We start from the raw sequence: 72,089 nt of genomic DNA, 5'->3' as shown, positions 1-72,089 counted from the left end.
TACACAGTGGCACCTGCACATAGTCACACACAGTTCCCCCTGTAGACAGTCCCAATCACAGTGCCCCCTGTAGATAGTGCCACACACAGTGGCCCCTGTATAAAGTGACACACACTGTGCCTCCTGTAGAAAGTGACACACACTGCGCCCCCTGTAGAAAGGGCCACGCAGTGCCAGCTGCAAATACTCATGCACAATGCCCCCTGTAGATAGTGCCACAAACTGTGCCTCCTGTAGATAGTGCCAGACAGTGCCACCTATAGAAAGTCCCTTTTAGTGCCCACCTCATGTCTGTCTGGACTCTTACAGATACTCTTGTGCTAAAGACTTTGCATAGACTTTATATAGACTGTTGTTTTTGCCAGCTGCCACTCCGCTATGGCGGAGCGGCCTAGTGGGTCCACATATCCCAGGATAGTGACAGTGACACACACAGTGCCCCCTGTAGAAAGTGCCACACATTGTGCCAACTGTGGAAAGTGACATAGTGCCTCCTGTAGAAATTGAGACACAGTGCCATCTGTAGAAAGTGACACACATAGTGCCTCTTGTAGATTGTGTCACACACAGTGCCCCTTGTAAATAGTGCCACACAGTGCCCCCTATAGATAGGTACACACAGTGTCCCTGTAGAAAGTGACACACAGTGTCCCCTGTAGATAGTGCCTTACAGTGCCCCCTGTAGATAGTGCCCCACAGATCCCCCAGTATATAGTGTCACACAGTGCCCCCTGTATATAGTGCCACAAGGTTCCCCCTGCAGATAGTGCCACGCACAGTGCACCCTGTAGAAAGTACCACAAGGTGTCTGTCTTTAGTGCCACATACAGTGCAACAAGGTGCCCCCTGTAGAAAGTGACTCCAGGCCCCTACATTCAGGCCAGACTATAAAAAAAAATGTACTCCACTCTCCTTGCTGCTCAGGGCACCGTCTCTGCTGTGCTAGGTCCCCACAGGGCCAATACAAGGAGTAAGGGAAGGTAGGTGCTCAACTAAGGTGCCACCTTGCCACACTGTAAGGGGGACGCAGTTTTCCAATCACTGATTCCATGTATAGGAGGCCCGGGTAGCGTTGAGCATAGTGTAATAGTTCACTCACCACTCTCCGGCTCTCTTCTGCTCCAGGATCAGGCACTGCACTCATGGTCCTGTCGCTGTCCAGCGCCAGGATGTAGTGTGCAGTGATGCACACAACATCCTCACACCCTCTCACACTACCTTCTGACGCTGGATAAAGATGCTCCAGAATTTTGATTTTATGGGAATTACAAGTATTTACTATTTGACTTGTTAGGAGATCTGACTGGTCCTCCTTAACCCCTAAACCACAGCATACGTTCTATTACGTCGCTGTCGTTAAGGACGTAACTGTTCGTTGTGTTTATGGTGAGGGCTCAGAAGCTGAGCCAGCACCATCACCAGCGGGTGACAGCTGTATATTACAGGTGACACCCTGCTGCAAGGCCAGGACCGGAACTAGCCTCCGATCCGGCTGAATAATCCCTTAGATGCAGCTCTCAAAAGCGAGTGCTGCATCTATGGGGTCACTAGCAGATCGGCACCCCGCGATGCAATCGCTAGGTTACCGATGGCTGCTTTGGCAGACCGGAGGCCTAACAATGACCTCCTGTTTGCCAAGTACGGAAACATACAAAAGGCTTTCAATCATGAAAAATGCCGCAGGTTTATGAGCCTAATAGTAATGACTGCTGTAATGACAGGGATCGGAGCTGGCTCCGATCTCTGCCATTGACCCCTTAGATTCTGTGATCAAAAGCGATCGTGGCATCTTAGTGGTTTGTAGCCGATCAGCATCACCGCGATGTGATCGTGAGGGTGCTGATCGTTGCTAGGGCAACCAGAGGCCTATTAATTGCCTCCTGGTCTGCCCCTTATGGAAGCCCATTAGGCCCAGCCCAGAGGCAGATCCTAATAGGCTTGCTGTCAGTGAATAACTGACAGCTCTAATGCACTGCACTACGTGGACGGATGTCACAATATCTAGCGCGATATACATACATATCACACGCAATCCAGTTTGGTCTCAATTTTTACGAGTCCACTAGATTTATCAGTATTTAACAGGTTCCCGACCGCTGGCTGTATTTTTATGGCCAGCGGTCAGGGTCTCTGAAGTCCGCCGTATAGACTAATTACGGCGGCACTTCAGAGAGTGTGCACGCGCGATTGTGTGCACAAAACCCTGTGCCTTGGCTGTTGCCAACAGCCCTGGGCAGAGTGTCAGGGGCCAATCTTTTGGTCCCTGAACATGTGATCGCTGTGAAAACCTATCACAGCGATCACATTTGTTTTTATTTTGACATTTCTGGCAGCAAATCTCCTGCCTCTTTTCTTCTCCTCACACAATGTTTCAGTGTGAGGAGAAGAAGAGACTTGAGAGAATTGCTGCCAGAAGAATACTGTGAAAAAAAAATACAGTGTTACACTATAAAACATTCTCTGTCTATCTATCTATCTATCTATCTATCTATCTATCTATCTATCTATCTATCTATCTATCTATCTATCTATCTATCTATCTATCTATCTATCTATCTATCTATCTATCTATCTATCTATCTATCTATCTATACAATCTATCCATCTTTATTTTGTTCTATCTATCTATCTATCTATCTATCTATCTATCTATCTATCTATCTATCTATCTATCTATCTATCTATCTATCTATCTATCTATCTATCTATCTATCTATCTATCTATCTATCTACCTACCTGTCTGTCTGTCTGTCTGTCTGTCTGTCTGTCTGTCTACCTATCTTTTATTATATTAGAATAGGCAGCTAGGGAATATATAATTATATATATATATCCACATATATACACTACCGTTCAAAGGCTTGGGGTCACCCAGACAATTTTGTGTTTTCCATGAAAACTCACACTTATATTTATCAAATGAGTGGCAAAATGACTAGAAAATATAGTCAAGACATTGACAAGGTTAGAAATAATGACTTTTATTTGAAATAATAATTTTCTCCTTCAAACTTTGCTTTCGTCAAAGAATGCTCCATTTGCAGCAATTACAGCATTGCAGACCTTTGCCATTCTAGCTGTTAATTTGCTGAGGTAAATCGGGAGAAATTTCACCCCATGCTTCCAGAAGCCCCTCCCACAAGTTGGATTGGCTTGATGGGCACTTCTTGCGTACCATACGGTCAAGCTGCTCCCACAACAGCTCTATGGGGTTGATATCTGGTGACTGCGCTGGCCACTCCATTACAGATAGAATACCAGCTGCCTGCTTCTTCCCTAAATAGTTCTTGCATAATTTGGAGGTGTGCTTTGTGTCATTGTCCTGTTGTAGGGTGAAATTGTCTCCAATCAAGCGCTGTCCACAGGGTATGGCATGGCGTTGCAAAATGGAGTGATAGCCTTCCTTATTCAAAATCCCTTTTACCTTGTACAAATCTCCCACTTTACCAGCACCAAAGCAACCCCAGACCATCACATTACCTCCACCATGCTTGACAGATGGTGTCAGGCACTCTTCCATCATCTTTTCAGTTGTTCTGCGTCTCACAAATGTTCTTCTGTGTGATCCAAACACCTCAAACTTCGATTCGTCTGTCCATAACACTTTTTTCCAATCTTCCTCTGTCCAATGTCTGTGTGCTTTTGCCCATATTAATCTTTTCCTTTTATTAGCCAGTCTCAGATATGGCTTTTTCTTTGCCACTCTGCCCTGAAGGCCAGCATCCCGGAGTCGCCTCTTCACTGTAGACGTTGACACTGGCGTTTTGTGGGTACTATTTAATGAAGCTGCCAGTTGAGGACCTGTGAGGCGTCTATTTCTCAAACTAGACTCTAATGTACTTGTCTTGTTGCTCAGTTGTGCAGCGGGGCCTCCCACTTATCTTTCTACTCTGGTTAGAGCCTGTTTGTGCTGTCCTCTGAAGGGAGTAGTACACACCGTTGTAGGAAATCTTCAGTTTCTTGGCACTTTCTCGCATGGAATAGCCTTCATTTCTAAGAACAAGAATAGACTGTCGAGTTTCACATGAAAGCTCTCTTTTTCTAGCCATTTTGAGAGTTTAATCGAACCCACAAATGTAATGCTCCAGATTCTCAACTAGCTCAAAGGAAGGTCAGTTTTATAGCTCCTCTAAACAGCAAAACTGTTTACAGCGGTGCTAACAAAATTGCACAAGGGTTTTCAAGTGTTTTCTAATCATCTATTAGCCTTCTAACACAGTTAGCAAACACAATGTACCATTAGAACCATGGTTGCTGGAAATGGGCCTCTATACACCTATGTAGATATTGCATTAAAAACCAGATGTTTGCAGCTAGAATAGTCATTTAGCACATTAACAATGTATAGAGTGTATTTCTGATTAATTTAATGTTATCTTCATTGAAAAAAACTGTGCTTTTCTTGCAAAAATAAGGAAGTTTCTAAGTGACCCTAAACTTTTGAACGGTAGTGCATAATATATATATCAATAGTGGTTTATTTTATTGTTAGCGGTAGTGTAGATTTATTTATGTATATATATATATATATATATATATATATATATATATGTATATATATATATATATATATATATATATGTATATATATATATATATATATATATATATATATATATATATATATATACCAGTTAGTTTGTGTTTATAAAAAAGTTGTTTGTTCAGTTAGTGTCAGTTACATTATGGCAAGGAAGTTCTTTAGCGCTGAGGAGGCATACGCCGTGCTGTGGTCAGAGTCTGAGACCGCATCAGAGATGGCATCAGAAATGGAACCTGTTGTAGGCAGTGGACGATGATAGCGTCAGTTCAGGTTCAACTTCAGGGGACGTTATCCCTGATGCAGTTGAAACTGCAGAACATGAAAGCGCAGGGCCTAGTAGCGCTGTAACACGGGATAGCCTGGTCCCTCCAGTTCAGGCTCTTGTATGGGCACCTGCTCCATATTTTGGGCCTAGAATCCACGGATTTACTGCCACTCCTGGCATAACTGTGGACAATACAAATTTTGTACAAATGGGTTACTTCCATTTATTTATTACTGACGACATCCTAAATATGATTGTCCACAAATTTATATGTCGCTCAGTATATAAGGCAGAAACCTGCATCCACCCATGCCAGCGATTGGACGCCCACCAATTTGCAGGAATTAAAATACTTTTTTGGGGTTCATCCTAAATATGGGTATTGTAAAAAAGCCCTCCATTAGGTCTTAATGGTCAATAAGACCCGCCCAAGCCACCCCAATGTATTCTGCAGTAATGCCCAGGTCTCTTTATGAGACAAAAATGAGTTTCCTCCACTTCACTCACAACGCACAGGCCCCGCCAAGTATCAATGCAAACTGTAATTGGTTCAAAATAAGACCACTGAGAAATTCCCTCAATAATTTATTTCTGCAACTCTACACCCCTGAGCAGACGGTAAGTGTGGACGAATCCCTCCTCAACTTCCATGGAAGACTTAGCTTCACCAATATCTACCTTCCAAAAGGGCAAGATATGGTGTTAAGCTTTATAAATTGTGTGAAAGCGGGTCAGGATATACTACTGCCTTCAGAATTTATGAAGGCAGGGACAGCTCAATAAATGTTCCTGGATGCCCCCTTGATATTTCCACCAGCAGCAAAATTGTGTGGGAGATAATGCAGCCTCTGCTTCACCTGTACTGCGACAATTTTTATTTGAGTGTGCCCCTGTTTAGGCATTTGCATGCTGCAAGGACTGGGGCATGTGGTACCATGCGCAAAAACCGAATTGGTTTTCCGCAGCAATTAGTGGGGAAGCGCATGGTAAAGGGGGACTCCTGTGCTTATGCATCTGACGAATTGCTGGCGGTCAAGTATAGGGATCGCAAAGATGTGTATGTACTAAGCACAATACATACCGCAGGAACAGTGGCAGTGAGGGAAAGAGGGGCAACATCGGACAAGCACAAACCACTGAGCGTGTCCGAATATAACAAGTACATGGAGGGGTATATTTAAGCGACCAGGTTTTACAGCCCTATTTCGTAAAACGCAAAACAAAAACCTGGTACAAAAAAGTGTCCATTTATCTTTTACAGGTGGCAATCCAAAATTCATTTGTGCTCTATAAAAAAAAACAGCAGAGAAACATATCTGGATTTCCAGGAGAAAATTATTGAAGGCCTCATATTTAACGTTCAGGACACCAGAGAATGCCCCCAGTCTGACGATGTCAAACGACTGACTGAAAGACATTTAATCACTCGCATTCCCCCAACACCCAGAAAAAGTGCCGCGCCTGCAGAAAAGACTGGCGCCGCAAAGATTCCCGATATTTCTGTCCCTCATGTCCCTCACAACCAGGCCTGTGAATTGACCCATGTTTTAAAAAATACCACACTGTTCTGAATTATTAGATTTTAGTTAATTAGTTGAAAATATATTTGCCCTACGTTACTGTAATGAATCGGGGTAGGGAGACGGACAGGTGAGCCCTAATCTACCCGCAACTCAGTCCCTGCCTACTTGCACGGCCCGTCCTAAGTGACGGCGTACAACTGGGCAACGGTCCCTACGCTCAATAAGTGCAAGACAGACAACACAAGACAAGGGCACACAGAAGCAAAGGGGGAAGTAGAGGCAGTTGCCCACGGAACAACGTGAGCAACAGGCAGTGGTGAACGAGCCGAGTCAAACCAGGAGAGTACGTAGTAGCAAAATCAGAGCAGGGGAGTAGTCAGTCAAGCCAGGGTCAATAAGTAACAGCGGTCAATCAGGTAAATAGCAGGAATCGCAGAGCCAGGAAGCCAGACAATCACAGGCAAGGAACATGCTGCAAGTGAGGGTATAAATAGACCAAGGGCAGGAGCTAGAACCATCAGGCCAGGCTGTGATAGGTTCTCCCTCTCCTCAGCCTGCCAGCATGAGTGGTAACAGATCGCGTCACTCTAGCAGACCTTGGAGCTGATGAAGGCTGATTAACCCCGGGCGTCGACACAGAACCTGTGTCTGGCAAACCCTTTACAATTACATTTTTATTTTTCCAATGATTTTACTCCAAGGGTGAGGGAGTGAATGGATGGGGGGTGGATGTCATGTTTGCATATTTTCTAAAGTTCATCTGCTGGAGAGCTCCATTTGCATAAACCTGCAATTTCTTATTTTAGGAAACCCCAAAAAATAAATTCCCATTATACCCCTAGATGAATATTTTGGGATCTCTGCTTCAAGAGCAGATATTTTGGAAGAGTTATAGAAACTCTGTTGAGTTTTGTAAAAACAGCTTTGAAAAAAGGCGATTTGTGAAATAAACTTCTTCTATTATAAGCCGTCCTACATCTCTATGTGATAAATAAGGCACACATATTTGGTATCCCCATGCACAGGAGAAGTGGCAGAATGTGAAAGGAGATTAATTTTGTCCGTGGTCTATACTCTGTGTGAAAAATGCTAGCATAAACTGACACATTTGCTAAAAAAATGCTAATTTTATTTTGTTCCATCTTATTCAAGAAACTTTCAGAAGGAAACTGGACTTTCTAAAAATATGATAAACCCCTTGAAGAAAACCTTGTGGGTCTACTTGTGTGAATGAAGTAATTCATGGGGTGTTTCTGATGTTTTAGCAGCATTAGGCCCCCCAGAAAACAGTATGCTGCTATAAAATCAAATGCAAAATTCCTGGACCGAAAAGGCCAAAAAGCCTCCTTTTATGCCAAGCCCTGGCACATGCTCGCACAGTGAATAAAACACACATATTTGTTATCCCCATGCACGAGAGAAGTGGAGGAATGTGAAAGGAGATGAATTTTGTCCGTGATCTATACTGTGTGTGAAAAATGCTAGCATAAACTGACGCAATTGCTAAATTCTTGCATTTTTTCCAATTTTGCCCACTTTAGAGAAAAAAATAAATATGATGTATACTGACAAATGCCATTAAAACAAAGCCCTATCTGTCCTTTAAAAATAGTGTAAAATTCAAAGATTAACTTTATTCACCTGCAGAGTTATAATTATCTAAAGAAGCGCACAGCAAAATTGTGAACATTTTCTCTGGTCATTTAGCTGTAAAACAGCCTAGTCCTTAACCGGTTAAAGATCCTCATATGTCTTTATGTCCACTGTTATGGGTTAATTTATGATTTTGTCAGACACAAGAGAGATGTTATGTATTGCTATATGTTCTGTCAGTGCATATGTTTAAACAATATGTTTTGTATCAGACTACAATTGAATAACTTTAGTGTTAACTGGACTGTGTGCATAACCCCTAATAACCCAATTTTGGCTAGGGTGGAATCATAACGCTCTTGACAATAAATCACACGAGGCTTTTTATTACTTAACAACGTGGGTTGACACGAGGGTCGACCACAGCTTTATTATATTCATATATTCTATTTTTTCATTTTTGTAATAATAAATGATTGCAAGAATATGCATATATATAAAACATAACTTAATACCCGAATGCCAGGGCATATAGGTCAGACCTTAACCAAACACTGCCATGATTAGGATGTGCAATTTCAACTGCACACGCCTACTCCCCATGACAAAAATATGTCTAAACCGATATCGGTCAGGTGCACCCCGTCCTGCAGTAGCAGACACCTCTTGTCACCCTCCAGCTGCCTGTACCTATACACAGCGCCGCCTCCGGCTCTAACATACCTCGAGACCCTAGTATTCAGGAGGCGCCTGCCCCGTTCAATGGGATGCACATCCCTGGCCCCTTGCCATACCGCTCTAGGTATCACCTCCGACCAGACCAATACCAACTCATGAAAAAATGATGTGAACCTCACCAGGTAAGACTGAATGAGAGCAATCAGCTCCCCCAAATGAACAGAACATAAATCGTTACCCCCAACATGGATTACCAACACCGTAGGAATGTAACGATGCCTGCTGATAGCAACCGCCTCGGGCAAAACATCCATATCAGGCCTCTGAGACCCCGCCAGTGAACGTCGGACCTCATCAAACCCAGCAAGAGACCTCCTGCTCGTATGGCAGCTCTCCGTTCTGCCCAGAAAACATAGGAATGCTCGAGGATCCAAATTGCAGGGCGTGAACCTGAAACAAGAAACAAATTTTAATGCAACACCAAATCAGGACGTATATAGCCAGCAAAGCAATCGGCTCGCCAACGACCAATGCGGTGAACTTCGTTGTCGGGCAAACCCAAGCCGCTAGCAGTGGTAGCTGCGCCAATGAACCCGCTAATGCCGATCTGAAAACTGATAAAAATTGAAACCTAGTAAGGGGTTTTCCATCCGTATGGGACAGGAATTTCGAACCCGACGACCTGGAGAGCAGATATCGGAATACGGCCTCCAAAGGGCATGCGGGACCAGGTACGGGCCGCAGTGAAACCAAACAACCCTTGTCAAATATATCCGTTTTAGATTTGCTTATGCGAAAACGGACCCCAGAGTCTGACAACGCAACATCTTCCACTAACAAACCCCCAGGGCGGGACGCACTAATAGCTATAAGTTCGGAGATGCGCAATGCACCAAAAAAGGCTAAGACAAAGGCCGCAGTAAAAGGAAACCTCAAACAGGGAAGAGCATATGTCTGGGAGGACATGTAGCAGCTTAAGGAGTATGGGGTACGAAACTGGACGCCTAGCTTCCCGCCTTACTGCAGACTTCTTCGACCCCTTCAAAGCCTGGGCTATGAAGAAGGACTTAGTGACATCTGGCCAGGGGCGCAACTTAAAGAAAAAGGCCAGGCCCGCAAGGTGGAGTTGGGTGCACATGCCAGACACACCGCGGAATAACAAGAGAGAAAGGTATTCTAAAACATAAGTTAACAAGGGACCTCTGGCCGTGCCTAATTCGTGCACCCCCACCACATCCAGCCATTAATTCCACGCTTTAACGTATGCTGCCCAGGTAGACGGAGCAAGAGATGACCTCACGAGGGGGACCAGCTGAGATCCAGCATTCTCCACAACACACCCAGGCAGCTGGCCCCTTCCATATCCGCCAGAGGGCATAGCGAACGAAATACCTGCCAATTAAAAGGTGACAAAGCATCAGCTATTTTATTTTAAACGCCTGAAATATAGCGAGCCCTGAATTGTATGTTGTGCTGCAGACATCTCAGCACCAAGCGTCTAATCAGGACAACCACCGGCTCTGAGGAAGAAGATAAATGATTAACAGCATGAACCACACTAGAGTTATCAGACCAAAACAGAACTGAAGAATTAGACATTGCCACCCCCCATAGTTCAATGGCTACTATAATGGGAAACAGTTCCAGGAGTGTCAAATTGCTACACCACCCTCGCAAGTGCCATGAATGAGGCCACGGGGCCGCGCACCATGCAGAGCCCAGAATTGCCCCAAAAACCAGTGCTACCAGCAGCGTCAGTGAACAGCTGTATCTCATTGTTGGTGGCCGGGGGTGACCTCCAGCAAGTATGCCCATTGAAATTCGCAAGGAATGTAAGCCAGACCTGAAAATCGCACCGGAGGGCCGAAGTGATGCGTACATAATGCAATGGGGAATGAACACCGGCCGTGGCAAAGGACAGACGGCGAGAAAAAATGCGGCCCATAGGCATAACTCTGCTAGCGAACACCAACAGGCCCAAAAGCGATTGGACCTGGCCAGGGCCGGCCTTAGGTTGGATGGCGCCCTGTGCGGGATTCTCTATTGCTGCCCCCCACAAAACAAAAAAATGTACCACATGTACACTACCGTTCAAAAGTTTGGGGTCACCCAGACAATTTTGTGTTTTCCATGAAAACTCACACTTATATTTATCAAATGAAAACCATACCGAAAAAATAGAGCTCGTAATCAAAATATATATGAAAATATAAAAATTTTATTGCACAAATATAACATACATTTAAAAAACCAACTAGGTTTAGGACTCTAGTAATAACACTGCAGTATTTTAGAGCACAACAAGGAAAGTACTGAATAAACAGATATAATGGATCGATTACAAACCACACAGACTGCCTATCAAGAATATGTGAGATTTCTCAGCCACACTGGGTTCAAAACTGAAGCACCCTAATGTCCTCTAATAACCCCTATATGTAAACATCTAATGAAGGTGGGGGGGGAGGCAAAGGGAGCTGTTAGGGATCTGCCAGGTACTACGTCTAGGTATACTCCTGGGATTAATCAATCCACACCTGAGGCCAGACCTGTTCGACTGACACCATCTCCTACAAACCAGGGTGGCATGCTCAGGAGTGGGAGAGCCTATCGCGGCCTGGTCAGTCGGAGTTAGCTCCGCCCCCTGTCCTTTATTACCTGCTGTGTTCTCCTCCTCAGTGCTTGTAGCTCTTTTGGATTCCTGGCCCCACTGCTGCTTGCTCCAGCCTGCTTCTGCCGTGCTTCTGCCTTGCTGCTGTTCTGCTTAACCCGCTTTGCTTTGCCTCCGGCTTGCTTCCTCCTCCGTGCTCACTTGGGTATACTCCACTTCATCCTGGTCCTGACAACTCATTCACCGCTCGTTTCCTCGCGGCGTTCCGTGGGCTACTGCCCCTTCCCTTGCGTGTTCCCTGTTTGTTCTCCCGTGCACTTAGACAGCGTAGGGACCGCCGCCCAGTTGTACCCCGTCGCCTAGGGCGGGTCGTTGCAAGTAGGCAGGGACAGGGCGGTGGGTAGATTAGGGCTCACTTTCCCTTCACCTCCTTCCTGCCATTACATAATTACAAGCCGCTTACCTAGTCTACCATTTCCCCTACGCTGACGCTATCATGGACCCCCTTGAGACCCTGACCCAGCAGATGCAGGGCCTCTCCCTACAGGTCCAGGCCCTGGCCCAGAGGGTCAACCAGGGTGACGCTGCCGTAGTAGTTCCCCTCACCTCACCTCTAGAACCCGACCTCAAGTTACCTGACCGGTTCTCAGGGGACCGTAAGACGTTTCTCTCCTTCCGGGAGAGTTGCAGACTGTATTTCCGCCTTAAACCCCACTCCTCAGGTTCCGAGAACCAGCGGGTGGGTATCATCATATCCCGACTCCAGGAAGGGCCCCAAGAGTGGGCCTTCTCCTTGGCTCCTGACGCCCCTGAACTTTCCTCTGTTGATCACTTTTTCTCTGCCCTCTGACTCATTTACGACGAGACTGACAGGACTGCTTTAGCCGAGAGTCAGCTGGTGACCTTACGTTAGGGTAGGAGACCGGTTGAGGAGTACTGTTCTGATTTTAGAAAGTGGTGCGTAGCTTCTCGGTGGAACGATCCGGCCCTAAGGTGCCAGTTTAGGTTAGGATTATCTGACGCCCTGAAGGATCTTCTAGTTAGTTACCCCTCTTCTGACTCCCTTGACCAGGTTATGGCCCTAGCAGTACGACTTGACCGACGTCTCAGGGAACGTCAGCTTGAACGCTTCAATGTGCTCCCCTCTGACTTTTCTGCGATTCCCTCCGAGGTCCCGTCTCCTCGCCCCTCCACGGAGGACTCGGAGGTACCTATGCAACTCGGGGCCTCCATGTCCCCTCGACAACGTAGGGAGTTTCGCAGAATGAATGGTCTCTGCTTCTACTGTGGGGACGACAAGCATCTTCTGAACACCTGTCCCAGGCGCAAGAATAAGAAGCCAGAAAACTTCCGCGCCTAAGTGATCATCGGGGAGGTCACTTGGGCGCACAGGTATTTCCCGTTAATGTGAAACGCAATAAAATTTTGCTTCCCTTTCAGGTCTCGTTTGCTGGCCGGTCTGCCACTGGCAGTGCCTTCGTGGATTCTGGCTCATCTGCTAATATCATGTCTGTGGAATTTGCTATGTCTCTAAAAATGCCTTTTATTGATTTACCTTATCCTATCCCTGTAGTAGGTATCGACTCAACTCCCCTTGCTAATGGTTATTTTACTCAGCATACTCCTGTTTTTGAACTCCTGGTTGGCTCCATGCATTTGGAGCAGTGCTCTGTACTGGTGATGCAGGGATTATCGTCTGATCTGGTATTAGGTCTTCCCTGGTTGCAGTTGCATAATCCCACGTTTGATTGGAATACTGGGGATCTCACCAAATGGGGTAGTGAATGTCTTATGTCATGTCTTTCGGTTAACTCTATTTCTCCCCGTGAGGAGGTAAACACGCTTCCTGAGTTTGTTCAGGACTTCGCCGATGTGTTTTCTAAGGAGGCCTCCGAGGTGTTGCCCCCCCATAGAGATTACGATTGCGCCATCGATTTGGTGCCTGGTGCCAAGCTTCCTAAGGGTAGGATATTTAATCTTTCATGTCCTGAACGTGAAGCTATGAGGGTGTATATCCAAGAATGCCTGGCCAAGGGTTTCATTCGCCCCTCGACTTCTCCTGTAGGTGCTGGCTTCTTCTTTGTGGGGAAGAAGGATGGTAGTCTTAGGCCGTGCATTGATTATCGTAACCTGAATAAGGTCACCGTAAGGAATCAGTACCCACTTCCTTTGATTCCGGATCTTTTTAATCAGGTTCAGGGAGCCCAATGGTTTTCTAAGTTCGATCTACGGGGGGCATATAACCTTATCCGCATCAAAGAGGGGGATGAGTGGAAAACTGCGTTCAACACACCCGAAGGTCATTTCGGATACCTGGTCATGCCCTTTGGGTTGTGTAATGCCCCTGCTGTCTTCCCGAATTTTATTAATGAAATCCTGAGAGATTACCTGGGTAATTTTCTTGTTTTGTACCTTGATGACATACTGGTGTTTTCCAAGGACTGGTCCTCCTACGTGGAGCATGTCAGGAAGGTGCTCCAGGTCCTTCGGGAGAATAATCTGTTTGCTAAGACTGAAAAATGTGTCTTTGGGGTACAGGAGATACCATTTTTAGGGCAAATCCTCACTCCTCATGAATTCCGTATGGACCCTGCCAAGGTTCAGGCTGTGGCGGAATGGGTCCAACCTGCCTCCCTTAAGGCGTTACAGTGTTTTTTAGGGTTCGCCAACTATTACAGGAGATTTATTGCCAACTTCTCGGTCGTCGCTAAGCCTCTTACGGACCTTACTCGCAAGGGTGCTGATGTCCTCCATTGGCCCCCTGAGGCCGTCCAGGCCTTTGAGACCCTCAAGAAGTGCTTTATCTCGGCCCCCGTGCTGATTCAGCCCAACCAAGAGGAGCCATTTATTGTGGAGGTTGACGCATCCGAGGTGGGAGTGGGGGCCGTCTTGTCCCAGGGTACCAGCTCCCTCACCCATCTCCGCCCCTGTGCTTACTTCTCTAGGAAGTTTTCGCCCACGGAGAGTAACTATGATATTGGCAACCGCGAACTTCTAGCCATTAAATGGGCTTTTGAAGAGTGGCGGCACTTCCTGGAGGGGGCCAGACACCAGGTAGCAGTCCTTACGGATCACAAGAATCTGGTTTTCCTAGAATCGGCCCGGAGGCTTAATCCTAGACAAGCTCGGTGGGCACTATTCTTTACCAGATTTAATTTCTTGGTTACCTATAGGGCTGGGTCCAAGAATATTAAGGCTGATGCCCTGTCACGTAGTTTCATGGCCAATCCTCCTTCCGAGAAGGATCCTGCTTGTATTTTACCCCCTGGTATAATCGTTTCTGCCACGGATTCTGATTTAGCTTCTGATATCGCGGCTGATCAGGGTGCAGCTCCCGGGAACGTCCCTGGGGACAAACTGTTTGTTCCCCTGCAATACCGGCTAAGGGTACTCAGGGAAAACCATGACTCCGCTCTATCTGGTCATCCTGGCATCTTGGGCACCAAACACCTCATTACCAGAAACTATTGGTGGTCTGGGTTGCCTAAAGACGTTAGGGCTTACGTCGCCGCTTGTGAGGTTTGCGCTAGGTCCAAAACCCCTAGGTCCCGACCTGCAGGCCTACTACGTTCCTTGCCCATTCCCCAGAGACCTTGGACCCATATCTCCATGGATTTTATCACCGATTTGCCTCCATCTCAGGGCAAGTCGGTGGTGTGGGTGGTAGTAGACCGCTTCAGCAAGATGTGCCACTTTGTGCCCCTTAACGTTAGCTTCTTTGTTTGTGAAACACATCCTGCGTCTCCATGGGGCCCCAGTCAATATCGTTTCTGACAGAGGGGTACAATTTGTTTCCTTATTTTGGAGAGCCTTTTGTAAAAAGTTGGAGATTGATCTGTCCTTCTCCTCCGCCTTCCATCCCGAAACTAATGGCCAAACGGAGAGGACTAACCAGTCCCTGGAACAATATTTAAGGTATTTCATCTCTGACTGTCAATTCGATTGGGTCTCATTCCTTCCCCTTGCTGAATTTTCCCTGAATAACCGGGTCAGTAACTCGTCAGGGGTCTCCCCGTTTTTCTGTAATTTCGGGTTTAACCCAAGGTTCTCCTCCGTTTCCCCTGGTTGTTCCAATAATCCTGAGGTAGAGGATGTTCATCGGGAACTGTGCACTGTCTGGGCCCAGGTTCAGAAGAACCTAGAGGCGTCCCAGAGCGCACAAAAGATTCAGGCGGATAGTAGACGTTCTGCTAACCCCCGGTTTGTCGTCGGGGATTTGGTCTGGTTGTCGTCCAGGAACTTGCGCCTTAAGGTCCCGTCCAGGAAGTTTGCTCCCCGATTTATTGGGCCTTATAAGATCATTGAAGTCCTCAACCCTGTATCCTTCCGTCTGGAGCTGCCCCCATCCTTTCGCATACATGACGTCGTCCATGCCTCCCTCCTTAAACGCTGCTCCCCGTCCTGGTCCCCCTCGAGGAAACCTCCTGTTCCCGTTCTCACCCCTGAGGGGGTGGAATTCGAGGTGGCCAAGATTATGGACAGTAGGATGGTCCAGGGCTCCCTCCAGTACCTCGTCCATTGGAGAGGGTACGGGCCGGAGGAGAGGACTTGGGTACCTGCCCGTGATGTTTACGCTGGGGTATTGATCAGGAGGTTCCACCTTCTCTTCCCTACTAAACCGGGTCCTCTTAGTAAGGGTCCGGTGGCCCCTCATAAAAGGGAGAGTACTGTTAGGGATCTGCCAGGTACTACGTATAGGTATACTCCTGGGATTAATCAATCCACACCTGAGGCCAGACCTGTTCGACTGACATCATCTCCCACCAACCAGGGTGGCAGGCTCAGGAGTGGGAGAGCCTATCGCGGCCTGGTCAGTCGGAGTTAGCTCCGCCCCCTGTCCTTTATTACCTGCTGTGTTTTCCTCCTCAGTGCTTGTAGCTCTTTTGGATTCCTGGCCCCACTGCTGCTTGCTCCAGCCTGCTTCTGTCGTGCTTCTGCCTTGCTGCTGTTCTGCTTAACCCGCTTTGCTTTGCCTCCGGCTTGCTTCCTCCTCCGTGCTCACTTGGGTATACTCCACTTCATCCTGGTCCTGACAACTCATTCACCGCTCGTTTCCTCGCGGCGTTCCGTGGGCTACTGCCCCTTCCCTTGCGTGTTCCCTGTTTGTTCTCCCGTGCACTTAGACAGCGTAGGGACCGCCGCCCAGTTGTACCCCGTCGCCTAAGGCGGGTCGTTGCAAGTAGGCAGGGACAGGGCGGTGGGTAGATTAGGGCTCACTTTCCCTTCACCTCCTTCCTGCCATTACAGGAGCAATCAGTATCAATCATAAACTGTCAAGCATGTAGTCTTACCCATTATATGTAAGGAGAGTGTTTGCAGATCCGTGTTGGCTCAACCACAGGGACCCCAACGCGCGTTTCGCCGTTAGATGCTTCCTCAGGGGGTACGTGTTCACATCCAGACTATTCCGGTCTTTATATGGTGTTTACATGTGTATCCAGGTGTCCACAATCACTGAGATGAGTCTCGGCGCATGTCCGCTGGCGCGACGGGAAGCGAGGCATGCCCCACTTCCGGCCTCACACGCTGTAGCACACATCTGGAATCCCGACGCGTAACGGGAATTCCGGTCATGCGCAGTGCGTGAAGAGAGGCCGAAGGGGGCCGTGCATCGCCGCCGGCAGCAGCAGACATGCGCACAACATCTAGGGGATGGTTATCAATATTAAAGTGAGTGTCATATGTTACTATACAAAATAATGTTTGTATGACTATCGTGAAGTCCCAAATGCTAAAAAGAAGTGGAATATAAACCAGTGACACAAGTATAAGGAAATGCTAGGAAAATGATAAGTGGGACATAAGAGATAATAATAGTGAATAGTGAATGATAAATAAAAAAAACTTAAAGCGATGAAGTAAAATAAAATAAAAATAAAAAGAACAAACCAAAAAAGTGATTACAAGTGAAAAATATTGATTCAAAGTGACACAAACAAAAACATATTTTTATGAAAATTAAAAGGATATTACACTGACATAGATATTATGTATAGGTATTGTACCATGGCAGGGAACAACTGGTCAGTGCTATTAATATAAACAATTATGGGGTTTCTACAAACCCAATTAAAATATATTATCAAACAAAAAATATAACATAGAAAAATTATTCGTGAGACATTATAAGAATAGGGTAACATAGTGGATAATAAAGAGTTATATTACCTCAATGTGCAGTTCTGTGCGCAATTATATACAAACAAAACATGAGTAATTATGGGGTTAAAATAACCCAGTCATAATATATTTTCCGAAGGGAATTGTATAGTGAAAAAAATATACTATTATATAAAATACAGTGACATTATAAATAATAAAAGTATGATTTCTGACAAAGTGACTCAAAAACCAGTGACACATTATGGAGCAAATGTGAAGGGAGGACCAAAATGGTACCTCATAGAGGTGAGGGAATATATTACAATAAATGATCATATGGCAACACTTTCATAATTAGAGTCAGCAGATCTTCATTATCGTATTCCATCCCTTTTAAGAATATTCGAATGGTCCAGATCATGCTTCCACCATTTGCGGTAGTCGGATGTGAAGGAAGAATAAAGCGATACCTAAAAATATATAACATTACAATATAACACATAATTTGTAAAATATACTAAACGGTAGGGATTATAAAAAGGGAACAAAGCTTAATTTTTCGTTGAGTCCATCGGGTCTCATTGATCCCAGTAGGACGATCCACTTACACTCTTTTTGTGCCAAAACCCTCTTCACATTGCCACCCCTGATGCCACAATGTATTTTCTCAATCCCCCGTACTGATAATGTTTTGGGATTACAAGCATGATGTATTTTGAAGTGTCTCGGCAGTGTCTTAAGTTGTGCTAAATCTTCAATCTCACTAGCCCCCATGATGTCCCGCACATGCTCTCTAGTGCGAACTCTCAACTCCCTGGATGTAAGTCCTATATAGACTTTCGGGCATCCACATGTGGCATAGTATATTACATGAGTAGTACTACATGAGATATACTCCCTAATCTCAAATAGCCTTGTCCCGTCAACTTAAACCTACTGGTACATGCAGGGAAGGTCTAGAAAAATGTATATATGTATAAATGTATACTGTATAAATAACTATATCTTGTACTAGACCTATAATGAAACCAAGTAACCTTGGTGTATTGCCCTCAATAATTGATAGAAATGCCTATAAATTTGTAGGGTCAATTAACACATAGTCATTTGAAAAAACATGTATAAATTTTATTAAATATAACGATATAACAAAGTTAAAAGATTAATCATGCTGAGCATGAAATAAAACGTCTGTCAATTGCAGAGGACATAGGGTAATACAAGAGTAGCAGTGAAATAAGTACATGTGCAAAATACAAAATAAATCCTGCTCGTCTGAGCACTAACTAAACAAGATATTATCTAACTATACCGAGTGCCTTCCTACCAGGCACTGGACACAAAGTAACACAGGTCTTTACTCACATAGAATACAGGCTACTCCAGCCTTAGTAGTCTCCAGTCTGAGTCAGGGGTGAGACTCACACACACTGTGTCTGCACCTTTTTATACACAGGCTACAGGTGCAGCTAATTGAGAAGCAGCCTTGTCCTACAAACAGAGATGGACTAGGGATTGGGGAACCCGCCCTGCTCTTCTCCAATCCAACTCCAGGCCCTTTTTCCGGCTTTTCCTTAAGCCGAGATTGGAAAGCTAGAGCTTTCTATTGCAAGAACTCCTCATTCCCTGGAGCCTAGAATACATATGACAGGATTCTAGGGGAAATGTACCTTCCCTCAATGACTTTACCTGTCACTGTCTCACATACCCTCTTCCTCTGTTCGAGCCCGTGGGATCGGACACATTTAGCTTCAAGGCAGTGTGTCCTAGACAAAGCGTCAGCATTGCCCTGCAGTTTTCCTGCTCTGTGTTCCACAGTATATTTGAAGTTCTGCAAAGTAAGAAACCACCGTGTAACTCTTGCATTTCTCTCTTTAGCTTGACACATCCACGTAAGAGGAGAGTGGTCTGTAACCAACCTAAACCGACGACCCAATAAATAATATCTCAGGGACTCAAGTGCCCACTTAATTGCCAAGCACTCCCGTTCAACTATGCTATAGTTTTTCTCAGCCGGGGTAAGTTTTCTGCACAAATAGGTCACAGGATGTTCCTCACCACCCACCTCTTGTGACAGAACTGCTCCGAGCCCCACATTAGAAGCATCAGTTTGGACAACAAACTCCTTTTTGAAGTCAGGAGTGACTAAGACTGGTTGGTTACACAGGGCCAGTTTCAACTCTTGAAAGGCGCTTTCAGCCTTCGTGTCCCGCTTGACCATGACAGACTTTCTTCCCTTGGTAAGATCTGTCAGGGGCGCTGCTGTGCTGGCAAAGTTTGGAATGAACCTGCGGTAATAACCTACAATTCCTAGAAAAGCTCTGACCTGCTTTTTGGTTGAGGGCTGGGGCCAGTTTTGGATAGCCTCAACTTTGTTGACCTGTGGCTTTATCACCCCCCTCCCAATTATGTACCCCAGATACCGTGCTTCCTCCAAGCCTAAGGAACATTTCTTTGGGTTTGCTGTTAACCCCGCGGCTCTGAGGGAGTTTAGTACTGCTTGTACTTTTGGTAAGTGGCTTTCCCAGTCATCACTAAAGATTATAATGTCGTCCAGATATGCCGAAGCATACCGATGATGGGGTTTGAGGACTATGTCCATTAACCTTTGAAAGGTCGCTGAAGCCCCATGTAGCCCAAATGGTAAACAAATATATTGAAACAGACCATCCGGGGTGATGAACGCAGTTTTCTCTTTGGCGCCCTCCGTGAGGGGTACTTGCCAATAGCCTTTGGTTAAATCAAGTGTTGAAAAATACCTTGAATGGCCCAGTCTCTCTATTAACTCGTCAACTCTTGGCATTGGGTATGCGTCAAACTTTGACATCTCATTTAACTTGCGGAAGTCGTTACAGAAACGCAATGACCCATCTGGTTTCGGAATCAATACAATGGGACTTGACCATTCATTTTTTGACTCTTCAATAATCCCAAGGTCTAGCATTTTCTTGACCTCCTCAGATATGGCTTGTCTACGAGCTTCAGGGACTCTGTAGGGTTTCAAGTGGACCCGAACCTGAGGCTCGGTCACAATGTCATGTTTTATTATACTGGTCTGTCCTGGCAGTTCTGAAAACACTTCTGTGTTTATCTGCACAAACTCTTTTGTCTCCTGTTTCTGTGGCTTTGCGAGGGATTCTGACACATACACATCTGGGTTAGGACTATAGGGGGTCCTTACTGCCACGAGGGTCTCTCTTTCTTTCCATGGCTTAATTAAGTTTACATGGTATAACTGCACTGTCTTCCTTTTACCTGGTTGGTAAACTTTATAATTTACATCCCCCACCTTTTCAATTATCTCATACGGCCCTTGCCATCTAGCAAGAAATTTGCTTTCTACGGTTGGCACTAAGACCAACACTCGATGACCAGAGTTAAAATTTCTAACTTTAGCAGTTCGGTTATACACCCTGCTCTGAGCATCTTGAGCTTGCTCCAAGTGTTCCTTAACTATCGGCATTTCCTTAGGTAAACCAGTACGGGAAAACATGTAAAACAACTCTCTTGCAATAACTTTTGAAGAGGAATTTCGCAAAGGGACTGCCTCAGGGTAGCGTGTGGCATAGTCCATCACCACTTGGATATATTGATGTCCTCTAGAGGATTTGATTAAAGGGCCGACCAGATCCATGGCTATTCTTTCAAAAGGGATCCCAATGATAGGCAAAGGCACTAGCGGACTCCTAAAATGTGGCATAGGAGCCGTTATCTGACACTCCGGGCAGGACTCGCAATACCTCTGAACTTCCGTATATACCCCCGGCCAGAAGAATCGTTGTAAGATACGCTCTCTGGTCTTTTCGCAACCTAGATGTCCACCCAGCACGTGTTTATGAGCCAGGTCCAACACCGTTCTACGATACGGTTGGGGTATCACCAGCTGTTCAACAACCTCCCCACGTACGTTATCTATCCGATACAGCAAATCCTGGTTAACCGCCATGTGTGGAAACGCTTTATCAGCCCCTGGATGTTGAGGCACTACATTTAATACCTTAGTATTTTCCCTGGCTTTTACCAATGTGGGATCGCTAAGTTGAGCGGTCCCAAAATTGTTACGTGATACATTTAACTCTGGTATCTCAGAAATGTCCTCCTGCTCATCTGTTTCACCAGCAAAAACAGCCAGAGGAAATTTATGAGGCTCAGTGGTCACCCCTACTGCTGGCACCTCAGCATCTTCGTTAAAGGGTTCTGGGCTAATCACAGCGCACACATTAATACCATCATTAACATTTACAGTGGAGGTTACATCTTTCTTCCTCCACAAGTCCCAGAACACTGGGAAGTCTCTCCCCAGGATCACACTGTGCATCAGGGACTTGACCACACCCACTTCATCGCAAGCGGTTCCACAGGAAGTCTCTAGAGTGACCAAAGTGGTGGGGTATTCTTTAGGGTCCCCATGTATGCACAGGACCCCTATACTATGTCCGCTGAATGTTCCAGGGTCTATCAGGCTGGCATGCACCAGGGTAACCAGACTCCCAGAATCCAGCAAGGCACTCACAGTACACCCTTCCTCTTTTACGACACACATTTGTTGCTCAGTCTCGTAAACAGTCTCAGCAGAACAAACAGGACGTGCAAACAAGGATATTCGCCTTGCTGCATCACACTCCATTGGCTCAGTAGTCAGGGGACAATTGGCAGCATAATGCCCAGGTCCATAACACCACCAGCACTGTATGCGGCCCCGGTCCCCAACTTGAGACCCTGGTCTGGCCTTCAGTGTCCCTCTGGTATTTCTTCCCTCCGTCTGCTCCCCTTCTGAGCCACCTCCCTTAAAGACATTTCTCACCCCTCTAGTAAATGGAACAGTCTTACCGGGTGCTCCGCACGATTTGCTGTTCCTGGGGTTAGAACATCCAGGCGGTACTTCTTGGAGTAGATCCTGAGTAGCTCTGTACCTTTCAATCAGGTTCACCAGCTGTTCCGCATCTGTAGGATCTCCTTGACCGACCCAACGCTGAACCTTCGGTGGTAAGGAGCGGATGTATTTGTCAAGCACCACTCTCTCCACGATCTGCGCAGGGGTTGATTCCTCTGGCTGTAGCCATTTCCTTGCAAGATGGACAAGATCATACATTTGTGATCGCGCAGGTAGGTGTTCCACAAAGGTCCAGTTGTGCACCCGTCGAGCACGCACATTCATATTAACACCCAGACGGGCAAGGATCTCACCCTTCAGCTTGGAGTAATCCTTGGCATCCTGCTCATTGAGATCAAAGTACGCCTTTTGCGGCTCTCCGGTTAGGAAAGGTGCCACCACTGCTGCCCACTGATCTGAAGGTAACTTCTCTCGTTCTGCCACTCGCTCAAACACCATGAGATAGGCCGCAACGTCGTCCGTGGATGTCATCTTCTGCAGAGATGTCTGTACCGCTGCACGAGTGGTTTGGCGCAAACCATGAGGCCCCGCTGACCTCTTCACTGAGGCCTGAATTTGGTCTTGCAAATAGCGATTAATTTGCTGCTGTTCTTTTAAGGCCAGTCTGTGGGCTTCACCCAGCAGAATATTGGTTTCAGCCTGTGCACGCATGGCTTCCTCATGCACCATTCGCTGAGTCGCGCTGGCTTCTTGCAGAGCTGTGCTTATTTTCCCCTGGTTGATATTAGCCTGGATCAGCTGTTTAAGTATTTCATCCATTTTAACAGTCTCTTTTAGCCCTGTTGCCGCCTTCACCCAAGACATACACTTCCAAGCACTCTCAGGGAGAAAAAATTGTGTTGTTGCCCCTAGCAACGATTTTCCACTTGGAGCAGCAAAAGTCCTTTTAAATAGGTGTATGTCTCTTTAAGACCGTGCCCGCATCGGCCACCATATGTGAGGGTTTAGCATCAGAAGAGGTTGGTACAGCGGTTTCTTTGTAGCCAGAGACAGGGACACCGTGCATTAAAAGTCATAACAGGGCTTTGCCTGTGTTTTTATTCTTGTCAAAGAAACAGCCTCTTGTACAACAAGGCAAAATACAAAATAAATCCTGCTCGTCTGAGCACTAACTAAACAAGATATTATCTAACTATACCGAGTGCCTTCCTACCAGGCACTGGACACAAATTAACACAGGTCTTTACTCACATAGAATACAGGCTACTCCAGCCTTAGTAGTCTCCAGTCTGAGTCAGGGGTGAGACTCACACACACTGTGTCTGCACCTTTTTATACACAGGCTACAGGTGCAGCTAATTGAGCAGCAGCCTTGTCCTACAAACAGAGATGGACTAGGGATTGGGGAACCCGCCATGCTCTTCTCCAATCCAACTCCAGGCCCTTTTTCCGGCTTTTCCTTAAGCAGAGATTGGAAAGCTAGAGCTTTCTATTGCAAGAACTACTCATTCCCTGGAGCCTAGGATACATATGACAGGATTCTAGGGGAAATGTACCTTCCCTCAATGACTTTACCTGTCACTGTCTCACAATATATATACACACACACTGTATACATTCATACTATATATATATATATATATATATATATATATATATTTATATATACATATATGGACACTTCCCTTTGCAGGACCCAACGGGTTCGATGGTAGTTTCGTATACGTCTGCCTATCCCGTAGCTGTCTAAAAGCCTCTCATATTTGGTTATTGGCCAGATCACAACATTGCCCCCCTTGTCCGCAGCTTTAATGATTATATCATCAAATGCTTGCAATTCCCTCAGTGTATTTCTTTGATTGAATGTTAAGTTATCCTTAGTCCTGTACGTAGATAATTTTTTAAAGTCATCTATGACTAATTTGGTGAAGATTTCCACCTGAGGGCATAGGGACAAGGGGGGAAATCTGGTAGATTTAGGCATCACAGCTGTTGGGAACATACCTGGTACATCAGTAGTTTGTTCACGCAGTAAATCTTCCAATGCTAGGAGAGTTTCCCTTTCCATCGGGCTATTAATTTCCAAAGATATATCTCCCCTACTGTGTAACTTTTTCAAAACCACTTTCCTCGCAAACAGATGTAAGTCCTTTATAGCTGTAAAGAAGTTGAAGGAGTTTGTGGGTGAAAAAGTTAGACCTTTACCCAAAAGCTCACATTGGGCATCAGAGAGGACATGTGAAGAGAGATTTGTTACCTCTAGATTGCGCCTAGGTTTCTTATCCCAGTGATCATTAGACGGTTTCTTCCGTTTTACTTGTCTGTCAAAGTATCTTCGCGAGCCTTGAGGTCTCGGGGTATTGGTAGATTCAGAGGCACTGCCAATCTCTCTTGGTCTGGAGGGTTCATCCACTGATGTACGGGACGAGATGGACGATGATCTAGATCGTGGTATGGATCTAGACCAATCCCTACCCCTACGCCATTTATATACTCTATGTTGTTGGTAATCCTGAACGTCTCGTTGGAATTTGCCAGCTTTCACTGCGCAAATATCCTTTTCCCATTTTTCAAGATCTTTGTTCAGGTCCTCAGATACTTTGCCTAATGCTACACTTGAGAGTTCTGTTTTGAGTGTAACTTGGATCTCCTCAATATTATTCTCAATTTCAATCAAAGTAGACTGATTAGATGACACCAGTAACTCCATATAACCTCTTGAACAATTATCAGATAATTCCTCCCATTTTTTCCTAAAAACATCATTTTCAATATCAAATGATGGGAATACCTGAACTCTCAGGCCCCGAGGAATGAGTTTTCTGGTTAGATATTTCTCTAAAAAGGCCCTGTTCCACCAGATTTTCGTTCTCTGGCTGAGCAGGGTCTTCAGTCTACTGATCAATACCCTACAATCCCTACCACTAGTATTTAAAAACAAACTAGAGTCCTCTTTAAAAATCTCATCTAGTTGTATGAGCCATGATTGATCACGGACTCTGAAATCCATTGGATGCTGAGAACCAGCCGCTGTGAAAAACACAGAAACAACAATTGTAAATAAATAGACTCCAAGCGCATTCTCATTATAGGCTGGGTGAAGTATGGGACACCAACTTCCCCCCATAATTAGCATATAGACTGCTCCATAACAATTAGAACTATACCAAAAAAATAGAGCTCGTAGTCAAAATATATATGAAAATATAAAAATGTTATTGCACAAATATAACATACATTTAAAAAACCAACTAGGTTTAGGACTCTAGTAATAACACTTCGGTATTTTAGAGCACAACAAGGAAAGTACTGAATAAACAGATATAATGGATCGATTACAAACCACACAGACTGCCTATCAAGAATATGTGAGATTTCTCAGCCACACTGGGTTCAAAACTGAAGCACCCTAATATCTTCTAATAACCCCTATATGTAAACATCTAATGAAGGTGGGGGGGCAGGCAGACGGAGCAATCAGTATCAATCATAAACTGTCAAGCATGTAGTCTTACCCATTATATGTAAGGAGAGTGTTCGCAGATCCGTGTTGGCTCAACCACAGGGACCCCAACGCGCGTTTCGCCATTAGATGCTTCCTCAGGGGCTACGTGTTCACATCCAGACTATTCCGGTCTTTATATGGTGTTTACATGTGTATCCAGGTGTCCACAATCACCGAGATGAGTCTCGGCGCATGTCCGCCGGCGCGACGGGAAGCGAGGCATGCCCCACTTCCGGCCTCACACGCTGTAGCACACATCCGGAATCCCGACGCGTAACGGGAATTCCGGTCATGCGCAGTGCGTGAAGAGAGGCTGAAGGGGGCCGTGCATCGCCGCCGGCAGCAGCAGCAGACATGCGCACAACATCTAGGGGATGGTTATCAATATTAAAGTGAGTGTCATATGTTACTATACAAAATAATGTGTGTACGACTATCGTGAAGTCCCAAATGCTAAAAAGAAGTGGAATATAAACCAGTGACACAAGTATAAGGAAATGATAAGTGGGACATAAGAGATAATAATAGTGAATAGTGAATAGTGAATGATAAAAAAAATAAAAAAAAATTAAAGCGATGAAGTAAAATAAAATAAAAATAAAAAGAACCAAAAAAGTGATTACAAGTGAAAAATATTGATACAAAGTGACACAAACAAAAACATATTTTTATGAAAATTAAAAGGATATTACACTGACATAGATATTATGTATAGGTATTGTACCATGGCAGGGAACAACTGGTCAGTGCTATTAATATAAACAATTATGGGGTTTCTACAAACCCAATTAAAATATATTATCAAACAAAAAATATAACATAGAAAAATTATTCGTGAGACATTATAAGAATAGTAACAATTGTAACATAGTGGATAATAAAGAGTTATATTACCTCAATGTGCAGTTCTGTGCACAATTATATACAAACAAAACATGAGTAATTATGGGGTTAAAATAACCCAGTCATAATATATTTTCCGAAGGGAATTATATAGTGAAAAAAATATACTATTATATAAAATACAGTGACATTATAAATAATAAAAGTATGATTTCTGACAAAGTGACTCAAAAACCAGTGACACATTATGGAGCAAATGTGAAGGGAGGACCAAAATGGTACCTCATAGAGGTGAGGGAATATATTACAATAAATGATCATATGGCAACACTTTCATAATTAGAGTCAGCAGATCTTCATTATCGTATTCCATCCCTTTTAAGAATATTCGAATGGTCCAGATCATGCTTCCACCATTTGCGGTAGTCGGATGTGAAGGAAGAATAAAGCGATACCTAAAAATATATAACATTACAATATAACACATAATTAGTAAAATATACTAAACGGTAGGTAATATACTTCATCGCTTTAATTTATTTTTATTTTTTTTATTTATCATTCACTATTCACTATTATTATCTCTTATGTCCCACTTATCATTTTCCTAGCATTTCCTTATACTTGTGTCACTGGTTTATATTCCACTTCTTTTTAGCATTTGGGACTTCACGATAGTCGTACACACATTATTTTGTATAGTAACATATGACACTCACTTTAATATTGATAACCATCCCCTATATGTTGTGCGCATGTCTGCTGCTGCTTTCGGCGGCGATGCACGGCCCCCTTCGGCCTCTCTTCACGCACTGCGCATGACCGGAATTCCCGTTACACGTCGGGATTCCGGATGTGTGCTACAGCGTGTGAGGCCGGAAGTGGGGCATGCCTCGCTTCCCGTCGCGCCAGCGGACATGCGCCGAGACTCATCTCGGTGATTGTGGACACCTGGATACACATGTAAACACCATATAAAGACCGGAATAGTCTGGATGTGAACACGTACCCCCTGAGGAAGCATCTAATGGCGAAACGCGCGTTGGGGTCCCTGTGGTTGAGCCAACACGGATCTGCAAATACTCTCCTTACATATAATGGGTAAGACTACATGCTTGACAGTTTATGATTGATACTGATTGCTCCCTCTGCCTCCCCCCCACCTTCATTAGATGTTTACATATAGGGGTTATTAGAGGACATTATGGTGCTTCAGTTTTGAACCCAGTGTGGCTGAGAAGTCTCACATATTCTTGATAGGCAGTCTGTGTGGTTTGTAATCGATCCATTATATCTGTTTATTCAGTACTTTCCTTGTTGTGCTCTAAAATACCGCAGTGTTATTACTAGAGTCCTAAACCTAGTTGGTTTTTTAAATGTATGTTATATTTGTGCAATAAAATTGTTATATTTTCATATATATTTTGACTACGAGCTCTATTTTTTCGGTATGGTTCTAATTGTTATGGAGCAGTCTATATGCTAATTATGGGGGGAAGTTGGTGTCCCATACTTCACCCAGCCTATAATGAGAATGCGCTTGGAGCCTATTTATTTATATATTTATCAAATGAGTTGCAAAATGACTAGAAAATATAGTCAAGACATTGACAAGGTTAGAAATAATGATTTTTATTTGAAATAATAATTTTCTCGTTCAAACTTTGCTTTCGTCAAAGAATGCTCCATTTGCAGCAATTACAGCATTGCAGACCTTTGCCATTCTAGCTGTTAATTTGCTGAGGTAATCGGGAGAAATTTCACCCCATGCTTCCAGAAGCCCCTCCCACAAGTTGGATTGGCTTGATGGGCACTTCTTGCGTATCATACGGTCAAGCTGCTCCAACAACAGCTCTATGGGGTTGAGATCTGGTGACTGCGCTGGCCACTCCATTACAGATAGAATACCAGCTGCCTGCTTCTTCCCTAAATAGTTCTTGCATAATTTGGAGGTGTGCTTTGGGTCATTGTCCTGTTATAGGATGAAATTAGCTCCAATCAAGCGCTGTCCACAGGATATGGCATGACGTTTCAAAATGGAGTGATAGCCTTCCTTATTCAAAATCCCTTTTACCTTGTACAAATCTCCCACTTTACTAGCACCAAAGCAACCCCAGACCATCACATTACCACCACCATGCTTGACAGATGGCGTCAGGCATTCTTCCAGCATCTTTTCAGTTGTTCTGCGTCTCACAAATGTTCTTCTGTGTGATCCAAACACCCCAAACTTCGATTAGTCTGTCCATAACACTTTTTTCCAATCTTCCTCTATCCAATGTCTGTGTGCTTTTGCCCATATTAATCTTTTCCATTTATTAGTCAGTCTCAGATATGGCTTTTTCTTTGCCACTCTGCCCTGAAGGCCAGCATGCCGGAGTCGCCTCTTCACTGTAGACGTTGACACTGGCGTTTTGCGGGTACTATTTTATGAAGCTGCCAGTTGAGGACCTGTGAGGCATCTATTTCTCAAACTAGAGACTCTAATGTACTTGTCTTGTTGCTCAGTTGTGCAGCGGGGCCTCCCACTTCTCTTTCTACTCTAGTTAGAGCCTGTTTGTGCTGTCCTCTGAAGGGAGTAGTACACACCGTTGTAGGAAATCTTCAGTTTCTTGGCAATTTCTCGCATGGAATAGCCTTCATTTCTAAGAACAAGAATAAACTATCGAGTTTCACATGAAAGCTCTCTTTTTCTAGCCATTTGGAGAGTTTAATCGAACCCACAAATGTAATTCTCCAGATTCTCAACTAGCTCAAAGGAAAGTCAGTTTTATAGCTCCTCTAAACAGCAAAACTGTTTATGGCGGTGCTAACATAATTGCACAAGGGTTTCCAAGTGTTTTCTAATCATCCATTAGCCTTCTAACACAGTTAGCAAACACAATGTACCATTAGAACACTGGCGTGATGGTTGCTGAAAATGGGCCTCTATACACCTATGTAGATATTGCATTAAAAACCAGACGTTTGCAGCTAGAATAGTCATTTTTATCACATTAACAATGTATAGAGTGTATTTCTGATTAATTTAATGTTATCTTCATTGAAAAAAACTGTTTTTCTTGCAAAAATAAGGACATTTCTAAGTGACCTTAAACTTTTGAACGGTAGTGTATGTGTATATATATATATATATATATATATATATATATATATAGACATGTACATACTTGAACATATATACTATACATACGTAGAGGCACAAATTTAGACTTACAGGCAAATATACATACATACACACATAACACACAGTGATAACTCTCTGAGTATAGATAATGTAGTAGTGTTACCTGCAGTCCTATGTAACACCCCAGATAACACAGTGATAACTGAGTACAGATAATGTAGTATATGCACACACAAAAATATATACACATACAGATACATATCTAGGCACTTAGACCCACAAATACACATGCACCTGCAGTCCTATGTAACACCACAGATAACACAGTGATAACTTTCTGAGTACAGATAATGTATTAGTGTTACCTGCAGTCCTACGTAACACCACAGATAACACACAGTGATAACTCTCTGAGTACAGATAATGTATTAGTGTTACCTGCAGTCCTATGTAACTTCACAGATAACACACAGTGGTAACGAACTCTCTGATAACAGATAATGTATTAGTGTTACCTGCAGTCCTACGTAGCACCACAGATAACACACAGTGGCACATGCAATATTGTTGGAATGCACATCCGCCATACATACACGGATAGTGTTAAGAGGTTAAAGGGATTGTCCGGGTTTAAACTTTTTATGTGGCAGCAGGAGAGGAGGGCTTCAAATAAAAAAGCAGCCCATACTTACCAGGGCCGGCGTCAGCACCCGGCGAACCCAGGCGAGTGCCGGGGCCCACTACCCTTGGGGGGCCCACTCGACCGCCGGGGGCTGACGCTGCCGTCGTCACGGCATCACTGTCCATATATGGACAGTGATGTCAGGAGCAGAGCAGGAGAACCGGGGCAGAGTGCTAGTAGTGCTCTGCCCGGCACTATGGCTCTGGGGCTGCCTCGGAAAACACTGTCCATATATGGACAGTGAAGTGAGGGGCTGCTCCTGAAGCGGAATCCCCACCCAGAGTGTCGCCAATGCTCTGGCTGGGGATCCACTCCTAGAGGGAACCCCAAAGGCATAACCTACAGGGAGGGTGGCAGTGTGACACTACCAGGGAGGAGGGGGCTGTGTGACACTACCAGGGAGGAGGGGGTTGTGTGACACTACCAGGGAGGAGCGGGCTGTGTGGCACTACCTGGTAGGGGGGCTGTGTTGCAGTATCTATGGCGGGTGCTAAACTTATGGGGGTACAAACTGGGGGCCTAACTTCTATATGGGGGCATAAATAGGGCCTAACATCTATATGGGGGCACAAAGTGACATTTTCTGCCATTTTACTGCCGCCGTGAGTTCCCCCACAAAGGAGCCTACTAAGTCTTGTGTCGCCCAAGGGCCCACATAAACCTGGAGCCAGCCCTGATACTTACCACTCTCCTCCCAGACGTTCCTGTGCTGGGGGCTTCTGTCATCTCTGCTCTGTGTGTGCACAGAGTGACTGCAGCGGTGAAATCACTTCGACAGTACATCACCGCCGCAGCTAATTACTGGTCTCAGCTGAACGCCCCTGAGGCTATTAATAGGCTGCAGCGATGGTGTACGGTCAACATGATGTCACCGCTATATACAGAGAACAGATCTGATGGGAGCCCCCAGCGCGGGAACGTCTGGGAGGAGAGAGGTAAGTATAAGTTATTTTTTTTATTTTAACTCCTCCTGCTGTTTCAACAAAATGTTTATTTTGTATTCCGGGCAACCACTTTAAAGGCTATGCCCACCTTTGAAATAGTTATTTTTTTTTAAATAATCAGTGTGTTTTGTGCAACTTTCTAAATAAATACTTTTTATTAAAAACAATTTTTACTTTTTGAGATACTGCTGCTTTGTATTCTGTATACAGAGCAGCTGTATCTAGCGCTGAGACCTGAATCCGTCAGGCCAGTGGGACTGACAGGATCAGTGTCAGCAGGTCCTGTGTCTCTGACATGCAGGATCCACCTGTTATCGATCACATCTAAGTTATGAACCGTCGAAACGCAGGACCCGCTGACACTGAACCCGTCAGTCCCACTAACCTGACAGACTCAGCTCTCAGCGCTAGATACGGCTGCTCTGTATATAGAATAAAAAACAGCTGTATCTCAAAAAGTAAAAATAGTTTAATAAGGCTCCGTTCACATGTGCGTCAGGGCTCCGTTCAGGCAATCCATCTGAGCTTTCCGTCAGAACGGAACCCTGACTAAATCAATATTGTAGTCGACTGCGCTTTTGATTCCGTCAAAACGACGGAACCCTTGTACAACGGAGACAAACGCAAACCATTTGCACCGGATCCGTCACCTTTGAAATCAATGGTGATGCAAACGGAAACCTATGGTTTCCGTTTGTTTCAGTCAGGGCTCCGTTCTGACGGAAAGCTCAGAAGGAACGCCTAAACGGAGCCCTGACGCAGATGTGAACGAAGCCTTAAGGGTATGTTCACACGAGGGCGTCCGTAACGGCTGAAATTACGGGGATGTTTCAGCCTGAAAACATCCCCGTAATTTCAGCCGTAACGGCATGTGCAGGCGCTTGAACGCCGCGTCCATTACGGCCGTAATTAGTGCTGCTATTCATTGGAGTCAATGAATAACGGCTCCAATTACGGCCAAAGAAGTGACAGGTCACTTCTTTGACGCGGGCGTCTATTTACGCGCCGTCTTTTGACAGCGGCGCGTAAATTACGCCTCGTGTGAACAGACAAACGTCAGCCCATTGCTTTCAATGGGCAGATGTTTGTCAGCGCTATTGAGGCACTATTTTCGGACGTAATTTGTGGCAAAAACGCCCGAATTACGTCCGTAAATAGGCCGTGTGAACATACCCTAAATGTAATTACAAAGTTGCACCAAACACACTGATTTTTATAGACAAAAAAATTCAAAGGTGTACATAGTTTTTCACGTAATCTGAACAGGCTTTAAAAGGGCGACAAATGGTAAATGTGCACTATGAAGTCACTGAATTCTGAGCCCATTTGACATTTATTAACACTTTAGTGCCTTTCAGTGCTACCATGGTGCCCATTTGCCACTTATTGCCCCTTTAGCGTCCTTCTGTTTGGTGGTCCCTTGAAGTCGATTTGCCATTTACTGCCCCTGTAGCCTTTAGCATCTTTTGTCACAGAAGAACAATAACGGGGCAACAAAATGGCAAATGGGCATCAAGGGGGCACTGAATAGAAGGACACTAAAGGGGCAATAAGTGGGTAATAACATCCAGCTCCAACAAAGATATGACTATTGAGCAGGCGATAAAGGACTCTCTCATAGCGGATAAAATTAACTAGATGGAAAGTGGGAGAGGTGGGAAATTGTTGTCATCCAGAACTAAAAATCAGGAAGAATCAATATGCTGTCACGTAATCAGTAAGCAAGACGGATCTGGTATGTGTATGGGACCGGATGATGGCGGAATTTGCGGTTTTTTTTCAGGACTTATATTAGTCGAAAGTCGATAATACGAAACCTCAGCTGACATCATATTTGGAGTGTGTCACATTTCCTGTATGAGGGATATACCTGTTATCAGAAAGTATTAACAGATCATCTATTACATGTACCTAATACCTCCTTTGAACAGGGAAAACTTCCCCCTTCAATGGAGGAGTCAACTATTATATTAATATTGAAAAAAGATAAGGATCCATTAAACCTGGACTCTTATCGACCAATATCACGTCTTAATACAGATTTAAAAATCTTGGTAAAGATCTTAGCCAATCGACTGTTACAGGTAATTTCTACTTTGGTGGGCCCGGACCAGATAGGATTTTTCCAGCAAAATTAAGCTCATGTGGAACCAGAAGGCTCTTTATTATTATAGAGTATGGAAGAGGGAGATTCCAACAAGGGGGTCTGCTTTCATTAGATGCAGCCAAGGATTTCTAAACTGCGGAGCGGGAGTTTAGATGGGGGGTGCTTCAAAGATTTGAATTTGGTAACATCTTCATTAAATGGATTAAATTATAATTATTGTATACTAACTGTAACGTCCATCACTGCGGACCGTTGTTCAGACTTACAATCTGACGGCTCCGGCCATGGACGTCTGTGTTCCCGGCGGCATCTCCCTCCAGGAATACACCGGCACTGACTTCCGGGTTCTGTGACTGGTTCCCGCAGGTGCACTTGAATGGCCTTAAAGGGTGAGTACGCGTCCAACCATCTATCATCAGTATTAGCCCAGAATGCTGCTGGACTATAAAAAGGGCTCTGCCCACTTGTTCCTTGCCTGAGCGTTTTTGTATACCTAAAGTTTGTCTTGCAAATGGTCTCCCAGTGTTTTCCAGTTCCCAATGTTACTCCTTCCTGCTGCCTGTACTCTGTATCCCGTGCTATCGTATATACAGTGAGAGTCAAGTTGTGTCTACCATTGCATCTACTGTGCCATCTACAGTGAAAGTCAAGTCGTATCTACCGCTGCATCTACTGTGCCGTCTACAGTGAAAGTCAAGTTGTGTCGCCGCTACTGTCTACATTGCCTCAGGTAACTATAGACATTGTTTTGTACCTAGTTGGCCAACTGCTATCCCACTACGCGGTACGGCCCAGTGGGTTCACACCCCGCGCAGTGACAGTACGCTCAGGCCATGGACCCTGCTGGCCAATTCAAGGGCATGTCACCCTCCCAAGCCATGCAGGCGGACCTACAGGATCTGCGAGCACGACAGGATCAACTTCTTGTGGCAGTAGACTCCATGGCACAGCAGCTGGGGGCGCTAGCTACTTCCTTCACTGCTCCTATTCAAGCTCCTCCAATCGACCCTCCTGCCACACCTCCTGGCAGCTCCAGTTCGGATCCTCGGTTCTCGCTGCCATTGCCACCTCGGTTTCATGGAGACGCAAGTTCATGCAGGGGGTTTCTAAAACAATGCCATATCCACTTCACTCTGCACGTCGGAGCATTTCCTTCGGACGGAGCCAGAATCACCTTCATTATATCTCTACTTGCCGGTAAGGCCCTGGCGTGGGCGAATCCGATCTGGGAACGACTGGGACCCGAGAACCGAGACTTCCAGGGGTTTGTGCGGTTGTTCCGTACCGTATTCGAAGAGCCTGGACGAGTCTCGTCGGCAGCCACTGCTATCTTTAACCTTTGCCAGGAGGACGCCTCCGTGGGCGAATACTCCATCCAGTTCCGGACCATCCATTGGGGCTCCATCTAGGAGTGGGATCCCCAGCCAGAGCGTTGCCGATCCTTTGACCAGGGATTCCTCTACTGGAGGAGCCCCTGATGTCACTGTCCATACACAGTGACGTCGGGGTATCCTCCTGGACCGGAATGTGCTGTCAGGGGCAACCCCAGACCCGGGGTCCCAGAGCGGAGCACTAGTATAGGCTCTGCTCCGGAACTCTGGGAAAGGCCCTGATATCAGTGTCCATATATGGAGTCCCAGAGCAGAGTCGCTTCTAGCACATTGCCTGGGACTCCAGCTGTGCTCCTGACATCACTGTCCTGCTCTGGGGAAGCCCTAAACATCGCTGTCCATATGTGGACAGCGATGTCAGGGGATTCCACAGAGTCCCGGAGAAGAGCCTATATTAGCTCTCTGCCCGGGACTCCGGCTCTGGGGAAGCCCCGGACATTGCATATCCATATATGGACAGCGATGTCAGGGAATTCCACAGAGTCCCGGAGCAGAGCCGATACTACCGCTCTGCCTGGGGCTCCGCTCTGGGGAAGACCCTGACAACACTGTCCATATATGGACAGCGATGTCAGGGAGTTCCACAGAGTCCCGGAACAGAGCCTATACTAGCGATCTGCCCGGGACTCCGGCTCTGGGGAAGCCCCAGACATCGCGTGTCCATATATGGACAGCGAGGTCAGGGAATTCCACAGAGTCCCGGAGCAGAGCCGATACTACCGCTCTGCCCGGGACTCCGCTCTGGGGAAGACCCTGACAACACTGTCGATTTATGGCTAAACCTTTTGGCTAAATTACTCCCTCATGAAAGACTCCATCTCTGTCAGAGTGGAATCTGCTTTTGGGCAATCACTCTTTAATCTTCGTCCACCACACTTACCCCTGACCAAACATTGTGACTCTTTCATCTCCAGATTTTCCACAAAGCGAAATCTCATCTGGTTTGAATGCTACATTGAAAGGACTAAACTGATACCCAAATTGCTCTCTAAGCTTTATCTCAAACTACTAATGTGGGAAAAGCCAATAAAGCCATTATACATATTGTCATGTGAGAAAGAACTGGGAATACACCTTTCAGACTCTGATACCAAATTTATTCTAAGTCACTCTCCTGGTTTTTCTAGGTGTACTTGTCTACAAGAAAGTTCTTTCAAACTGTTGTCTCGGTGATACAGGACACCCAAACTCTTGTATCACTTTAATCTGACAGATTATAAATTATGCTGGAGGTGTAACTCATCTATTGGTTCTTTATGCCATATTTGGTGGCACTGCTCCTCCATAAAAATTTACTGGGATAATATTGAGAGATATGGGAGTGTTGCAGTCATTTCTATCACCTGATATAGTAATTCTATCTAGACCTTCTTCATCTTACTCTCCATCTAAAAATAATCTATTATCTCATTTACTTGCAGCAGCTAAAATGTTAATTCTGCTTCACTAGTTTTCAAAAAGACCCACCAACCTTTCAAGAATGGCTTAATAAAACTCAACAAATTTGCATATTAGAAGAGCTTTCCCATTGGGAATCTCATTCTCACCCCACCTTTTTAAAAATCTTGAAACCCTGAGTATAATGGTAGAGTGCTCGGACCGCGATTGCCTAGTCGCGAATTAACCTACATTATACAACTTGTGTTCTACATGTAGATGATGTTTATTATATGGCCATAATACATTGCCATGTATGAAGCTGTATTATCCCAGCATTATTGCTTCCTCTTTGTGTAGCTAATTGTTACATAGCTCATGATCCATTGTGCTTGGCATCCTGCAATCCCTATTTTCTTCTCCCACCCCCCTCCCGTGATAACCCTACCCCTGTTACCCTATCCCTTCCATGTTTATAACATTCTGTATGCTGACACATTCATATTGCCATCTCAATTTAACACTTTGAGCGATAATAATAGTGTTCGGTAATACTTGACCTTAGTTTGATGCTTGTACTATGTCTGCAATGTGGGTCTGTTTCTCCTTGGCATAAGTTGTACATTTTGTATGTTTTCCTATTTAAAATTTTAAATAAAGAATTTCAAAAAAAGAAAATGTGAGAAATTGCTGCTAAAGTTAAAAACCTTGGAACATCCTAGAAAAATAAAAGGATGTTCAAAAACCAATGGTAACATAAAGTAGACATATGGGAACTATTAATTAGTAACCATTTTGTGTGGTATTACTATCTGTTTTACAAGCAGATACATTTAAATTTATAAAAATGCTAACTTTGGCAAATTTTCTCAAAATTTGGGGGGTTTTTCCACAAATAAACACAGAATGTATTAGCCAAATTTTACCACTAACTTAAAGTACAATGTGTTACGAGAAAACAATATCAGAATCTCTTGAAAAAATAAAAGCATTCCAAAGTTATTAACACATAAAGTGACACGTCAGATTTGAAAAAAAATTGCCTGGTCCATTAGGCTGTGTCCTTAAGGGGTTAAAAAGGGTTATCTCATCACAAACACAAAAACTTCAAGTGTACGGTAGCTATCACCACAATACTCTTTTTTTATATTTTTTCCAAAAATTATGTTAGACTTATTAGATCCTATGTAAAATTTCCTGAGAAACAATACATAAGGCATACTAAAAAAATAGAAGACCCAATGTAATTTAATCCTCCAACGAGAATATATTTTTAGTACACCAGACAACTCAGGGTTGATAAGAAAGGCCCTGAAACATCAGCCACATGAAGACTAGGGTGGAGGGTGGACAACGGAGTGATGCTGCTTACAATTAACTGCCTGTTATACATAGTTCTAGTTTTAAAAGTAAATACAGTAAATTTTCTTTAATCTAGAAATCAATAAGACCTGATAAGTGTCAAATAATCAGATGTTCTGGATTGTTATGATAAATAAAAAGTATATAAGTTATTCAAGGTCTGCACTTCTGCACTGCAGCATTCTTGGACGTTTGGGTTTCATATATTAGAACTCTGTACTGGGCCTGGTGTCAAGTCTACCCTAACCAGAATGCAAAAGAGAATTTAAACCGCACAGCCACAACATTAACCCCTTAACGCACCATGACGTAACTGTACGTCATGGTCAGCAGTAAGTTCGCGCACCTTGACGTACAGTTACGTCAGTGATTTGACAGTTAACCGCCGCGCGGCGCTACACCGCAGCGGCGGTTAACTGTGCAGGGTGTCAGCCCTGCTCTCCCCGTTGCCGATCAGCGGCCTGTCGCCGCTGATATCGGCAGTTAACCCCTTAATTGCGGCGCTCGATTTTGAACGCCACAATTAAGGTCTTTAGCGCCGATCGGCAGCCCCCATGTGAAATCACGGGGGCTGGCGATGGTACCCATGGCAACCGGACGCCAGACAATGGCTTCCGGGTTGCCATGTACAGAAGCCTATGAGGACCACCCCGAGGGTGGTCGTCGTAGGCTTCCTGTCAGTGTGACTGTCACGTCACAATGACAGTTGAAATGCATTACACTACGTGTGTAATGTAATGTATTCCAGCAGCGATCAGAGCTGCAAGTCTAAGTGTCCCCTAGTGGGACAAGTGAAAAAAGTAAAAAAAAGAATAAAAATGTTTTAAAAAAAGTGTAAAAATAAAAGTTAGAAGTGATATAATCAAGAACTGCTTTTTTTCCTATAATAAGTCTTTCATTATAGGAAAAAAAATGAACACGTAAAAAAAAAGTACACATATTTGGTATCACCGCGTTCGTAACGACCCCAACTATAAAACTATAATATTATTTTTCCCGCACAGTGAACGCCGCAAAAAAAATAAACGAAAAACAATGCCAGAATCACTATTTTTTGGTCACCACCTCTCACAAAATATGTAATAAAAAGTGATCAAAAAGTCGCATGTACGCCAAAATTGTACCGATACAAACTACAACCCGTCCCGCAAAAAACAAGCCCTTACACAGCTTTTTTGACTGAAAAATAAAAAAGTTATGGCTCTCAGAATATGGTGACACAGAAAATACATTATTTTCTAAATAAGTTATTTTATTGCGCAAACGCTGCAAAACATAAAAAAACGTATATACAAATGGTATCGCCGTAATCGTACCGACCCGCAGAATAAAGTATAATAGTCATTTATAGCCCAGGGTAAACGCCGTCAAAAATAAATAAAAATCATTGTCAGAATTGATGGTTTTTGGTCACCTGGCTTGCCGAAAAATTGAATAAAAAGTTACAGATTTTCCCGCAACAAATAAGCCCTCACACGGCTCCGGTGGTGAAAAAATAAAAAAAGTTCTGGCTCCCAGATTATGGCGATGCAAAATGTGCAGAGTGTTCCAAAAGTGGATAAGATCGGGCACCATTTATCAGTGCGACACCGGCCACATATCTGTGGATTATTATTTATTTACCCCATTATTATACCCTCTTATTATGCCCCTGATGTACTCTGCCCAGCCTACATGTGCCCCAACATTATAAACTGAAATACCAGCAAAACGCGAGAGTTAACTACCAAGCAAAATATGCGCTCCAAAAGCCAAATGGCGTCCCTCCCTTCTGAGCCCTACAGCGTGCCCAAACAGCCGTTTATGTCCACCGATATGGCATCGTACCAAAAAATGGTACCAATAAAAACGACAACTCGTCCCGCAAAAAATAAGCCCCCACACCGCTCTATTGACAGAAAAATAAAAAAGTAGTGGCTCTTGGAAAGCGGGGAGGAAAAAACGAAAAAGCAAAACATGAATCAGTTCGTAAAGGGTTAATTACTTTCTAATGAAAAAACATTTATGACCACATGTGGGGTATTGCCGTACTCGGGAGAAATTGCTTTACAAACGTTGGGGTGCATTTTCTCGTTTATCCTTTGTGAAATTGAAAAAATTCAACATTTTAGTGGAAATAATGTTGATATTAATTTTCACGGCCTAATTCTAAGAAATTCTGCAAAAGACGTGTGGGGCCTAAATGCTCACTATACCCCTAGATAGATTCCTTAAGTGGTGTAGTTTCCCAAATGGGGTTACTTTTGGGGGGCTTCCACTGTTTCGGTCTCTCAGGGGCAAATTCGACATGACACCCAAAAACATTCCAGCTAAATTTGAGCTCCAAAAGCCAAATAGCGCTCCTTCCCTTCTAAGCCCCGGTGTGGGTCCAAACAGTAGTTTATTACCACATATGGGGTATTTACGTAATCAGGAGAAATTGTTTTACAAATGTTGGGGCGCTTTTTCTCCTTTATTCCTTGTAAAAATTAAAAATGGCTACCTTTTTTCAGAAAAAAAGTAGATTTTCATCTTCACATACTAATTCAAATAAATTTAGCAAAAAAACTGTGGGTTCAAAATGCTAACTATACCCATAGATAAATTCCTTGAGGGGTATAGTTTCCAAAATGGGGTCACTATTGGGGGGTTTCCACGGTTTTCTTCCCTCCAGTGCATTGCAAACGCGACACGGCACTGAAAACTATTCCAGCAAAATCAGAAATCCAAAATCCAAATGGTGCTCCTTCTCTTCTGAGGCCTGCTGTGGGTCCAAACAGCAATTTATTACCACATATGGGGTATTGCTATAATCGGAAGACATTGCTTTACATATGTTGGGGTGTTTTTTCTACTTTATTCCTTGTAAAAATTTAAAATGCTAACTATACCCATAGATAAATTCCTTGAGGGGTATAGTTTCCAAAATGGGGTCACTTTTGGGGTGTTTCCACTGTTTTGGCAGCACAAGGCCTCCTCACACCTGACATGGTACCTAAAATATATTCTAATAAAATAGAGGCCCAAAATCCACTAGGTGCTCCTTTGCTTCGGAGGCCTGTGTTTCAGTCCATGACCGCGCTAGGGCCACATGTGGGGTATTTCTAAAAACTGCAGAATCTGGGCAATAAATCTTGAGTTGCATTTCTTGGGTAAAACCTTCTGTGGTACAGAAAAAATTTATTACAAATGAATTTTTGAAGAAAAAAAATGAAATTTGTAAATTTCACCTCTACTTTGCTTTAATTCCTGTGAAACGCCTAAAGGGCTAAAATACTTTGTGAATGCTGTTTTGAATACTTTGATGGGTGCAGTTTTCAAAATGGGGTGATTTATGGTGACTTTCTAATATATAAGGCCCTCAAAGCCATTTCAGAACTGAACTGGTCCCTGAAAAAATAGCCTTTTGAAATTTTCTTGAAAATATGAGAAATTGCTGCTAAAGTTCTAAGCCTTGTAACGTCCTAGAAAAATAAAAGAATGTTCAAAAAACGACGCAAACATAAAGTAGACATATGGGAAATATAAACTAGTATGTATTTTGTGTGGTATTACTATCTGTTTTACAAGTAAATACATTAAAATTTAGAAAAATGCTAATTTTTGCTAATTTTCTCTAAATCTTGGCGTTTCTTACAAATAAATATTGAATTTAATGACAAAATTTTTTCAGTATCATAAAGTACAACATGTCACGAGAAAACAATCCCAGAATCGCTTGGATAGGTAAAAGCATTCTGGAGTTATTACCACATAAAGTGACACATGTCAGATTGGCAAAAATGGGGCTGGTCCTGAAGGCCAAAACATGCTTAGACACTAAGGGGTTAAAACCACCAGCCTAATATTGTGTAGATCCCCTTCATGCCGCTAATTCAGCTCTGACCCATCCAAGCATGAACTCCTCAAGACCTCTGAAGGTGTCCTGTGAAATGTATCTTGCATCAAGATGTTATCAGCAGATCCTGTAATTCATTGATCAGGCTTGTTTTTCCAGCACATCCCACAGATGTTCGATCGGATTGAGATCTTGGGAATTTGTAGGCAACGTAAACACCTTGAACTCTTTGCTATGTTCCTCAAACCATTCCTGAACAATTTTTGCAATGTGGCAGAGCGCATTATCCTGCTGAATAAGGCCGTTAGGGTATACTGTTGCTGTGAAACCATGTAATTGGTCTGCAACAAAATGTAGGTAGGTGGTACATGTCAAAGTAACATCCACATGAATTAATAAATGAATGAATGAATGAATGAATGGTGTTCATTTACATGTCTGTAGGTGCAACATGGCCTCTTTCTTATTGAGAATAAGGTTTTGCTTCAGGATTTTGCAAATAATCTGCTTTTATTCAATGGGATGATTTAAAATTTGCACATTGCATCAGAAAATTCAGCAACCATTGTAGTAATGACAAAGTACAGAATTTAAGAGCAGTACTAAAATGAAGTGTATCTACAGTTACAAAAAATACCGAAGCGTAATTGGAGTGTTTCTTTAATATACAGCCCCATTTTCCTGTTTCATTATACATACTCAGCTGCCGTTCCCCTCCAACAGGGGGCCAATTGACCTACAAAGGAGACTTCATACAGAACCCAAGTGGTATATTAGGAAAACATTCCATGTTTGTGTTGCTGGCTTATTAGAGAAAATAAATTGTAAGATCAAGGACACATAAAATTGTCTGTTACACATTTGGAATAAATGTAAAATTGAAAAGGACATAAGAATAAAATGAATAGATTGCTTTAAGTATAAGTAATCTCATTACTTTATTTATTTTTGTAACTAGTTATGTATCTAATTTCATAAATGCTAAGAATTAAAAATACACATTTTACACAGAAAGAAGAAACAATGAATGATAACAGCATTATGAATGTTTAACAAAAACAGAAATCTATGTATTAAATGTCAGTCACTGGAAGAGATGTTAAGTTGACACTAGTTGTGCTATAGATTATAGAGTTTATCTTTCCTGTATTCAGTGTCACATTAAGAAATATTCTATACTAAAAAATATAACTTTTACATAATATGGGAAAGTGCATAACGTTAAAGTTAAAGCAGTGGTGTGTAGTACTGATGTTCCTCTTGTTCTTGTTCGAGTGGAAAGGCAATAATTTCAGTTTCCTCTGTAACTGGTGCAGGATCAGATACTGCCACCTCTTCTTTATCTGGAAATTTAAAAAAAACGCAGGTAGTAATAAGTGTGGATAATAATACTTAAAAAATGTATGATAAATCTTGTGATATCTCATATAGATCTAGTAGACTCTCATTTAAGTAAGGCTTCGTTCACATCTGCGTCGGGGTTCCGTTCATGGGTTCAGTCAGACCTTTCCGTCAGGGGAACCCATGAACGGAAACCATAGCTTTCCATTTGCATTACCATTGGTAACGTCTCCATTCCGTAAGGTTTTAGTTTTTTGGGCGGAATAAATAGCGTAGTTGATTTTGGCAAAAAAACCTGAAACCTTACGGAACGGAGACAAACGGAAACCATTAGCAATGGAACCTTTACCATTGAAATCAATGTTAATGCAAATGGAAAGCTATTGTTTTTAAATAAACAGATTTTTATTGATCCAGTATACATCTAATCATTACATACAGCAATGAAATATTGCAAACAAAGCATTGGGATAAGGATCACATTTTTTACAGAAAAAAAACCAAAAAAGAAACATACAAACAAACAAAACTCCGGATCCAGACACAACAAATTGACCACATATTCGACTAAGGTAATCATAAGAGTATGTCGGAGTAAGTAGAGTCAGTCCATTGATCCCATAAGGAAGTACGAGCGTAGGACCCTTGAATAGAGGCTAAAGCGCGTTCCATAACACAATTATTGTTAACATATAAAATCACTTCACTCATACTAGGCACTTTTGTAGATTTCCAGTATTTTGCAATCAATATTTTTGCAGACAGCAATACATGAAAAAGTATGTTTCTGACACCCGGAGAGAAATCCACCAATCCCACATGCAGTAGGGCTAGAGCAGGGGCGAGCTGAATGTCAACCCCTAAAAGAGATCGTAAGAAATGTTCTACTTGCTGCCAAAAGCTGAACAATACTGTACACTCCCAGAAAATGTGGAGGATGGTACCCTTAGAAGTGAGGCACCTCCAGCACCTATCTGATGATGTTGGATATATTCGCGACAAATGACTAGGAGTGTAATACCACCTATACATTATTCTCCTAGACGCTTCCAAATGTGTAGCGCACTTAGAGAGAGAGCAAGCTAGATTGAAAGTGGCTTCCCAATCCTGCGTACTTATAGGGATTCCCAGATCTCTCTCCCGATGCCCCAGACAAGGAAATTCCTCCCGAAGCAAACCCTCACACAATACCTTATAAATTTTTGATATCCCTTTGCATGTTTTATCCAGATTAGTGAATGACAATTCAAAAGGCGTTTTAGGGGAATCAATCAGAGGAGGCAATGTACTCAACAAATGACGTATTCTAAAGAATTTATAGAAGTCCCTACGGGGTATGTTGTACTTCAGACATATATCATTAAATGCCATTAGATGAGTTCGCTCCATAATTTCAGAAATACACTCAATGCCGGACAACAGCCAATTTTGGATATCAATATCAGGTATCAGAAGCGGAAGCAGTCGAAGAGGAAGATCAGAAAATCTCACCGGGATTATAGGGTGAATAACAGTAAATTTTTTCCAGACCTGGAGCCCTGCATCAATCGTTAAAAAAGAAGATTTCGATATTTTAGCACCAGTGGACAATAGCCACATGCGCGCTTCTACAGAAGATCCATCAAGTAATTCCTTTTCCATAGAAATCCAGTTTCATAGGAACTTTAGTCTTCCACATTCTGGCTTGATCCAAAATTGCTGCATAATAATAATGAGCCAAGTTTGGGAGACCCAAACCCCCTTTAATAATTGGCTGGTATAATACCTCCGCAGCTACTCTAGGGCGGGAGTTTTTCCATATATATTTATTAATTATACCTTGGAGTCTTTTAAGATAAGAAACCGATAGCAGAATAGGTAAATTTCTAAATAGATATAGTATTTTAGCTAACTGTGGTAATTCTAGGGCTAACTGTGGTAATTCTAGAGCTAACTGTGGTAATTCTAGAGCTAACTGTGGTAATTCTAGAGCTAAAGTGTAAAGGATCTGCCAGGCACAGCTTCGGGGTTAACTCCCTTAATTAATCAGTCAGCACCTGAATCTACATCCCTGAGACTGACTCCAGCTTCCACCACTCAGGCTGGCAGGCTTAGGAGTGGGAGAGCCTATCGCAGCCTGGCCAGACTCAGCTAGCTCCCGCCCTCTGTCTATTTATACCTGCATTTCCTGTTCCTCCTTGCTTGTTATTCTTTTTCGTGTGGTTTCCTGGCCCAGCTACAGCTCCTTCTATTTTGTTCCTGCTCCATACTGACCCTGGCTTACTGACTACTCTTCTGCTCTTCGTTTGGTACCTCGCACATTCCTGGCTTGACTCGGCTCGTTCACCACTCTGGTTGCTCACGGTGTTGCCGTGGGCAACTGCCCCTTTCCCTTGCTTGTATTCCCTTGTATGTTTGTCGTGTTTGTCGTGCACTTACTGAGTGCAGGGACCGCCGCCCAGTTGTACCCCGTCGCCTAGGGCGGGTCGTTGCAAGTAGGCAGGGACAGAGTGGCGGGTAGATTAGGGCTCACTTGTCCGTTTCCCTACCCCCCGGTCACTACATAATAACAAGCCAGGAGGAACAGGAAATGCAGGTATAAATAGACAGAGGGCGGGAGCTAGCTGAGTCTGGCCAGGCTGCGATAGGCTCTCCCACTCCTAAGCCTGCCAGCCTGAGTGGTGGAAGCTGGAGTCAGTCTCAGGGATGTAGATTCAGGTGCTGACTGATTAATTAAGGGAGTTAACCCCGAAGCTGTGCCTGGCAGATCCTTTACATAAAGCTATTGTTTTTGATTGGTTTCTATTCATGGGTTCCCCTGACGGAAAGGTCTGACGGAACCCATGAACGGAACCCCGATGCAGATGTGAACGAAGCCTTACAATTCATCATTACAACATTCCTAAAATTTATGAAGACCATATATTTATATTCTATTTATTTATTTCCTGTTGTTTATATAGCACCGACATATTCTGCAGCACTGTACATATATTGACACCACTCACAACAGTCCCGCTCCCCAATGGGGCTCACAATGTTATTTTCTTTATGCCACTTTCATAAGCAGTAAATTAACCTTAATTTTTGAAGCATGAGAGAAACTATCAATGTTTGCAGTATGTCTACAGATTTACTTTATGAACACGCATGTATAACCAAACCGAGTGGATATAAGACAAAAGCAAGGTTGCGAAAGGGGGAGGGAGGGAAATGGTTAACACAAAAAGTGAAGACACGATTAAAAGGATTAAATGTGTGTTGAGATTTATGGAGATAAAAGATATGTATATGAGATAAAAAGCTTATTATCTCTTCTATGTTATCAAATGCAAATAATAAAATATTTATAAAAAAAAAAGAGTACATTAACCCCTTCCCCCAGCTTGCATTCTGGGCCCTAATGACCAAGCTATTTTTTACGTTTTTCCATCGTCACATTCGAAGAGCTATAACTTTTTTATTTTTGCGTCGACATAGCTGTATAAGGCCTTGTTTTTTCCAGCACAAGTTGTACTTTTTAGTAGCACCATTTTGGGCTACATATAATTTATTCATTAACTTTTATTAACTTTTTTGAGGGGTGTAGAAGAAAACCTGAAATTTCGCCACTCTTTTTTTGCGTCCTAAATCGACGTCGTTTACCGTGTGGTATAAATAACACAAGAAATTTATTCAGCGGGTTGTTACGATTGCAAAGATACCAAATTTGTATCGATTTTGTTTGTTTTACTACTTGCACAGTAAAAACACTTTTTTTTTAAAATTATTTGTTTTTGTGTCTCCATATTTGAAGAGCCATAACTTTTTTTATTGTTCCGCCGATGCAGTTATATGAGGGCTTTTTTTTTGGGGGGGGGGGGGGACTTGTAGTTTTATTGGTACTATTTTAGAGTAGATGCGACTTTTTGATCACTTTTTATCACATTTTTAACAGGATTAACAGAAAACAGCAATTTTTACATTGTTTTTTATTTTATTTTTTAAGGCGTTCACCGTGCGGGTTAAATAATGTAACCGCTTTATAGTCAGGGTCATTCCGGAGGCAGCGATACCAAATATGTGTAACTTTTTTTTCTTTATTGTTTTTTTCTTTTTAATAGTAAAGCATTTTGTAAGGGTAAAAAGTGGGTTTTTCATTTATTTTTTTTTCACATTTTTTTTTATTAACTTTGTTCAACTTTTTTTTACTTTTTTACAAATCCCACTAGGGGACTTTAATATGCGATCCTCCAATCGCTATTGTAATACACTGCAGTACTTTTGTATTGCAGTGTATTACTGCCTGTCCATTTAAAACTCGCCGGGTGTCAGTGGGATGAGAGGGAGCTCCCTCCCTATCTCCAAAACAACTCAGATGCGGAGCCATCTATTGAGCACCGCATCTGAGGGGTTAAACGGGTGAGATCGATACTAATATCGATCTCACAAGTTCGATCAGGGGTGTCCCCAGCCCTCAGCGACCTCTGGTAGCCGAGAGCAGGGAGATTTAACGGCTCCCTGCTCTGTTTACTTTATTCTGATGCAGCGCCGTGAAAAGGCTATTGCATCAGAATAAAGTCCACTAATGACCGCCGTGAAAAGGCTTATAGGCGGTCATTAAGGGGTTAAAGCATCATTAACCATTTCACTGTCAGGAGTTTCTGGACAATTTGCACATCTGGTAGCCAGGACAACTTTTACTTCTTTAACATTAAACCCCTATGTTCATATATTTTCTGAAAGTAGACACCTAATGCATCATTAAAATGCCACTCAGCACTTTGCACACACCGGCACCTTCATGCAATTTTGCATCAAAATGTAATTTTTCCTAAAAAATGCATAACAATTCATGTTTGTGGCAAAAGATCTGACCCAAGTCAAAAATTTGACACACAACTGCTACTAAAAATTAAAATTCAAGATGTGCAAACTTTATACTTGTCACTTTTGTCTATATTAAAATATCTTCCCAAGACAACCAGAACTAAAACCAAAAATCATTTTTTAGGCTAAAGATTTGAAGAAAGTAAAGGCCCACTCGTTCCCAATTATTGACCAATGTAAACAGCTCGCTCGTCGGCTGATCATATCATTTATGCAGCCTATAAAATTATCATTTTCGGCAGGACATCTCCCTGTGTAAACAATGATGCAAACTGATGGGGATCAAACGTTGGTATTAATCTTCGTTCGTCCTTATAGAGTTAAGCATCGACTTGTGATATCATCAATCGGCGCTTGTTATGGGCAGAAACCTGTCCATGTAAACCAGCCTTAACATCGCATAAAAAGCAAGTAATATACACCTTGAAAAGAGAGTTAGATATTTCCTAAAAGCAGACAAGCTATAGCAGTTGTACTAACATGCTTTTTACAGCCATGACCAGAATCATGTAACATTGTGACAAATGTATTTTGAAAAAAAAAAAAATGCATGAAATCTTAGGCCTTATTCACACGACAGGGTCGAGCCCGAGTGTCGGGCGATAAAATCGTCCGTTTTTCCCCGGCCGGTTTGCATTAGTTTTGCATCCGTTCTGGGCCGGGCATATCTGGATATTGACATCAGGGGCAACTCCTGAAGGGGAATCCCCATGTGGCCGGCACCAGGCGACAGAGGCTACATCGACTTACCTGCAAACGCCGATGCTGCTGCAGAATCAACTGTAGCCTCTGTCGCCTGGTGCCGATGTGTCCTCGCTCGTCCGATACGATGCAAGACCTGGGGCAGGAAGTGACGTCACAGCGTGATCTCTCGAGAACACACTGTGTGTCTGTGCACTGCCAGAAGCTGGGCGTTGTGAAGAGAAGTGGATGATGCTGATTCGTCAGCATCATACACTTCTATTCACAACGCCCAGCTAGTAAAAGGAGTAAAAACGCCCAGATGTAACGAACACAATACACGCCCACTTGTACATAACTTTAAACACGCCCAGTTGTACGTAAGAAAGCCTCATTTGCATAAATATAAAAATGGTCATAACTTGGCCAAAAATGCTCGTTTTTGGAAAAAAAAACACGTTACTCTTATCTACATTGCAGCGCCGATCTGCTGCAATAGGAGATAGGGGTTGGAAAATCTGGTGACAGAGCCTCTTTAAGCAACTTTATCAAAAAGTGGGCAAAGCTGTAATGAAGGGGTGAGGCCTTTTTGTGGCCCAACAAATTGACTATAACTTACACCAGAGGCTTGCGTATATTATAGCAGAATTATACGCCAGCTCATAGCTGGAGTACATTTACATTACTGACACACGGACAGCCAGAGATGTTACCTGTTAGCAAAAAGGTAGTTTCTTGTGGTACATGTCCATCAGCATCTTCATGTATTAGAAGTGTCATATTAGCAGTCTCTCCTTCAGTTACAGTTGGCACTGAATCCTCATGATGGGGTTCTTGTTCTTGCTCAACATGCTCTTGTAATAAATCTGACAGAAACTCACATTTCTTTTCTGCCACTGTTTCATGTTGTTGCTCTTCTTGTCTTGGATCATGCGGGAGTTCATGGACCGGTTCATGTTCTGTTTCTGGCTCAGGTTCTTTGACTTGCATCCGTCTCCCACGCCCAGTTCCTTTGGTTTTTCTTTGACGTTTGCTGCTAGTCTGCTCGCTAACAGTTGGAAAATGTTTTCTAAAATATATCTTTTCATTTTAATAATATTTTCAAGAAAATCTCAACAAACTAAAACGTAATGAATGACAGAATGAATACTGCTTTTTCAATTCTTAGAAAATCAACTATAATTTAAAAATAATGAATTACTAAGTAAGCATGGGGGAAAATGTGATGCCTGAGTTTTTTAAGGATATTAACTTTTAGAACTGAATAATGCACAGAAATATAATTAGTACTAAAAATTTACTAATCACATGACTAATATAAACTGTTACTTAAAGAGGTTCTGTCACCAGATTATAAGTGCCCTATCTCCCATATAATCTGATCGGTGCTGTAATGTAGATAGCAACAGAGGTTTTTATTTTGAAAAACGATAATTTTTGAGCAAGTTATGAACAATTTTAGCTTTATGCTGACCAATCAGCGTCATACACTTCTCTCCATTCATGTCCATGTGTATTGACAGAACAGCGTGATCTTGCGAGATCACGCTGTGCTGTCACATACACCCACATTAACTTTACTGAAGTGTCTTGAGAGTGAATAGACATTGCCTCCAGCCAGTATGCGATGTCTATTCACAATCCCGACACTTCGGTAAAGTTTCTGTGGGACTTACTCACAGCACAGTGTGATCTGTGCTGTGTGAGTAAGTTCCACAGAAACTTGACCGAAGTGTCGGGAGTGTGAATAGACATCGCATCCTGGCTGGAGGTGTGGGTGTATGTGACGGCACAGCGTGATTTCGCGCGATTACGCTGTGCTGTGAATATAGATGGACATGAATGGAGAGAAGTGTATGACACTGAACGGTCAGCGTCATACACTTCTCTTTACAACGCCCACTTGGTCAAAAGTTAAAAAATGCCCAGTTGGGCATTAAGGAACTAATTAGCATAAATCTAAAATTGTTCATAACTTGCTAAGAAATTATCGCTTTTCAAAATAAAAACCACTGTTGTTATCTACATTACAGCGCCGATCAGATTAGATAGATCTGGTGACAGAGCCTCTTTAAAGGGGTTGTCCAGTCCCTAAAAATTGATGGGCTATCCTCAGGATAGGTCATCAATATCTGATCGGTCTGGGTCTGACTCCCGGGACCCCAGCCAATCAGCTATTTTGAAGGGGCCGCAGAGCTCATGCTTCCCCTTCATTCCTTATCTGCTTGTACTGTGAATCTCCGACACACTTGTAGCGGCGGTTCACAGTATTACAGCCTTCTCAAATTTACTTCAATGGGAAAAGGCTGTAGTACTGCGAACCGCCGCTACAAGTGTGTCGGCGATTCACAGTACGAACAATGCCAGGAAGGAAGGGGAAGCAGCGCTCGGACGAGCGCTGTGGCCCCTTCAAAGCAGCTGATTGGCAGGTGTCCCAGCTCACTGAACTTTAAAGCCCATGCACTGTCAGTGCGGCGGGCGGAAGTTTCTCAATCTGCTCCCTCACTCACCTTTACGGAGCTACCACCCAATGAGAACTCCCGGAAGGTGAGAGAGGGAGGAGATAGCCCAGAGTATCAGAGATGGCATGCAGGCCGTCCGCTGACAAGTGAGGTCGGTGCCGTCAGTGGACCAATCCAGTCACCTGACATGAGGTGAGGTGACTGAAATGGTCCAGTCCTGTGCCGCCACCGACCCCAGACAAAAGTGATCCGATCTTCGCCACATGGCCACCTCCTCCTCCTCCTGATGGTGAGTCGTGTCAGGCAGAGCGGAGAGTTGTAGCGGTAGGCTTCCGCTCTGTTTGCACTAAGTACAAGGGAAGGGGTAGGCTGTGTGGCGCTACTTACAAGGGAATGGGGAGCGCTATATAGAAGGGGGGCTGTGTGTGGCTAATCTACAAGGGGGGCTGTGTGTAGCTATCTACAAGGGAGGGCTGTGTGTAGCTATCTACAAGGGGGGGCTGTGTGTGGCTATCTACAAGGGGGGCTGTGTGTGGCTATCTACAAGGGGGGCTGTGTGGCTATCTACAAGGGGGGATGTGTGTGGCTATCTACAAGGGGAGGCTGTGTGTGGCTATCTACAAGGGGGGATGTGTATGGCTATCTACAAAGGGGGCTGTGTGTGGCTATCTACAAGTGGGGCTATGTGTGGCTATCTACAAGGGGGGCTGTGTGGCTATCTACAAGGGGGGCTGTGTGGCTATCTACAAGGGGGGCTCTGTGGCTATCTACAAGGGGGGGCTGATGTGTGGTTATCTACAAGGGGGGTTGTGTGTGGCTATCTACAAGGGGGCTGTGTGTGGCTATCTACAAGGGGGGGCTGTGTGTGTCTATCTACAAGGGGGGGGCTGTGTGGCAGTATATACAAGGGGGCTGTGTGGCAGTATATAAGGGGGCTGTGTGGCAGTATATACAGGGGGGGCTGTGTAGCAGTATATACAAGGGGGGGCTGTGTGGCAATATATACAATGGGGGTCTGTGTGGCAGTATATACAAGGGGGCTGTGTGGCAGTATATACAAGGGGGCTGTGTGGCAGTATATACAAGGGGGCTGTGTGGCAGTATATACAAGGTATTTACTTACATAGCACCTAGCCCTTTACTATCATTGCTATATGAGCTTTCTTTGTGTGTATAATATACAAGGGGAGGTCTGTGGGGCAGTATATACAGTATCAACATGGGGTAGTATCTACATGAGGCTGTGTGGCGCTATCTAATGGGGGGTCTGTGTGGCGCTGTCTACAGGGGGGTTTGTGTGGTGCTATCTACTGGGGGGTTTGTGTGGCGCTATCTACTGGGGGGTCTGTGTGGCACTATCTATAAGGACAGTGGTGTAATGAGGGATTCTTTCATTGATGCCTATAATTGGTGTTTATAACCGTCTATTTTACTGCTGGACTTGTAATATTATAGTATTTAAAAAAGTAATTAAAACTAATTTAACATACGTTTTCTTATTCTTTTATGTAGTATTAGCATTTACTGTGGGTATTACTTTTGGTCATCATATCGCCCACCATTGCCCTGCTCCCCAACTGCCCCATTCAGGAGCTGCCAAGACTTAGAGGGAAAGTTTTGGACAACCTCTATAAATATACAGAAATGCATGTTTTTAAAAAAAAATCTGTACATCTGTAGAAATAATCTCTGTACAAGGCTGAAAACTCTTTGAAAACATAGTGTTAAAGTAAGTGTAAACTGGGTTATTAATTTATATAGTAAAAAAATTTAAAGATAGTGAAACTTTAAATATATATCTATAATGAGAGCCCAATCTGACCTGGTTAATTTAAATGTACAACTTCGAAAATTCAATCTTGATTTTCAGTACACAAAACAAAGCCCATACACATATTTTCCTACACTATATGGAGAAAAGTATTGAATTCAGGTGTTTCATTCAGTCCCATTTCCACAGGTGTATAAAATCCCAGCACCTAGCCATGCAGTCACCTTTACCAACATTTGTGAAAGAATGAATCGTTCTAAAGAGCTCACTGAATTACAGTGTGGTCCTGTAATAGGATGACACATTTGTAACAAGTCAGTTTGTAAAATGTCTTCCCTCCTAGATATTCCGCTATTAACTGTGAGTGGTATTATTGCAAAGTGGAATCACTTAGGAACCACAGAAACTCAGACCACGTAAAGCTACAGAGCAGGTCACCGAGTGCTCAGAGGCATAGTGCATAAAAGTTGCCAACCCTCTGCTAACTCAATCGCAAAGAATACAATTTCTCTATCTGGAAGTCTGATGGACGATGCATTGTGCCAACTGTAAAGTTTGGTGGAGGAGGGCTGATGCCATGGGTTTGTTTTTCAGGGGTTGGCCTAGGCCCCTTAGTTCCAATGAAGGGAAATCTTAATGCTTCAGCAGACTAAGACATTTTGGTTAATTGTATGCTTTCAACTTTGTTGGAACAGTTTGGGAAGGCCCTTTAATCTTCCAGCATGCCTGTGCCTCAGTGCAAAAAGCAAGGACCATAAAGGCATGGTTGGCTGAGTTTGGTGTGAAAGTACTTCACTGGCCCGCACAGAGCCCTGACCTCAACCTCACCGAACACCCTTGGGATGAACTAGAACGTAGATTGTGAGCCAGGTCCTCTCATACAACATCAGTGTCTGACCTCACGTATGCTCTTCTAGATGAATGGGCAAAAATTTCTGCAGACACACTCCAAAATCTTGTAAAAAACAAACTTTCCCAAAAGAGTGGAAGCAGTTTTAGCTGCAAAGGGGGGACCAGCTCCTGTAAGTGTAATGTGTAGATATCCCAACACTTTTATCCATATAGCGTATGTGTAAATGTATTTAGAAAAAGCAGCTGGCATCACCAAGAGCCATGCTTGTAGACTGAATGTGACATATTTTAATATACATTTAGAGCACATTTTTGATGAGGTTGTTTCATCCACACAACCCCGTTCCATACACCTTAAAAGCGCATATAAACATTATAGAGGCATGTCCCGCACCTGGGACCTTTTTGTATTAGCCAGAACAGAAAGCCACTAATAAAGAGCAGCTCTTGCTCTAGCAGTCCCAGCCATGTATTACAAAGTTAACGGTTGATTTGAATGGCCAGTATTTAAGTAAGCACTCTCTTTTATTTTTATTTTTTTATATATATATATATATATATATATATATATATACATATATATATACACATATATATACATATATATATATATATATATATACACATATAAAATTAGATACCTATCCCCCAATTTATATGTGAATTGTTCTCTTTAGTTAAGTCACTCTGACCTGATCAAATCTACAGCAGTTAATGTAGATAAGAGTCAGCCTCTTCACTTCCTTATTTATGGACTGTACCAAAATGTCTCGCAGTTAAAAGTCGGGAGACTGAGCTGCGACCTTCTTCATTGTAACTGTAGGATAGTTATGTGTCTGCTCATCAGTAGTTAGGGACAGTTGTTTATGTATCCCCCTCGGTGGAGAACCTGTTTGGTGGAGAACCTGTTTGGTACAGTCCATAAATCAGGAAGTGAAGAGGCTGACTCTTATCTACATTAACTAGTGTAGATTTTATCAGGTTAGAGGAAGGTCACATGACCCAACTGAAGAGAAGCATTCAGATAGAAAGGAATAACTAAACAAGGTAATACTCGCTAAGTATATATATTGGGGGGATAGGTACCTAATGATAGGGGGGGAGCCGGAGTGCTTCTTTAATATTACATACCAGATGCCCTGTAATCCGCAGGATTTCTAAAACTGGATTTGTGCCAATTAGCTAATTTCCACGCCAGTTTTAATATGAAAAGAGGCTGTCATGAAGACAACTCCCTTAATGATCTCTTTACTATTATGGTTAAATAAAGCAGTTATTTTTTTTATTTTTTTGGGGGGGTCTAATTTTTTAATTTTAGCTATAAGGGCCTGCGATGTACCAAGATTTTCCCATGAAAATTTACCCAAAAACCCACTGGTATGTGTCTTTCTCTTGAGCCTCTTGTTTCTTCCTTTTCAACATTTCTCGATCTCTTAAACGTCGTGTTATATTTACTGAAAAAAAGCATAAACAAAACATTTATATTTTTGCATGATTTCCAGTAATAAAAACTGGAAACATTTTTAAGGCCTTGTATACATGTTAGATTTTGCAATCCCTAGTATCACTTTGACAGCTTGTGAGCTGATATTGTTTGCAGTTGTCCCATATAGATGATTGGATGCCGATGCAGCACGCTGTGCCCCTATTTCACAGGTCACAATGACATATTTTGTGAACTTCTGGTCTAGTTTAGCTATCCTAGCGCTTCTAAAAGAAGATGCCCATGCACTAATGATGTATTACTCATTTTTCTGTACTAGTGGTTCTAAAACAAGTGTTTTTTCTAAGTAAGTTTTACTGAAAGAAATTAATGTTCGACTTAAGATATGTAATAATTAACACCTGCTGGTTAGAACTATGTTTGCCCCCAGGGTTGTGCTTATATTATGAGCAGTCCCTTGTCATATACGTTTTTGGTGCCTGCTCATTGCAATGCTAATGCTTAATATTTGAAACAATATCTACTTTAGACCATTTTTTTTTTTTTGAGCTACTGTATAAGCAAGAAAAAGATAATTGGGAATCATAACACAAAAGGAAAAAAATAAGGCTGTGTTGTCAAAACTATGAGGAAATAATAGACAGGCAGAAAAAAGTATGAAATGTCAATAAAATGTCAATTACCCTCCAGTTAAGGGCTAACAAAACTCACAATGCAAGGAGAAGTATAAAAAGTACCAGTACTTTGCAAAGAAGTACATAATTAGTAGAGCGCTCCTACTGCCAACCTGTGAATTCGGCAGATGGATGGGTTAAAGGTGAAACAGGGAAGACAGCCCCTGCAGTGTTTAATTGTGCTGTCACTGTGAAGTTTAGTTAAGTAATTAGACCAATAGTCCAAAATTCCATCAGATTAAAGGGGCATTATAAAAATTAACATTTTACTTTTATATTTTACATATATTTACTAAGAAAGTCTAATCCTGTGAGGTTCCATACCAGCATGTGCCATACTCACTGAGATCACCGCTGTGGCCACTGCTCCCTCACTGGCTGCAGAGGTGATCTCAGTAAGTACGGCACATGACAGTTGCGGCCAGTCATTAGCTGAAGCGGTCATGTGTCGACCATGAAACATCACAGACAATGTAAACAAAATCTGGGGGGGCACTGTGGACAGAAGCACTGGAGTGGCAGAGGATTCGAAAGTCAGTATTAACTTTTTGTAGGTAAAAAAGGCCATTTACAAGTAAAATTAAAAAAAACTCTAAAAACATAGTAACCACTTTAAAGGACCAGTGTCACGAAAAAAAAAAATGTTTAGATCAATTTGCTTTTAGTGTTTTATTAAAAAAATAATTATTTATTTGTGTGTTTGTGTTTTACTTTTTTTTATTTTTTCACTTTTTCTTCCTTATGGGGGCTGCCATTTTTTTTCCATCTCTGTATGTGTCGATTAACGACACATACAGACATGGAATACGGCACATACAGTCCCATAGTGAATGCGAACGGGGCCCGTTCCATCCACTATGCTGTACGCCGTCTGTGTGGGAACGGCGCATGCGCCGCTCCCACACAGTGCAAATTGAACTGTGCGACGTCCAGCGCCATTTTCTTGTGGACCGGAAGTCGCAGCCGGACAGTAAGATTACTACTTCCGGTCGCGGCTTCTGGACTTGTGCACTTGGAGCGGAGGTAGCAGACGGAGCGGACGGACCAGAGGGAGCAGCGGTGGCAGGAGCAGGTAAGTTAGGTCTGTGTATGTACATGTTTTACTGTGTGTTTACTACTGTATGTTAACCTACTACACTGTGTGTTAGCTCAAAAAATGGCGACACACAGTGTAGGAGGTTTGACCGTTCAATCCCCTCGTTTCTCCCGGCACTAGCCAGGATAAAGGACGGGGGATTCTGAGAGCTCACTAGAGCGAGTGAGTTTTCTCAAATTTTGCAGCATAAAGCAATGTGGTTGCTTTACCACATGCAATGCGGCAATTTTGGGAATTGCTCCATCTAGTGACCAGCGCTGGGAAATATTATAAATTAGAATCTAATTTATAATATTTCCTGACTCGTGAAAAAATTAAAAAAATGAGAACAATGTTTAATCACCTACACACTAAATGTTTAACTAAAAAAAAAAATAGCGACACATTCCCTTTAAGTTAACACTTCTTATGTTGGAAAATCCACTTTTTAGAAAATTGAGAGGACGTTACCGAGTTAATCCTATGAGATAGAGACGATGTTAAAACTTAGCTTATTAGGTCTTGAAGCAACGCATAGTACAGTGGTCTGTATTTTTGTAGTTTCTCAAACCACAGGTTGGAGTCCAGAGCCAAAGTACTAATCAAAGAGCTTGAGAAAGGTTCAGATGTGAACCTAAATGTTGCTCACTTTATGGTGATTAAACCAACATCTTCTCATTTACGCTGAAGTCCTGGTACTGTTACTACGTTTTCTACATAAAAACTCTGCAGTTAGGGTAGACAGGGTCAGAGCCTGGGAAACCACACAGGGATAGTGTGGAAGGCCTGGTCCAAGGAATATTGTGCTCGTGGTTTATAATAGGTGAGGAAATCTGCTGTTTAGTTCTCAGACGGGCAAGGTGATTGTTTTGTTTATGTGCTGCAAGTTTTGTATGTTGGATAAGCACCTGGTTATTTTTGGACTGCAATAAAGCCAAGCATGGACTTTAACTTGAACTGTATCTACATTTTCATTGCCATCAGCAACATCCAATACGAACAGATTCTGACTATATATATATATATATATATATATATATATATATATATATATATATATATATACCTATATATATGTATAGAGACATGCACAGTATACTAGTGTATATATATATATATATATATATATATATATATATATATATATATATATATATATATATATATATATATATATATATAAAATCCACCAGTATGAGCTTGTAAAGCAATTCTTACCTTTTTCTAAGTTTCAAAATTACAAAAACATGTAAACTTCCTAATTTTCAACCCTTGTAAGAAAAGGTCCATAAATAAAAATAAAAAAAATGTAAAATAACATAAAAAATCTCCATGCTGTGGTCTTGCTACAATTATGTAATATAAAAAAAATATTTTAAATACAATATTCAAGACCAAACCTTTAATGGGAAATATTGTTTTTTTTCTACTAGGAGCACAATTCGTTTTCCTTATCAGTGTTCCAGGTACGTGGGCCCCCATCACTCTGATAACATTAAGCATTGAATTTAATTTTAGTCCTCAATGCAGGGTTCTATCGATCGGGTAATGCACAAGCAGCCATCTAGAGTGGAATCCTTTTTATTTATAAATTAAAATATATTTATTTCCAGATCACAGTTTCAATAGAACATTGTGTATTTATTACTTTATGCTCATATTGAGCATTACTTTTGAATCATTGCCTGGTTTTGTTTTAATGCATAACATACAGGCATTGGGGTCTGCAGTTAGTGTGCACCAATCATCCAGCTCATGCAATTAGACCAGAATGTATTTGTTCAGTCCACATAAATGGCTGCCTTTATGGCGTTTCGATTTAAATATTAATGAAAGAAGACCAGCAAGAATGAGTTTTTTTTTATTTTGTTGTTATTTTACATTTTTATGCTGAATTTTCTACTGGAATTGAAAATAAGGAAACAAAATTTTGATGAAAAGGAGATCTAAAAAATATTATCCCTTTATTATTGCAAAGGTACAAAGTGATTGGAGCAGTGTATTAAATATTTACATACAGTATATATTTAATGAAATAAACAAATTCATAAAAACACTTAGAATAGTAAAACGATGACTAATACCTTACATAATTTTCTTATTAGTAACAATGGTGTATCTGTCAAAGAGGCAGTATGCAACATTGCAATGGGGTAAGATGCACTTTGAAATCAATAAGCTGACCATGTAATGCATGGACAGGCTGGGTCCTCCACAGAGAGACAGTCTTTGTAACCATTCTATCCTCTGGCTAAGTACTGAATGTGGGTCGTCGTCCCCCCCCCCCTCTATTGACTTAAATTACTGTTAGGCCTGATTTACACGAGCGTGTGCGTTTTGCGCGCGCAAAAAACGCTGCGTTTTGCGCACGCAAAAGGCATTTGACAGCTCCGTGTGTCATCCGTGTATGATGCGCGGCTGCGTGATTTTCGCGCAGCCGCCATCATAGAGATGAGGCTAGTCGACGCCCGTCACTGTCCAAGGTGCTGAAAGAGCTAACTGATCGGCAGTAACTCTTTCAGCACCCTCGACAGTGAGTTCCGATCACAATATACACCAACCTGTGATTCAAAAAAAGACGTTCATACTTACCATGAACTTCCTGCTTCCTCCAGTCCGGTCTCCCGGCCATTGCCTTGGTGACGCGTCCCTCTCTTGTCATCCGGCCCCACCTCCCAGGATGACGCGGCAGTCCATGAGACCGCTGCAGCCTGTGATTGGCTGCAGGCTGTGCTTGGCCTGTGATTGGCTGCAGCTGTCACTTGGACTGAATTGTCATCCCGGGAGGTCGGACTGGAGGAAGTAGCCGGGAGTTATCGGTAAGTCAGAACCTCTTGGTTTTTTTACACGTATATGTATATTGTGATCGGAAGTCACTGTCCATGGTGCTGAACCAGTTTAACTCTTTCAGCACCGTGGACAGTGACTGTCTCCTGCCGTCGCGTACCCGAACATTTTTTGCCGGGTTCGGTCAAAACGAGTTCGGCCGAACCCGGTGAAGTTCGGTGCGCTCATCTCTAATTTGACACTCCGTTTGGATGTTTGTAAACAGAAAAGCACGTGGTGCTTTTCTGTTTACATTCATCCTTTTGACAGCTCTTGCGCGAATCACACAGTTCGCACGGAAGTGCTTCCGTGCGGCATGCGTGGTTTTCACTCACCCATTGACTTCAATGGGTGCGTGATGCGCGAAAAACACACGATTATAGAACATGTCGTGAGTTTTACGCAACGCACTCGCGCTGCGCAAAATTCACGCATCGTCTACACTGCCCCATAGACTAATATAGGTGCCTACGACACGCGTGAAAAGCACGCGCGTCGCACGCGCGTATATTACGCTCGTTTAAATGAGGCCTAATAGTGTATATAAAAAAGAGATTTTCTAGCCAGAAAATGCATTCAATTATGCGTTTAATAGGAGGAAGAAACGTATGTCCTTTTTAATGCATCTAGAAGAATGTTATAATACTTTAGCTTCTGCTTTATTGTTATCAATGTGCACCCAAAAAATATTCAAATTCACTATACATTTTATCAATGTGTTTTTGAACATATATATTTTATGCTGCTGTAGTTCTATTTCTAGAGTTAAAAACGTGAGTGTGTTCAGTTAAACGCCCGTTCTATCTCTTGGGACACCTTTTGCTGTGCACTGAAATTTTTATGTACCGTATATTGAGAAATGTAAACTGTATGAAATCTTATCTGCAGGGCCGATTCCTGTAGCTAGCACCAACTGGTGTTCATGTAACTTATCTTCCTAGCAGCAAACAAACCCACGTATGTTCTTATGGATCTTGTGTTGCAGTGCACTGCCAGTGATATATATGGATTAGTACTGCGTGTATGCGTAAAGGAAGCCATTATAACAAAAATCTTTAATAAGCTAAACTGTAGTCAAGCACATAAATTGTTATACCTATGCTACTAAAATAAACAGTCTGAATAGAACTGGATTCAAAGTTTTCTCAGTTGTTATTGATTAAATAATTTCAATGAAAAGTTAAATCAACTATCCCACAGTAAAATACATTATTACTCATAAATAATCATTTCCATAATTCATACTGTTGAGAATGGGTTCACATGTTGCAGCTACGGCGCACTTTTACCACAAATCGGCACAGTTTTCAAATTGATTGTTAAAGACCATGCGGTTTGATGAGTAAAGCTGTGTGAACGCAGCCTAAATATCTCAATGTATTATCCAATTTAACCACCAGCATTCCAATAATAAAAAATATTGAAAATCTGGTCACACTGGTGGCAGATCCAGGATGTTGTAAGAACTAGGTTACCTTTGTTATAGCACCCCCTATTGATAGAGTTTCTAAGATCTATTTGCTGCAGTTTGAACAATTTGAGTATTGAGTAGAGGGCGTGATGTAACTCAAGATCAGTACAATATAAGTAGGTTATTTGGTGTTATATGTGGACTATAACATAGCATTTGTGAATGGCGCTATATTTGATATATAACAAGAGGAAGATCATTGAACATGCGTGGTTGAAAATGTTATATCCTGTTTAAACAAAATTAAAACTCTTGTTAAATCTATCAAACGCTAACATCACTTTAGAGGTACAGCAGGAAAAATGTAATGTTATGATAAATAATATACCATTTATTTGCATGGTATGTTAGAGAACCCTGCATGTCTAATGTATTCCGTAGAAAGGTTAACACAGGGAATATTTAAACCCAGAACGTGGAGTCTATTTTACATTTTTTTTTGCCGAATGGCAAAATGTAATAAAAAAATGTAATAAAACCCATAGAACCAAACAAGCCACATACAGATGTAGCCATCTTTAACTTGATTCTGATAACTTGCTGCAGCGTGATATCACACAACAAAAGCCATTGAAAAGTCATTGAAAAAGTCAAGATAAGGGATCTAGCCATTGTGTATTTAAAGCGTTAAAAGTCAAGGTAAAGACAGCTACATCTGTACATTCTGCAAAGAGAAGACCAACATTATAACTTACCTGGACTCTCTTGCTTCTCTTCATGGTGCCCGGCTGCTGGGGCAGAGGTTCCAGAAAGCTCGGAATAATGATGGTCTTTTTCAATGTCACCCATTGCTATTGATACGGCTGCTCTCGTCTCGTTCCACCAGTTGCTTTGCCTAGTTGTTTCAAAATAAGATTGCATTTTGAAAAAAAGGAGTGTCCATTGCAAACTTTCCTTCCCACCCAAAGTGTCTTATCAGTCTTGGCCACTACAGAAGGCTAATAATGATTCCTTATCACAGGCTGAATAGGTGTGTGTCTGGCTTCTTGGTTATTGGCTCGTGGCTCAACATGCTGGTTAATTAAGATGGAAGTTGTTATCTTCGGAAATGTGACATGAATGTTTTTGAGTAATGTCAAATGTCTACATGAACTAGTTCTGAAATTTTTACATATATATTGTAAAGGATCTGCCAGGCACTGCTTCGGGGTTAACTCCCAGAATTAATCAGTCAACACCTGAGTGTACATCCCTGAGACAGACACCAGCTTCCTCCACTCAGGCTGGCAGGCTTAGGAGTGGGAGAGCCTATCGCAACCTGGCCAGACTCAGCTAGCTCCCGCCCTCGGTCTATTTAAGCCTGCTCTTCCTGTCCATCTGTGCTTGTGAATTCTTTCCTTGAGGTTTCCTGGCCCAGCTACAGCTCCTGCTACTTTTTGATCCTGTTCCATACAGACCCCGGCTTACCGACTACTCTTCTGCTTTTCGCTTTGTACCTCGCACTCTCCTGGCTTGACTCGGCTCGTTCACTACTCTGTTGCTCACGGTGTTTCCGCGAGCAACTGCCCATTTCCCTTGCTTGTATTCCCTTGTTTGTTTGTCGTGTTTGTCATGCACTTACTGAGCGCAGGGACTGCCGCCCAGTTGTACCCCGTCGCCTAGGGCGGGTCGTTGCAAGTAGGCAGGGACAGAGTGGCGGGTAGATTAGGGCTCACTTGTCCGTTTCCCTACCCCCCCCCCACCATTACAAATTCACAAGCCGTATACCTAGTCTACCCTGGTCCCTGACACCATTATGGAACCCCGTGAAACCCTGGCTCAGCAAATGCAGGGTCTCTCCCTACAGGTCCAGGCCCTGGCTCAGAGGGTCAACCAGCCTGATGCTACCTTGGTAGTTCCCCTCACCGCACCCCTTGAACCCCACCTCAAGTTGCCCGACCGGTTCTCAGGTGACCGGAGGGCTTTTCTCTCCTTTCGGGAGAGTTGTAGGCTTTACTTTCGCTTAAAGCCTCACTCCTCAGGTTCTGAGAGCCAGCGGGTGGGTATAATTATGTCCCGGCTCCAGGAAGGGCCCCAAGAGTGGGCCTTCTCCTTGGCTCCTGGCGCCCCTGAACTTTCCTCCGTTGATTGTTTCTTTTCTGCCCTCGGACTTATTTATGACGAGACTGACAGAACTGCCTTTGCCGAGAGTCAGCTGGTGACCTTACGTCAGGGTAAGAGACCTGTTGAGGAGTATTGCTCTGACTTTAGGAAGTGGTGCGTAGCTTCTCGGTGGAATGACCCTGCCTTAAGGTGCCAGTTTAGGTTGGGTCTGTCGAATGCCCTGAAAGACCTGCTAGTTAGTTATCCCTCTTCTGACTCCTTAGACCAGGTTATGGCTTTAGTGGTACGACTTGACCGACGTCTCAGGGAACGACAACGTGAACGTTTATGTGTTTTTTCCTCCGACTCCCCCATGATGCCTCCCGAAGTCCCGTTGCTTCGTTTCTCCCCTAAAGACTCAGAAATACCTATGCAACTCGGGGCCTCCGTGTCCCCTCAACAACGTAGAGAATTCCGCAGGAAGAATGGTCTCTGCTTCTACTGTGGGGATGTCAAGCATCAAGTAAACAACTGTCCCAAGCGTAAGAATGCTGTCAGAGAGCTCCCGCGTCTAAGTGATCATCGGGGAGGTCACTTGGGCGCACAGGTATTTCCCGTAAATATGAAACGTACTAAGATATTGCTTCCCTTTCAGGTCTCTTTTGGTGGTAGGTCTGCTACCGGCAGTGCCTTCGTGGATTCAGGGTCCTCTACTAACATCATGTCTGTGGAATTTGCTATGTCTCTCGCTATGCCTCTGATTGATTTGCCTAAACCTGTTCCGGTAGTGGGTATCGACTCCACTCCTCTTGCTAATGGTTATTTTACACAGCATACCCCTGTTTTTGAACTCCTTGTTGGCTCCATGCATTTGGAGCAATGCTCTGTACTATTGATGCAGGGATTATCGTACGATTTGGTTCTAGGTCTTCCCTGGTTGCAGTTGCATAATCCTACGTTTGACTGGAATACTGGGGAGCTAACCAAATGGGGTAATGAATGTTGTACGTCATGTTTTTCTGTTAATTCTATTTCTCCCCCTAAGGAGGTGAATACGCTACCCGAGTTTGTTCAGGACTTCGCTGATGTTTTCTCTAAAGAGGCCTCCGAAGTATTACCGCCTCATAGAGAATACGATTGCGCTATCAAATTGGTACCAGGAGCTAAGCTTCCTAAGGGTAGGATATTTAACCTTTCTTGTCCCGAACGTGAAGCCATGAGGGAGTATATCCAGGAATCCCTGGCCAAGGGTTACATTCGTCCCTCTTCTTCTCCGGTAGGTGCTGGCTTCTTCTTCGTAGGGAAGAAGGATGGGGGTCTTAGGCCATGCATTGACTACCGTGGCCTGAATAAGGTCACGGTAAGGAACCAGTATCCCCTTCCTTTGATTCCTGATCTCTTTAATCAGGTTCAGGGGGCCCAATGGTTCTCTAAATTGGACCTACGGGGGGCGTATAACCTTATTCGCATCAAAGAGGGGGATGAGTGGAAGACTGCGTTTAACACGCCCGAAGGCCATTTCGAATACCTCGTCATGCCCTTTGGGTTGTGCAATGCCCCTGCGGTCTTCCAGAACTTCATAAATGAGATTTTGAGAAATTACCTGGGGATATTTCTTGTAGTGTACCTTGATGACATATTGGTGTTTTCCAGGGACTGGTCCTCCCACATAGAGCATGTCAGGAAAGTGCTCCAGGTCCTTCGAGAAAACAAACTGTTTGCCAAAATCGAAAAATGTGTATTTGGGGTACAGGAGATACCATTTTTAGGTCAAATCCTCACTCCTCATGATTTCCGCATGGACCCTGCCAAGGTTCAGGCTGTGGCTGAATGGGTCCAACCTGCCTCCCTGAAAGCGCTACAGTGTTTTTTGGGGTTCGCTAACTATTACAGGAGATTTATTGCTAACTTCTCGGTCGTCGCTAAGCCTCTTACGGACCTCACTCGCAAGGGTGCTGATGTCCTCCATTGGCCCCCTGAGGCCGTCCAGGCTTTTGAGACCCTCAAGAAGTGCTTTATCTCGGCCCCCGTGCTGGTTCAGCCCAACCAAAGGGAGCCATTTATTGTGGAGGTTGACGCGTCCGAGGTGGGAGTGGGGGCCGTCTTGTCCCAGGGTACCAGCTCCCTCACCCATCTCCGCCCCTGTGCTTACTTTTCTAGGAAGTTTTCGCCCACGGAGTGTAACTATGATATTGGCAACCGCGAACTTTTAGCCATTAAATGGGCATTTGAAGAGTGGCGCCACTTCCTGGAGGGGGCCAGACACCAGGTAACGGTCCTTACGGATCACAAGAATCTGGTTTTCCTAGAATCTGCCCGGAGGCTAAACCCGAGACAAGCTCGATGGGCGTTGTTTTTTACCAGATTCAATTTTTTGGTTACCTATAGGGCCGGGTCTAAAAATATTAAGGCGGATGCACTGTCGCGTAGCTTCATGGCCAGCCCTCCTTCGGAGGAAGATCCTGTTTGTATTTTGCCTCCAGGTATAGTCATTTCCTCTATCGAGTCCGATTTAGTCTCTGAAATTGCTGCTGATCAAGGTTCAGCTCCTGGGAACCTTCCTGAGAACAAGCTGTTTGTTCCCCTGCAATTTCGGCTAAGGGTACTTAGGGAAAATCACGACTCCGCACTATCTGGCCATCCAGGCATCCTGGGTACCAAACACCTCATTACCAGAAATTATTGGTGGCCTGGTTTGCCTAAAGACGTTAAGGCCTACGTCGCCGCCTGTGAGGTTTGTGCCAGGTCCAAGACTCCCAGGTCCCGACCAGCGGGCTTACTGCGTTCGTTGCCCATTCCCCAGAGACCTTGGACACATATCTCCATGGATTTTATCACCGATTTGCCTCCATCCCAAGGCAAGTCGGTGGTGTGGGTGGTGGTAGACCGCTTCAGTAAAATGTGCCACTTTGTGCCCCTCAAGAAACTACCCAACGCCAAGACGTTGGCTACCTTGTTTATCAAACACATCCTGCGTCTCCATGGGGTCCCCGTCAATATTGTTTCTGACAGAGGGGTACAATTTGTTTCATTGTTTTGGAGAGCCTTCTGTAATAAGTTGGGGATTGATCTGTCCTTCTCCTCTGCTTTCCATCCCGAAACCAATGGCCAAACGGAGAGGACTAATCAGTCTCTAGAACAATACTTAAGATGTTTTGTCTCTGACTGTCAATTTGATTGGGTTTCTTTCATTCCCCTCGCCGAATTTTCCCTTAATAACCGGGTCAGTAACTCGTCAGGGGTCTCTCCCTTTTTCTGTAATTTTGGGTTTAATCCACGGTTCTCCTCCGTTTCACCTGGTTGTTCCAACAATCCCGAGGTGGAGGTCGTTCATCGGGATCTGTGCACAGTCTGGGCCCAGGTTCAGAAGAACCTAGAGGCGTCCCAGAGCATACAGAAGGCTCAGGCCGATAGAAGACGTTCTGCTAACCCCCTGTTTGTGGTCGGGGATCTGGTGTGGTTGTCATCCAGGAACTTGCGTCTCAAGGTTCCGTCCAAAAAGTTTGCTCCCCGGTTTATTGGGCCGTATAAGGTCATTGAGGTCCTCAGTCCTGTCTCTTTCCGGCTGGAGTTACCCCCGTCTTTTCGTATACACAACGTGTTTCATGCCTCCCTCCTGAAACGCTGCTCCCCGTCCTTGGCCCCCTCGAGGAAACCTCCTGTTCCCGTCCTCACCCCTGAGGGGGTGGAATTTGAGGTGGCCAGGATCGTGGACAGCAAGATGGTCCAAGGCTCCCTCCAGTACCTGGTCCATTGGAGAGGATACGGGCCCGAGGAGAGGACTTGGGTACCCGCCCGGGATGTTCACGCTGGGGTATTGGTCAGGAGGTTCCACCTGCGTTTCCCCAGTAAGCCAGGTCCACTTAGAAAGGGTCCGGTGGCCCCTCATAAAAGGGGGGGTACTGTAAAGGATCTGCCAGGCACTGCTTCGGGGTTAACTCCCAGAATTAATCAGTCAACACCTGAGTGTACATCCCTGAGACAGACACCAGCTTCCTCCACTCAGGCTGGCAGGCTTAGGAGTGGGAGAGCCTATCGCAACCTGGCCAGACTCAGCTAGCTCCCGCCCTCGGTCTATTTAAGCCTGCTCTTCCTGTCCATCTGTGCTTGTGAATTCTTTCCTTGAGGTTTCCTGGCCCAGCTACAGCTCCTGCTACTTTTTGATCCTGTTCCATACAGACCCCGGCTTACCGACTACTCTTCTGCTTTTCGCTTTGTACCTCGCACTCTCCTGGCTTGACTCGGCTCGTTCACTACTCTGTTGCTCACGGTGTTTCCGCGAGCAACTGCCCATTTCCCTTGCTTGTATTCCCTTGTTTGTTTGTCGTGTTTGTCATGCACTTACTGAGCGCAGGGACTGCCGCCCAGTTGTACCCCGTCGCCTAGGGCGGGTCGTTGCAAGTAGGCAGGGACAGAGTGGCGGGTAGATTAGGGCTCACTTGTCCGTTTCCCTACCCCCCCCCCCACCATTACATATATAATTTAATCATAGTGTTATTTCATTTTAAAACAGCAGTGGAACCAGTGCCATTGACAAAAACTATAGAAATACACAGCTAAAGGCGAAATTGCAATGTCTTGCCCCACTCTGCTACACCACTGATCCTCATATCATTATGAACGTCTCTGCTCAGGATCTGGGAATCAAGGATGTAGATAAAATTATAGAGTATCGTTGCTGTTGTGTCTTCAGGTAAGTAGAAGGAAAGGTGGATGATGGAAGCAACTTATCGGATGATAAAGCACTAACCGTAGGGAATTAACTGAAATACCAACTAAAAGTAGGACTTTTCAGAGTCAAACACGTGTACTGTTAGCAATGTTATTTCCTGTTCACCTATTGAGGTTTTTAGCCCTACTGCTTCATGCTCTATGTATATACTATACTATACTTATACTTATGCTAATATCAGATGTATTAGATTGTGTGAAGTGTTTCTTTACCTATTTTTGCAAACTGTATAATTAATTTGGAACAGCTCCCATTAATCTTCCTAGAACAATTGCATCATTTAGTTTAAAGTGGTTTTCTGGGAATAAGTAAAATAACATTAATTTAAATATAAATGTCAAGATCTCAGCTAGTAGTTTTTGAATTGGATACTTCATTGTTTACCTTGAGCAGAAGAATATCTGTCCTGTTCATGTGATGATCACCCAGTTGCACAACTTCTAAGGCCGGGTTCCCACGCAGCGTAAACGCTGCAGAATTTCCGCAACGGAATTCTGTGCGGAAATTCTGCAGCTTTTACAGTAGCAGCATAGTGGATGAGAATCAGAAAATCTCATGCCCACGCTGCGGAATAAACCGCAGCATAAATGTTAATAAATTTACCTGCGGTGCGGAATTTAATTCCGCAGCATGTCAATTTACGCCTCATTCACACGACAGGGTCCGAGTGTCGGCCGATAAAATCGGCCATTTTGGGCCGTTTTTCCCGGCCGGTTTGCATCCGTTTTGCATCCGTTCCGATTCCGTTCCGGGCCGTGTTGCCGTTTTTAACGGCCGATTTTGACCCGTTTTGCATCCGTTTTTTTCCGTGTCCGTTTTAAAATCGGATGAATTTCATTTAAATTTGTTGCCATACACAGCTCTCTGTAGATAATGCCACCCAGCCCCCTGTTGATAATGCGACCCAGCCCCCTGCAGGTAATGCCACCCAGCACCCTGCAGGTAATGCCACCCAGCCCCCTGCAGGTAATGCCACCCAGCCCCCTGCAGGTAATGCCACCCAGCCCCCTGTAGGTAATGCCACCCAGCCCCCCTTAGGTAATGCCACCCAGCCCCCTGTAGGTGATGCCACCCTGCCCCCTGTAGGTGATGCCACCCAGCCCCCTGCAGGTAATGCCACCCAGCCCCCTGCAGGTAATGCCACCCAGCCCCCTGTAGGTAATGCCACCCTGCCCCCTGCAGGTAATGCCACCCTGCCCCCTGCAGGTAATGCCACCAAGTCCCCTGCAGGTAATGCCACCCAGTCCCCTGTAGGTAATGCCACCCAGTCCCCTGTAAGTAATGCCACCCAGCCCCCTGTAGGTAATGCCACCCTGCCCCCTGCAGGTTATGCCACCCTGCCCCCTGCAGGTAATGCCACCCAGCCCCCTGTAGGTAATGCCACCCAGCCCCCTGTAGGTGATGCCACCCTGCCCCCTGTAGGTTGCACCCCCCCCCCCCTTCCAGGAGAAGTCACTGAATTCAATGTCCATATATGGACAGTTTAGTAAATGACTTCTCCTGGAGAGGAATCCCCGGCCACAGGGTCGGGGATTCCGCTTCTGAAGTGAGTGACGTCACTGTGTCCATATATGGACTGTGTAGTCACTCACTTCTCCTGTAGCGGAATTCCCTGCCACAGGGTCGGGGATTCAGCTTCTGAAGTGAGTGACGTCACTGTGTCCATATATGGACAGTGTAGTCACTCACTTCTCCTGTAGCGGAATTCCCTGCCACAGGGTCGGAGATTCCGCTTCTGAAGTTAGTGACGTCACTGTGTCCATATATGGACAGTGTAGTCACTCACTTCTCCTGTAGCGGAATCCCCGGCCATAGAGTCGGGGATTCCGCTTCAGAAGTGATTGACGTCGCTGTGTCCATATATGGACAGTGTAGTCACTCACTTCTCCTGTAGCGGAATCCCAGGCCATAGAGTCGGGGATTCTGCTTCAGAAGTGAGTGACGTCGCTGTGTCCATATATGGACAGTGTAGTCACTCACTTCTCCTGTAGCGGAATCCCCGGCCATAGAGTCGGGGATTCCACTTCAGAAGTGATTGACGTCGCTGTGTCCATATATGGACTGTGTAGTCACTCACTTCTCCTGTAGCGGAATCCCCGGCCATAGAGTCGGGGATTCCAATTCAGAAGTGAGTGACGTCGCTGTGTCCATATATGGACAGTGTAGTCACTCACTTCTTCTGTAGTGGAATGCCCGGCCATAGAGTCGGGGATTTCCGCTTCAGAAGTGAGTGACGTCGCTGTGTCCATATATGGACAGTGTAGTCACTCACTTCTCCTGCAGCGCAATCCCCAATCCCCGGCCGGGATTGGGGATTCCGACTCCTACAGGGAGCAAAAAAAGACCCTCCTCCTCCTCACTCTGCACTGTGAGGAGGAGGAGGAGAGAGAGCGCGAGCGACGGAATACATGGCCATCACTCGGGACACATTCCGGTGATGGCCGTGTATTACCCGGCCCCATAGACTTCTATGGTAGCCGGGCGGACGGGTAAACGGCCGAAAATAGGGCATGTCCTATTTTTTGACGGGCAGGTTTCCCGGGTCGTCAAAAAATTGGTCGTGTGAATAGCCCCATTAGGGGTCTATTGTTCCTACTGCAGCCGGGTGATGGCCGATTTATGAACGGCCGTCACCCGGCCGGGAAACCCTGTCGTGTGAATAAGGGCTTATGCTGCGTTTTTGTTGATTTTCCTTTGTGGGTTTTCCCAATTGAATTCAATGGGGATGCAAAACCTGCAACAGTAAGCCAAGTAGTCGCGACTTTTGCTTAGTATTTGCATCGATTAAGCCCCAAAAATCGCAACTACGAAAAAAAAATCATACTTACCCAGAACGCCCTCCTTTTTTCTGCAGTCCGGCCTCCTAGGATGACGTTGCATCCCATGTGACCGCTGCAGCCAATCACGGCTGCAGTGGTGGTCACAGGGGATTATCCGTCATCCCAGGAGGCTGGCCTGGATGACATCAGAGGGCTGGCCTCCCGTTACATCCCATGTGACCGCCGCTGCAGCCAATCAGAAGTGGCAGCGGTTACATGAGCTGCAGCATCATCCAGGGAGGCCGGACCGGACTGCGCACGAGAGATGCATTGCCTACGTATGTATGAGCGGTTTTTCTGCAGCGGAAATTCCGTCCAAACAAACGCACCACAATAACCCGGCCTAACAATAGTCGTTTTCAGAACTGTGTCTTGTAATCAGTTCTGCATCTGTATGGAGTAATGTTGCTTTTTATGTAAGGAAATAAGGAAGGTACCCATTAAATGACTACAAGCAGAGATCTTGAAAATCATTTGAGTTGATACAGAAAGTATAGAAGAACTTTGTATAACTTTTCGTTAGGCTGGATTCACACGAGCGTGTGTGTTTTGCGCACGCAAAAAACGTGGCATTAAAGGCACTTAACAGCTCTGTGTGTCATGATCATATGGTGCGCGGCTGCGTGCTTTTCGCGCAGCCGCCATCATTATGACACTCCGTTTGTATGTTTGTAAACAGAAAAGCACGTGGTGCTTTTCTGTTTACATTCATTCTTTTACTGCTGTTGCGCCAATCACGCGCGTTCCACGGAAGTGCTTCCGTGTGGTGCGCGTGATTTTCACACACCCATTGACTTCAATGGGTGCGTGATGCGCGAAATACGCACAAAGAACGGATATGTCGTGAGTTTTACGCAGCGGACTCACGCTGCGTAAAAATCACGGACTGTCTGCACGGCCCCATAGACTAATATAGGTCCGTGCGAGGCGCGTGAAAATCACGCGCGTTGCACGGACGTATATCACGTTCGTCTGAATAAGCCCTTATACAAATAATAAACTGCTTGTTCATTTTCGTTTTTCACTCCCTGCCTTCCAAGAGCCATAACTTTTTTATTTCTCCATCAATAGAGCGGTGTGAGGGCTTATTTTTTGCGGAGTGAGTAGTAGTTTCTATTGTCACCATTTAAAGTACCATATAGGGCACTGGGAAACTGATAAAAAAATTGGAAAAAACTGTGATTCCTGCATTGTTTTTTGGGTTTCGTTTTTACGACTTTCACAATGCGGTAAAAACATCAACTTAACATTATTCTGCAGCTCAATACAGTTATACCACATTTATATAGTTTTTTTTTAATATTTTACTATTTGTTAAAATAAAATGTTTTGTTTCACAACATTCTGAGAGCCATAACTTTTTTATTTTTTCGTTTGAGCGGTGTGAGGGCTTATTTTTTGTGGGACGAGCTGTAATTTTTATTGGTACATACGACTTTTTGATCGCTTTTTATAAAAAATTTTTGCACCGCTAAGTTGACCGTGTGAGTTAAATAATGGTATATTGTAATACTGTAATACAATTTTTTGACATTACTTTAGAGGTAAATGTGAAAAGTTTTTATTTTTTTTTACTTTAATATTCTATTTTTTACTACTAACAACTTTATTTAACTTTTTTTTAACACATTCTATTAGTCCCCCTAGATGACTTGAACCAGCGATCATTAGGTTTTTGGTCACCTCACCATCCAAAAAAATAGAATAAAAAGTGATCAAAAAATCGCATGCACCCCAAAATGGTACCAATGAAAACTACAAATTGT

At 43.7% G+C, this 72,089-nt stretch overlaps 1 protein-coding gene across 1 annotated transcript; it reads right to left on the bottom strand.

The window, feature by feature from the left end:
* Nucleotides 1-42,271: 42,271 nt before the first annotated feature.
* Nucleotides 42,272-61,602, bottom strand: HEMGN (hemogen). The gene is made up of 4 exons (XM_075851521.1): nt 61,446-61,602; nt 54,636-54,714; nt 48,889-49,223; nt 42,272-42,648 (listed from the first exon to the last, which is right to left on the bottom strand). The coding sequence occupies exons 1-4, from the start codon at nt 61,537-61,539 to the stop codon at nt 42,533-42,535; spliced, it is 624 nt and encodes a 207-aa protein (XP_075707636.1). The 5' UTR covers nt 61,540-61,602; the 3' UTR covers nt 42,272-42,532.
* Nucleotides 61,603-72,089: the final 10,487 nt, after the last annotated feature.

The sequence above is a fragment of the Rhinoderma darwinii genome, chromosome 1, assembly GCF_050947455.1.
Source record: "Rhinoderma darwinii isolate aRhiDar2 chromosome 1, aRhiDar2.hap1, whole genome shotgun sequence".
NCBI lineage: Eukaryota > Metazoa > Chordata > Amphibia > Anura > Rhinodermatidae > Rhinoderma > Rhinoderma darwinii.
The sequence above is the reverse complement of the archived record's forward strand: the minus strand, read 5'-3'. Positions and strand labels throughout refer to the sequence as shown.

Coding starts and splice junctions, on each gene's coding strand:
- HEMGN (XM_075851521.1), bottom strand. CDS start 61,539: ATGGGTGACATTGAAAAAGACCATCATTATTCCGAGCTTTCTGGAACC. Junction 49,224..54,635: donor CAAGAGAAAGACACATACCA/GTGGGTTTTTGG, acceptor TCCAACTGTTAG/CGAGCAGACTAGCAGCAAAC. Junction 42,649..48,888: donor AACTACCTTTTTGCTAACAG/GTAACATCTCTG, acceptor TTAAATTTCCAG/ATAAAGAAGAGGTGGCAGTA.